General features: G+C 40.0%; 1 protein-coding gene across 3 annotated transcripts; it reads left to right on the plus strand.

Moving 5' to 3' along the window:
• Positions 1-9,470: 9,470 nt before the first annotated feature.
• On the plus strand, positions 9,471-51,597 carry HECTD2 (HECT domain E3 ubiquitin protein ligase 2). 3 transcript variants are annotated; one of them, XM_054206988.1, is made up of 21 exons: positions 9,472-9,898; positions 15,172-15,301; positions 21,377-21,515; positions 23,108-23,210; positions 24,104-24,193; positions 24,792-24,856; positions 25,907-25,952; positions 27,063-27,172; positions 28,587-28,735; positions 30,284-30,407; positions 32,571-32,667; positions 33,538-33,645; positions 36,303-36,435; positions 40,138-40,226; positions 41,308-41,466; positions 41,931-42,005; positions 42,955-43,042; positions 43,287-43,393; positions 44,598-44,713; positions 45,346-45,489; positions 48,964-51,597. In XM_054206988.1, exons 1-21 carry the CDS (start codon positions 9,677-9,679, stop codon positions 49,082-49,084), a joined length of 2,415 nt encoding a protein of 804 aa, XP_054062963.1. In that variant the 5' UTR covers positions 9,472-9,676; the 3' UTR covers positions 49,085-51,597. The 3 variants fall into 3 exon arrangements, 1 of the variants encoding a protein (XP_054062963.1); XR_008467138.1 differs by lacking the exons at positions 40,138-40,226; positions 41,308-41,466; positions 43,287-43,393; ... (1 more) ...; positions 45,346-45,489; positions 48,964-51,597 and having other exon boundaries at positions 9,471-9,898; XR_008467139.1 differs by lacking the exons at positions 27,063-27,172; positions 32,571-32,667; positions 33,538-33,645; ... (7 more) ...; positions 45,346-45,489; positions 48,964-51,597 and having other exon boundaries at positions 9,479-9,898; positions 30,284-30,406.
• The last annotated feature ends 20,492 nt before the right edge of the window (positions 51,598-72,089 follow it).

The following is a 72,089-nucleotide window of genomic DNA, read 5'->3' on the forward strand; positions in this document are numbered from 1 at the left end:
CAGGGTACTTAGAAATGAAAGAGCAGGGGGTGTACGTCACGTTGACATCAATCTGCCCTCTCCTGCAGCTGTTAGCAGGACATTCTGCAAGAAAGGTGCTGTGTTTTATAATCTCCTGGCTTTATTTGCTAGTCTACCAGAACTCAGGTTGATTAACTTCAGGATGTGGCAGAGGGCACTTCTTTGCCTGTGCAAAACAGAGCAAATGGTTTCACCTGTGGCTATATATTTGGGTTGGTTTATTCTACGAGGGGCAGTTTTCTACCATTTGAACAGTGTTGTAGATCGCTGAACATAAATGTTCTATCCTAGTATAACTTTTCTGAATTATGATGCTTTAGACTTTAATACATAAAATAAATATCATGGTGGATGTAGACCTGTTGTCTGCAGTAATCATTGCAGAGGAGGAGGTCGCAGTAATCCCTGGGAGGAGGTTCTTTCTTACCTAAATGGGAGCATTACAGACCTCCCACAGTGCTGAGGATTTTGTCTTCCCTTTCACTGTCATCGTTCTGGGCAACATGTTCGCTCCAGGTATCATCTCAACTTTTATTCTTTATGGTGACTCTGTAAGGAGAGTTCCTTTTCACCAAAAATGACTGTTACTTATGTCTGTTTCCAGGGCACACTGTCCTTGGATTATTACTCCAGCGTGATCACTTGTCTTCTTGTTCCTCGCTGTTCAGGACTGTAATGTCGGAGAATGGAGGAGGGAGGGAAGTGATACAGAAAGCTTTTGTATAGTTGAAAGAGCCAGAACATGAAAGCATCTGCAACCACTGCATAAATAAGCCATTTGACACCTTTAAAAGCTTTAACATACTTTATTTTTGGAATAAAACTAGCATCTGTGCTGACAGCTTACATGCCAAGTTTCGGCTTGATGCAAATTTGAAAAGTCCTGAATAAAAACTGCTAAAAATCAGGAGTGTATAAACACTACCTGATCCTAACTGACATTCGAAATAGACAGTAGTTGAGGTGCAGTATTTATATAGTACACGACTTCATACCCTGGAAAGATAGAAAGTAATCTCCTTCTTTAGAAGTGCTTTACCAAGTATACGATTGGGTCACCTGAAAGGTCATTATAAATAGAACTACTTGGCTGAATACAAATGACGTTATAACTTGGCACCAGTGTCTTGGGAAGGAGCCTGTACTCCTGCAGTGCTCTCCAGCAAATCAGACACCTCTATACTCAAATAACAGTAAATTCTGCAATATCAGCTGAAAATGTGGGAGACTGTGCTATAAGGACAGCCGCTTCCCTTGTTCCCCCGCTGCCAGCTCAGCCCCTTGGAGGAGCAGGGCCATCCTCGCCTGGCTTCCCCTCAGCACCCCTGCTCGCTCTTGTCCAGGCTTTGTGGCATGGGGAGGACCTATACACATCTCCTTATTGCTCTTCTGTCGGACAGAGGGGCCACAGGAAGCTCTACAGACCTCTCCTCTGCCCCTTTTCTTTTTCCAGAGAAGTCAGGTGGAGTGGTGCGTGGTAGAAGACCAGGATAAGCCTCTTTCCTCACTCAGATGGAAAAGTAAAGTGATGCCCTGCTCACACTACCAGCGCTGGCCAACAAAGCCAGGAGCTGAAGCTGGTCTCAAGAAAAACACTTCCAGATTTATTTTCAGTAGATGGAGTTTTCAGTTTGAAGACCTGTAATAATTTATACAGAGATCTGGTACAGCTGTTAGTTTTAATATCTCTTATTTATATATGAAAAGCACTGTGTAACTACAGGATTCTCTACTGCCTTACTATGTGTCTCAGGGGCTCCGGTGAGTGGGACCCTACTAGAGATTATGTAGAGGTGAAGATCTCTGTGAAAAGTGTTGGAATATTTATTTTTTAAGGAGAATAAGTGCAGGAAAAGGAAAAAGGGGAAACATTTCTTAAAAGAGAATTATTCAGGAGGAAGTCAGATATATCAACCCTATTATCTAGACCAATGCTTTGCTTTTATAAAGTTTCTACCACTAGAGTCAAACTCTGTGGTGGGTGTTTTTATACAGCGATTCTGTGCGGGGCAAGGGCAGAAAATGTGATTATTAATCACTTGGTGAACATATCCTCTAAAGATGACACAAGCAAAACAGCATTATTTGTACATTTATTAAGTAAATTCAGTCGCCATTACATTAGTTGTGTTTGCTTCACTCCTTCAGTTCCACCAAGGGAAGTTTTTTTGTTGGAAAAGGAGGCTTTATTGGAAGATACATTGTTTAGGAATGAACCACTTTGGGGTGAACATGAGTATTTCTGTCAAAGAAATATCCATGAAGCACACCTAGATCTTACATTTGTGCATTTTTTTTTAAAGTATGCTAGTTCTGAAGGCTGCTGTCTTCCCCCACAGCTGCTGTGAAACCTCAGGTGTGCTCCTCAGAGGTATGGTGAACATACCAGTATGTATGTGGGATGGGTCTGTGCTGACACTACAGCATAGTTTGGGGTCTTCTAGGGAGTTTTTTTCTCCCTTCTGTGGTTTTGGTCTGTGGCTGCCATAGCACAGCACGGTGATCCTTATCTCTGCTCCCTCTCACAGCTACTCCAGGCAAGCTGTTGAAAGGCAGCCAGTGGGTCTATAGCAGTGTCCAAGGGGAAATTTGCAACTGATAGCAATGCAGGAAATTAAAAAAAAAAATCTTGTGAAAGTGGCAGTGTTGGATTTGGAACTGCGGGTGTTTATGGGAGGCAGGGCAGAAAGCCCTGGCACACATTTGGAAATGACCGACTTTCTCAAGTGTTACCCTGAGCAGGGAAGAAGGGAAAATAAAGCAGCCCTGGAAGAGGGAAGGCTGAGCCTGGGAAAGTCAGGAACCTGCCTGTTTGACACAGCACCCAACAGCTACCACTCAGCCGGGTGCTGAGCTGGGGCATGTCGGGGCCCACACTACAGATGTGCAGGTGGATCCCATGCCTGGCTCCAGCCGCAGGTGAGGAATGGGATTTGGGGAGAATTGTCCTCAGGGCTTCCTCTCCTGCAGGAACAGCCGCGGCAGCACCCTGCCGAAGGAGAGGCTTCTCCTCCACTTTGGGCTCCCACGGGCTTGTAGCAACAGATTAAAAGCAGAGTTGGTTTCATTTACAGACCAGCCTGAAAAGCGTGGCAGAAAAGGAGCAAATGCATTGACAAGAACAGCACCGTTTAGTGGGAGGGGGCAGTGTCTACCCCAGCCCTCTGATTTTAGTTACCATTGCAAGTCTGCCAGAGGCCTTTCCTCCTTGCGAGATTCAAGACCTCTGTAAGTTGTTCAGACATCTCTCCTAGTTACAAAAGTTTGCCATCTTCTTTTCAAGAAATAAGAAACACAATGAGAATTAGCTAACCAAGGCATCGGAAGGAGCAAGCACTGTACCCATCCCATTTAGACATTACAAAGGGAATATCACATACTGCATTAAAGATGTGAAATTCTCAACAGTCTTCAAGTGCCCAGCTCTTAAGCCTGCCAAACCTAACATAGGAGATAAAGTTGATCCTATCAGTTTGCAGGATATTCCTGTGAATTATTGCCTATGTGACCTGATCCCACATTTATTATTTTATTCGGAATTTCTACGATGTCCAGCACATCTGTGCACTAATAAATAACCTCCAAACGCCAGGAACCAGGAGTGCAGCCGGCTGGGATGCTGTTCGCTCCCTCCCAGCTGGAAAGGCCGTGGTGCCGGCGCTGGAGGGAGCTGCAGCCCTGGTTACCGCTGCCTCTGCCACCCCTTCGGCTCAGGCCTCTCGGGCAAAGAGGATGCGCACATGGAAATGGTGCAAATCTTACCTCTCCCTGCCACTTCGGTTCAAGAATGTTCTCTTTTTAAAGGAATAAGGCTAGTTTGTTAACGTGTAAGTAAGCAAAGATTTGCACAGCCATGCTAAACGGAAATCTTAATTCTAACAGTGTTTTACAATTTTATAGGTCATACGATGACAAAGGTACACAAGCAACTTTCTGAACTAAACATTACACACTGCCTCTTCATTTGAATGTTCTTTAGCATGGCAAACTTGTTTCTTATTTCCTGTTTGAATAGAAAATGGGTAAAATCCCATGTCTAGTATCTGCCTCTATCTCATTTTAAAATAACTTCCAGGTCAGACATGATAAAAAATATCTCCTGTTCTCAGCTCTTTTCCCTTGCTATACCTTGGGGAAGATCATGCTACTGTTATATCTTGTAAGACTTTAAGTGAAGTTAACTGAAGTTTGAAGACTGAATAACCAACACCAACTTTCTGGAGAGACAAAATGGAAACCTTAGTAAAAGTTGTGTGGTCACTAAGTTCATTCTCGTCACCTGCTGAATTTGTCTCCTACTGTCTCTCTTCTAGTGTTTGCATACACTGTGTTATCTCAGATAACCTCACTCTGGACATTACTAAAATAGTCACAGTGTATCTAAAATAGAGGCTAGTGATATCTTTCAACCCAAAGGTCCTGTTCCATGGCAAGAGGTAATACAATATTCAGCTTATTCAGGCAGACAAAAAAGAGTTAATCACTAACCTAAAAAATCGGCTGTTGCCTAGGCACCAGTGTCCACAAACCCTTTACAGTTCACTGGTACAGATGTTGTATTGCACCAGTCAGTGATGACAAGGAACTCAAAATGCAAATGTAATGGTGCAGATAAGACAGAACTACTGATTACCTCTTCCTTCTCTGTACTAGGAATGCCCAAGCAGGATGCATCCCATCTGATGATATACCTTCAATCAAGAGTTTACCATTTGCCAAAGGGAAAGACATAATTGAGTACCTGCCAAGACAAAACAACAGCTGGGTAACTTGGATGCAAGTGCCTCAGATGAATTATCTGAGTTCTTTGCACCACTTTTCTAAATGTTTATAAAGTCTTTAAAAAATGGGGCTTGGAGGAGAACCAAAGGATAAGGGAGAGCTATAGATTAGTTTATCTAATGTTGGTCATAGGGGAAATAATGTGAACTTAGCTCAGGAGAGTTCAAGTGCACCTTGCACACATGCTCCTGGAAAAGAGGGAGCTTTTCTCTCTCGCAGATGAAGGCATATGATCCAGGGACAGAAAGATAGAATAAAACAAGCTCAAGTTTGACATAATTTCTTATTCCCAGCAAGAATAATAAACGTAACTGGACAGTTTGTCAGCAATGGCAGACGGATTCACAATTGTTTGGATTCTTTGGGACAAAATTCCCCAAATTTATACCTTAGTCCAACTTCAAGGGAAAAGGATGGCTGCCAATAGGGGAGGCTGGACGAAACTGGGGTCATCCCTTACAAGCGCTGAGGCTGTGCAGTCTCAGACATGACTCGTGAGCAGGCATGGACTTGCACTTTCCCTAATGGGTGGTGTGGCACAGGAGGGTAGAGCTGGCCGGGGAGTCCAGAAGTCATGCAGGCTCTGATTTTGATGATTCACATGGCATGTGTGGTGAGCTCTCCAACTGAGTCGGCAGAGAAACAGGTGGATTTCTGTGGCATCTTGCCTGAGTTCTGCTGAAAGGTCACTGAAAAAGATGCTTCTTTGTAAAACATTTCCATTTCAATGAATCAGGTCTTTCTGTTGAAACCGAAATGTTTTGCCGAAAACCTGTTGTGTTGGAAAGCTCCCAACCATTTATCTCTCTCCTACTCCCATAGAGAGGAAATGGGTTGTCTCCAGCCTTTGCTTCCCCTTTCGATGTTTCAGCCATCCTGTGCCTCCCCTTGTGCCCACTCAGGGGCCAACTCACAAAGCACACATCTGTTAAATGGTCCAAATATTTTGTACTGGGAAGTGCATGAGATCTTCAAACAGTATGAAGAGAAAGAAACTACTAGTCAATAAAAGAGAGAGACAGAGTACAGCTGAGCGATGACAGTGTGTCACCAACTGAACACAAAATTCAGCCTACTTTTTCTAAAGGACACAGGTCACTTCAATTCCTGAAATGCCAGTTTGCAGCAGGGATCTTTGATACTCTTTGATTGCAAACACTAGTAAAGCATTTGAGGGACAGGGAAAAACTCATAATGGGCCAAAACCACTCCTAATGTTATGGAATTAAACCAGGGCTGGTTTTGGCTATGGCTGCATTTTGACTTCTGACTGCAGAGGAATATGAGAGGTACACTCAACTATTTGTCATGAAAATACTAGCCAGGGAATTTAGTGCTTTTTTTTTTTTTTTGCATTTGTGCATCACTCCCAAATGCCAGTTTCTGTGAGTGTATCTATTACTTGTAAGCATTTACTAATCATATGTGAACAAATGTTAGCATTTGGTTTGTTTCCATCTGTCATTCCCAGTGGTGGTCTGTGCCTGGCCATGCCATTGCACAGAGATGCGCCGTTGAATTTTTCCCCTTCCTGACAACTCCAACTCTTCGGATAGAAGAGATATAGCGGTGAACAATTTTAAAATAAGTTGGCAAGAAGGTCTTCTGGTTGAAAGGACCAACACCCTGCTAAGGCAGGACTGTTCTCCCGTAGTACAAGAAAATATGTTCAGGGTCACGTACTGCCTGTGTCCCCCCCATAGTCACTCAGGGGTGTTACTGCGGGGTACACATGTTTACCCGAGCCAGCAGCATGGCATGCCAGCGTGGGGTCCAGCACAGGCTGCAAACTCACACGGGAACCAGGGTGGATGTGTAGGCCCAGGCGGCATGTACTTGGCATGAGCAACAGTTTTTGATTGAACTTTACCTTTCCACCACTGCCCCGAAAGTACTGTGGCACCATGCAATTTAAGAGTTTTAAGCAGCTCAGAAGAGATTAAAAAAATCAAGGAAAGGGTCCTTGGAAGGATAAAGGAGGGAGTATAACAACAGTTGAGGGTGGAAAAGCAACCACCGAGGTAAGTAAAAGCATTACCAGCCTCAAAGAAGGAACTGGAAATATTATGAAAAGTGATGCAAACAAAAAGCCTGCAAACACTTTCAAAATAAAGGCATGGAGTGTGCATGGCCCTTTGTCAAGGCTCCCAGGCCATCTGGCCAAGAAATTTGTGAAGTCTTGTAAAATGGCAGTTGCATACCTCTGTTTGGTTTTGCAAAATTTTGCACATCGTATGTCACACAGTTCTTGTCTGTGAGAAGACAGACTGTCTTTATCCTGTATTCTGACTCCTCCATTGCCCGCTACCCTAGTTTATCGCTTTGGCAACAAATGATTGCAGGGTTTACACGTATTGTCTCGTTACATGTGGCACTGCTGCACCCAGCTAGCATCCATCCGTGCTAGCAAATGGAAAGCCAGTTTAAACATGCCTTTTCCAGCTGTGGTTACATCTTTGACTGCTTTGTGGATCTATGAATTACATTGAAATACTTTTAGTTACAAACCACAGGCACATACTGCTGCTGTTAGAAGTAGGAAAATGCATTTGCATCTGCTTCAGTATGTGGTCCTTTTCCTTTCTTATAAAATAGGAATCAATTTTTTAACAGTACTTTTGTGCCTATTTTCATAATTGTCATGGGTCAAAATACTTATCTGAGTTAGTTTAGTTCAACAGAACACTGCAGCTTCAAATAGCACAGGAGAGTATGGACAGTAAAAATTGATGTCTTTGATGTTGCATTAGCTTTTTGCGAAATAATCCTGGTAGAAGGCTGTTTCAGTGTTTTTGAAGCTATCGAAAATCAGGCCTTTATAGCTTAATGGAATTGGAAAAGGAAAAAAAAAAAGCATGAATTCATTTGTATACTTGCCTTCCTACATTTCTATTTCCCTTTGCTTCATCTCTCTCTGCAGGCTCAAGGGAGCAGATCCTTCCATGTTTCAAGTTGGCACAGCTCCACAAAACAGCTATGCCAATTGCTTCCAGCTGGGGACTGCCACTGGGTGTATAGTGGCTTGTACTGAAGTTGTTGCAATTACTGTCATTATGTTATTTCTTGGCACAGAAAGGAAAAAGATGAGTGAGTGTTTGGGGGGCTTTGTTTAAGTGCAGCGGGCTACCTATTCACGCAAACCACTGAGAGCAACTGGGAAGTAAGCACAGTGAGGAGTGAACTTTTTGGAAAACCAGCTCTCGTATTTAACTTGGTAAGGAGACAAAGCGATTTCTTAATGAAAAGTAATAAACTCCAGGTCTGCCAGTTCCTTCAAAAAGTGAAAGCATTTTTCTTAGATTGTGTTAGATTAACACTGCAGTACCTATTATGCCCTTGCTTTTATGCAGCTTATAGAGATCCTTACCACAGCTCCAACCTGCACGAGCTCTTCTGTAATGCCAATGCTGAGAACAGCTATCACATGGCTTACCTCCATCTGAAAAACAATTTTGAAGGTTTGTTTCAAGTGGCCTGTAACGCTATTCACACTCCTTTGATCCTGAAGCTGGGAGGGCAACTTTTCTCTAGACACAAAATTAGAGTGCTCTGAAAGCAACTTATTTCATCTGGCAGCTGACGGTTTGTAGGACTTAACCGTTACGTCGCTTAACGTGCACAAAGATGGCACCCCTGGCACGCGGAAGGGCTCCCATCCCTTTGCATGCCAAGACCAGCGGTAGGTCTGTACCCCACAGACGAACGCTGTATTACATCTAGGCTAGATGCTGTATTGCAACCAGTTCCACACAGCACATCTTCTGAGGATGAGTTTTTCATTATTTTATTACAGCAAAGCTCGAGCAAGCCTGGGCTGCCGCACAGCGGCCCTGACCGCGGGTGTTACCTCAGCCTTCCCGAGGCCTGTCCAGAGGGAGGGCAAAGACCTGCCACGCAGGGGCCCAGGCTCTGCTCTGGCTTTGCCGGTGAAGCAGAGACAGGCCTGAGCTTTTACACCTCATTTCTGCATTTTCCCGGTTAAGTTGACTTGAAGCCGTGAGGAGGGTCCTGTGAGGCGACAGGGCGGTGCCGCCAGCAGCGCAACCCCCGCCGGCGGTGCGACACGCAACACCAGCCGGCACCCACCCCGATGTCCCTTCACCGAACTTTTGTATTTATTACTCGTGTATTTACTCGTTGCCGTGCCCCGGCCCGGCAGGAGGCCGCTCGCGGGGGCACGACTTGACTAGCAGGCGGGAAGGCCCGCCCGGCGGCAGCATCGCCTCAGGGGGGCGCGGGAGGTGGATACTGCCGGGCGGCCCCTCCACCCCCGCCGCGGCGAGCGAAGCCCCCTCGGGGCCGCGGCCGCCCCACCGGGCAGCGCTCCCCCTCGCCGGCGCGGCTGCGCAGAGGGCAGGGGACAGCCCCGATTCCCGTACGCCCGGCACCGCCTCGGGCCGGCACCGCGGCTCTTCCTCCGCTACGGAGTTTCCGTAGCCGTGTCCTCCGCTGCCCCCGCGCGGCGCCCCCGGTCGCCAAGCACGTTTCCAAGAGCCGCCTATAAACAACATGGCGGCGGCAGCCCCTCTTACTGCCCGCCGTCTGTAGGTGGCGCGGTGGCTGAGGGGGCGCAAGGGCAGCGGGGTCCGGCGGCGCCGGCCGCCTCCGCTCCGCTGCCTCCCGCGCTCCCCCTCCTTCGCCGGGGCCGCGGCAGGGCCGCGCTCCGCCCCGCCGTGCGGGGGTGTCTGAGCGCCCGGCAGCACCCCGGCTGCTGCATTGCCGCGGCGGCCCGGCGCGGAGCGGAGCGGCGGCGGTGGGGCTGCCCGCGGGGTCTCCTCGGCGGGGCTCGGGGGCGGCGGGAGGGAGAAGACGAAGAAGAAGAGGGCGTGGGGGCTGCGGGGCTGCCGTGAGGAGAGAGGCCGGGAGCGGGGCCATGTCGCTGCAGAGCCCGCCGGCGGCCACGGCAGCCGCCGACCTCCCCCCCGGCCCCGGCGCGGGGCTCCCGCCGGGCGCGGAGCTGAACCAGGGCAGCGCGGCGGCCCCGTTAGCCCAGGAGGGCGGCGAGGATGAGGAAGAAGAGGAGGAAGATGGGGAGAACGAAAAGGAGCGAGAGAAGCTGCCGCCCATCCCGTCGGCGTCCAGCGCGGCTGCCGGGGTAGGTCTGCGGCCGCCGGCGGGGCCGGGAGACACCCCCCTCCCCTGCCCCGGCGGGCCCCCGGAGCGGTCCCGTCCCCGCCGTCCCCTCCCTGCTGTCCCCGCTCTCATTTGCTCCATGTGCCGCTCTGTTCGTGGCGGTGAGGGAACGTCATGTTCGTTTTCTTTGGTGCTCTTTTCCGCTGAGAGGCTTTCATTCAAGTTTCTTAAAAATAACAAGTGCATCTGTAAGCAGTGACATAATGAAGCTATAAATTCTCCGTCTACTTATAGTTCTTTAACATTTTACAACGGTCTGCTCTTTTGGGTTAGTCATGACTGAGGGTTTGCAGCATTGTGAATATTCGTTAAGGGTTTTCGGGGGTGGAGGGTTTCAGCTCTTAATACGCTTAATAGCAAGAGAGCTAGCCGAAAAATACTTCTGTATTTTTAACTTTTTCTTAAGTCTCTTCCGGTTTTTATATTGCGTTGAAGCAAAGATGATAAAACATTTTGGTAATTGACGAATGAGTTAACAAGGGTAAAAAAAGCCAAAACTGAGAGAAGGATATTTGCCTGAATAATTTCATTTCAGAAACCTCGTTGGAGATTTTTAATTTTACTGGAGTTATGATTTTCTTTCTGCTGACCATACAATATTATGAAACAAAATTTTCCTGGCATGAGCTGAATATCTTATTTAGCTCAATGTTAAAGCTTGCTGTAACTTACTTCAGTCCGACAACAGAAGAAAAATTTTACCAATCCTGTTGCACGTAGTACAGTTATGAGATTTTAGTTTAACAATTCTGATAAGTATCTGGTACGGTATATGTTATAATTTTACATAATTTGAGTTTAACAGATTAAGTGTCTAATGTTTATGACTGTCATGAAATAATTGTAATTTTAAACAAAGTAATCGTAGGCAAACTGCAAACTCCTTTGAGCAGTTCTGCCAATTTTGTGTTTTGCCTACAACATTGCAACCTTCTGAAAGACTTTCAGCTTTGGAAATCTGTCTCAATGTGGAAGAATCTGTTTGTTCTTGTGATTCAAATACAGATTTTGTGGGAGAAGTCTGTAATGGACAAGTGCCCAGGAGTTATTTGTACCTTTGAAAATCTCCGCTTCAGGCTTTGAATGGCAAATGGCAGTCCCTTACAATAAAGATATGAGTGCTGGTCTAAAATGTGTCAGGCTCGGCTCAGCTGATGAAAATGTGTGCAAATGGGCAGCCATGTAGAATTCCCACTGCCTTAAAGAATGAGAATTTGTTTGTAGCTGGACATCCTTCATGTACCTCTGAGCTGTTGCCCACAGGCATAAGTTAGTCTAAGTTGACCTGCTGCAGAGGAGCTCAGATCCGGCTAGGTGTGATTGCTTGTCAAATGCCCATGGGATTTTGAATTTACAAAGAGCTCCATATGGGTGTTAATAGTATTTTACAGAGAGGGAGTTTTGTGAGCGGATGTAATGGATCTTTCCATAGCCCTGGATTTCTTTGCTTGTAACTGAATGCAGTTTTTGATCTGAATAGGGAAGGCAGGTATGCTTTTGCAAGTTTTGAGTTGCTGTAAAGAAGTTATTGGACTGTTGGTCTGCTAAGCCCTACTTGTGACCAACCTACGTGTCTAATTCCAGGTCTTTGTGAAGTACGCTGTGAGATTCATCATATATAGCATGATTTTAATACAAGTCCTTGTATTAAAAGTTGTGATTGAACATCAAAAAATGACTGTTAATTAATCAAATTCTCTCAACCACTTTTAAAGAGAGAAATATGTTCTCAGCTTCCTCCTCATTAAACTGGGGAAAAGTTTTTAATGTGATATAACGACAAAAGGAAAATTATTGTCTTTTTTAAAAATATCTTTGCTTATTCATGCGGATTTTTCCCATTAAAGTTCCCTTCCTTTAAAAATACATGCCTGACATAAATACAGTGATATTCCAGTTGACTTTAATTTTCCTGTTCCTCTGCCTATTATTTCTAAAGTTATATCCATCATACAATGACTATGGTGATATAGATACTATACGTTGTCTCTCTATAAAGTGAGCCTCAGATATCTTTGTCTCAGACCATCTCCCCAGATTTTATGTAATTGACTTTTTCTTCAATGCACTAAAGACGTACCATAGATTTGTGCAACTGATGTGGCATGACTAGAGCTTCCTCGAAGGCAACACGAAGGTGCGACATGTCTTTTAAAGAGTTTCCATTCCCTGCTATAGCAGTGGAAAGGGTCAGAATTTTAGTAAGTCAATAGATAACCATGGTATCCTTTTTCTCCTAAGAGCACGTGCATGAAAGATGTCTCATCTGGAGTTGAAGACGGCTGCAAGTTAGTATAAAGGGATTATGTGACTATTACTATTGTCCTTCATATCATGGCTTTTCCTAGCCAAGGGCCATGTGGGATTGTGGAAGAATGGTTACTTCTTTTTTTTGGCTTTTACTTCTAAGGAAAGTTGTGGAGATTAAATTAGTCTATGCATAAATTAATGTGATCATGCAAGGAGTTCAGACTTTTTCTTATGTGCCAAATGGTGATTAGAAATATTGCATAAGGGGTGATGGCTTGGAGGTCAGTATTCAGATTCTGAAAGGAAATTTACGGGAAGTTAACTAACTTGCCCCCTAATAAGAGGAACAAGTAGAGGCTTCTGTAAAGCAAAACCAGTCCTATGTTACACCTTTCAAGATATGAATAGAAGGGAAAATCCTACATCTTGAGTAGGCTGTTGCATTGACAGCTGCCTTTAGGTAATCTGAGTGTCCTCCATGTCTTTTTGCAAAGGGAAGAAAACCTTTTACTCCTCACTGGCCTTTGCTTGCCATGCACATACGGGTCTTGAGTGAGTTATGTTAGGACCAGAGAGTACTATTTTCAAGAAACTCTTCTAGATGATCTTTTTGCCTCTTCCCAGAAAGCTCTCCGTATGTGCTCTTTGCAAACAGTTTGACTTATTTTCACCATTTCATTTAACTTCAATAGTGAGAACCATACATTTATAAAGTATAATGCTAGTACCTCACCAGCTTTATGGAGGGCTTAATGCTTTGGAAAACTTCCACTAAGAAGCCAGCAGAGTTGTGAGTTATTAATATGCTCTTAAAAACAGGAGTAAAGATTCCTTTGATCCATTTACTCCCTCTAAGCACACTCATTCTTTATGTGGAGGTTCGGTTTTCTGATGGCAGTATGTGTAGAGCCTTAGGCTCTAGAGGCTCACTGACCTCCTACAAAATTTTCTAAGTATCACATGGTGCTGTACACTTGTCCTAGATTACTCTCCCGGGAGATGTCGGAGATGCTCATTAACGAGCATGTAGTTTCCCAGTATTCTACCAGGGCTTTCCAGTAAAGCCTTTGCCCATGCATTTGCTTAATATTGTTGGAACTGCACGTGGAGCAGCATGAATGGAGTTAAATAGCACGTGCAATTTTTGTTCTTTCTGATCACTGGTGAGGGAGGTGACATTAAGAATGTGTTTAAACAACTGTTCAACTATGCTATTTCAGTGGCATGGCTGGAGTAATGCTTAGAAAGATGAGTCTGTCAAAAAGGCTGTCAGAATAGTCTGTTTCATAAAAGCTCCTCTTATCGATTATCTATGATATCTGTTCCCTATTAATCATAATTAGACTCATCCAAGCTCCAGAGGTTTTCTATCTAGAGCATACGTTTTGTGACACAGCAGATTAACCTCAGATCTGTATTTTTTTAAAAGTCCTTTTTCAGTCAATCGTGTCTTGCTGTGTTTGTTCAGGGTCTGTTTTTCTCCAGTCATGCGCCAGGTGATTTTTTTAAGAAGCATCTTAATGCTATTTCAATGGTTATAGAACAAAATAAAAAGTTAATATGAAAATTGTAGTGGTAATCACATTTTATTTTTGAATGTTTGTTGCATACAAGGAATGTGGAGCTAGAAATTGAAACTTGCTATTTTTAAAGCCAGAAGTCCTGCTGATTGTTCAAATTTATAATTTGCTGAGTTATAAGCCATGGAAAAATGTGCCACAGTTATTTAAAATTCCTGGCAGTGTACCAGCTTGCGTACGCTGCAGCGTGGCAGGTTTACGGGCTGTGTCATTATCCTCCTGGTGGTATTTCAGGATGTTGTGGTGGAAGTGAAGTGCTTTCCTCAGAACTCTGACTGCATGTCTTAGTGCCAATTTACTGGGAAAGTAAAGGGAAAGGGAAATGTATGGGTTTAAAAAAATGAGAAGATATTATGTTAATTATTCTAGAATTTCTATTCTCGTTTGGGGAATAACAGTTTTGATTTGCATGAAAATATTATCTCTAACTGAGAGCACAGATACCAGATCTCAAGGAAATGAATCTTTAGGTTAATGTGAGGCAGAAAATCCTGATGTGCAGGGAAAATGTGTATGTTTTCTTTGAGTTGTTCTGCCTTTGCCTCATACCAACTGGTAACTTGGAGCAGAGACTGAAATGAAAATCTCCATCATGTGATTTCTGTCGTCTTGGGCAAGCCCTTTAAAGCACTTATGCTTTGGAACTTCTCCAGAGTTATCTAACAGCACTCAGTGTCTATCCTGGTGTAATTGGTGTAATCATTTGGAAGTCTGTTGTGTTACTTCACTTCTGTTTATTGTTAAAATGCTCAACGCTTCTTAGCAAAGGTTTGTTCAGACTGCTTGATGGCAGCATGTAGAGGTACTCAAGCAGGTTTTCTTAGCACTGTGTTAACGATTATTTGTTGGCTAGCCTTTCTTCAGCAGCAGCTGATGCTGGTGGTTTTGAATCATTAGGGGTTTTTACCCAGGTAGCCAGTATTTAAATTTTATTAGCAGATTAGGTCACATAGAATTTTTACCCTGCATTTCAAGTCTTGGGAAATTTATCTAACTACTATTAGGGTTATCTGGAAAAAGGAATATGTGACACTTTCCTCAGTTTAAACTGAGCTGGATGTAGTGATGAATATAAAAGTAGTTAGAAATTAGGATACAGAAAGTGAGAATATTGTTGAAAGCATTCTAATTGTATTGTGTTTTCCTCGCAATAATCCAAGGATAACTTCATATCCTGTAAATTAATAATTGCATTTTTGCATGTAATGTGAAGGAATGTTATGGTATCTCTCCTGATTGAATTTGAAACAAACTTGCAGAAGCATTATTTATGTCTTAAGTAGGTATTACCACTCTGATTTAAAGATAAAAGATATTTAAGTATTCTGTGTAATACCTCATCAGTAAGATTACTCTTGCAGTAATGTATTAGCCCTTTATTAGCATGCTGTCATCTTAATTACAGGGGTTGGAGAGAGGAGCCAAAAATCAGTTTTCCACTTTCAGCAATTTCATCACAACTATCAACCAAAAGAAAGAAGGCATCGGAAACAGAAATTCGCCTACGCAACTTGTTATACCCAACATCAAAAATGGTAAGAGAATAATAAAAGCCTTATGTTACTTAGTTACCAATTTAAGAAGGTGCTCAGTGTTCTGCCAATATTTGTATTGTGGTAGTGCCAGAAAATCTAGAAATCTAGATTTCACTAAATTATGCTGTGCTGTACATTGTACAGGCAGCAATATATAAGATAGTCCATCCTCTGTAGAGGTTATGTCATAGAAACAAGTAGGATAAGAAAAACAAATAGACCTGGAGGATGAAATAACCATCTGAAGTTTATAAAGAAAGTTTCAGATTCAGTAGTCCATCTGCAAATACTGTTTGTCTAACTGCAGTCAGATGGCAGTTTCTCTAGAAATTGCATCAGAACTTTGCGGAGAAGATATTTCTATCTCTATCTGAAGGATGGCAGGGATGAGGCAAGCATAGTGCTTTTAGAGGGAGAGAGTTGCTGTTTTCCAGTGAAGATGAAGGCTGGTGATGACACAAAACAAAATTCACGGGCAAAGATTGGTAAGTTCTGAAGAACTTTAAAGGTGAGAAGGAAGGTGGTTGTGGTACAATGAGGTAACAATAATTGATGAAAAGAAAGTAAATGGAGCTGTGTATTCAGTATGGCAGGCTAGAATCATGAAGTCTGATGAGATGACATTGTGGTTAGACCTGAAATTTTTATTAGATTTTTTCAGCTAGGATACGGAATTTCAGTAATTTAGGACTTTTGATAAAAGGCTGTACAAACATTTGTCAGGTTTGTACTCTTATCTCTGAGCAGGTCCCCCTCAGCCTTATTTTTCTGTGGTTCTCCAAGTCTTTATAGCACTCAATGAACTTGAGGCTAGAAAGAAAGGGAGGGCATTGACTAGTGAGAGTTTGAAACAAAACCATGGATGGGTATTGTCAGTTTCAAAGTTGTGCAGTAAAAGGTGACTTGTACCTTGCAGGATTGGATCCTTACTAAAATAATCTTTGTATCCTTGCTAGCTATACTGCAAAAGTTAAAAGTCAATACAAGACTTTTTTTTTTTTTAAAGTAACTTTTGTTATAAAGTAAGGAGGTGCTTTCTACTTAAAAAAAAAAAACACCACAATCACTGAAACACAAAAGGCAATTATGTGTAAATGATGGCTCAGAAAGGATTTTGTACTTTGCTCAAGTCATTTTGTGCTACACAAAGGAGACAAAGGTGGCTGGAGATGGCCAGTGAGGAATTCCCCCACTGCTGTGTAACTTAGCAGTGTTAAGGTAGAAGTAGTGTTCTTGAGGGCAGCATTTGGGGTACGGCAAAAGGAAGATGCTGCAAAGCAGGTCAGAGCTCTGCTGATTCTTACAAAGTGCTGTAAGGTCAAGCTAACAAAGCTGGAAGAACAACCTTCAAGTAGCCATTGCTCTCGCCTATATATTTTTAAAGGAAAGACTTTGTATGTGAATTGCCTGTAAACAATTGCAATATTGTTGGTATCTGAAAATCCTGAAAAGGTGAAATATTTTGGCTTTCTCAGCTAAGGTTATTTTCCTCAGAAGCTAAAAGTGACTTCTTGTCAATATTAACTACTCAGCTGCTAGCCTTTTTAACAGAAACATGCATACAGTTGATTCGTAGACTCCAAGCTACCATCTTTCATTATTTAAGCCTTAATTGTTACCTGTCCACCTTTTGTCTGAATAGTTGCTTAATACAATCTTACGTTATGAAATGAAAGCTTGTTGCTTAATAAAATTTAGGACAAAGTAAAATTAAATCTAGTATAGGGCCAAGAAATGTGAAAAATACAGTATCCTTCTGCAGAATTCATTTCAGTAAACAGAAGAAATATGCCTTCCACCTCCCCCCCCCCCCCCCCCTTTTTTTTATTTTTGGTAAACTCTTAACACATCTCTCTTGAAGTGCCCTCAGTTCTTGCTGCACTTGATACTGTTCTGGTTGTAATACTGCCTCTCAAGTACTTAATTGTTAATTTTCACCACACCAATGCATGGCAATATTTATTATAGTCAAGAACATATTCTTGAAATTGAGCTCAACATGTAAAATTGAGCAGAAATTTTGGTAATTTCAGGATCAGGGTAACCTGCCTATATAAAACCAGATTATTTTTACTGACGGTCCAAGGTGCACTCAAAATTTTTTGATGAGATATGTGTATTCTATGGAAAAAAAAACTTATTGGTTAAAAATGCTTCTTTTGCTATTCTGGAATTCAGTAATGATGCTTGGTTGGTTTTTTTCAGTTTATCTATACATGTGCTATATCTCTGAATATGTGTACGTATGTGCGTATACTAGTAATACTTTAGGTGTGAGTTCAAAGAGTGTTAATTTTTTTGAAAAACAAAAGTCTGGAAAAAGTAGTGGTGGTAAATACAGCATGAAAGCTAGGGTGATGTTTGTTTGCTATGTAGCTACCGCAGAGATTGAATTTGTATAACAAGTCTTCTAATGCGACGGTGATCTAGTATGAAATCTATGTATGAACTAGATTGTTCTAGTTCTTATATAATCTTACAAATACAAGTAAGATTTGTTTGCTTTACCTACTTTGAAAATTTTCACCTGCCATTAGCTGTGTTGGTCACTGTGAAAATAACTGCTGTTCTGAAGTCATTCATCTTAAATTTCCTTGTACTAGTCAATTCTGCTTTGTATCAATGAGATTTTCTTCCTCGAAGTTTTTGATTATTCCCTAAGCAGTCACGCTTTGCTGAGTCTTTTTACTTGATGTAACTGGGCAAACAGCCAGAAATGATTGCTTTTTCTTGTCTTGTAATATTGTGTTATTGCTGCTTATCAACTCAATACATAAAGTTTCAAGTTTCTCCTCAATGGAACTCAAGTGACAGATCTTAATTAATATTTTTGAATGCCAGACAAGCGAATAAATCTATATACAAATCAACTTGAATTATGGCAAAACATACTGAAGTTGACGGTATTTATTAAACATATTACTAAAACTCAGGTTTAGTGTATCTAATTTAAGCTGCATATATTTCAAAGAAAATTGCATCGCTGACAGGGTGCAAGTTAGCAGCTTAGCACCTGCAGCCTCAATTTACCGAAATGAGAAACAGCTTCTGTCCACAGCTGTCTCTTCTACAGATGTGAGAGAGTATTTTCCTCATATTCGGCTGGTTATAAATCAATGTTTAATCCATTTAAAATTGAGAAGACGTAATGCGAGCTAAATGAGAATGACTTGTCTTTCTTAGACTATAAAGATAAGACAAAGCCTTAGTTTCTTTTAAGTCAGTCCATCCTACTTTCAGAGAATGATGTGCAATAGCAGAGCACTTCCATGATGGGATTGTTTGACACCTTGGTATTAATTAATGTAGTATCTATGTGTCCACTTTGTTTTTTAAATTACTACTCTTCTCTTTAAATAGCTTTAAATTCCAGCTGTGAGAGTGGGCAAGGTTCCATATCTATAACCAATGCAATGCTCAGGGGATTGAGGGCAGCTCTGATCTATTATTGTCTGATGAATAGTGGCTGAGTTAAGTCACAATGACAGTGTCTCTGTCATTAGCATGAGTGAAAAGAATCTGCCTTTGGGTTTTGGGGATTTTGTTAGCATCTATTTCCCTGCTGTGATAAATGGAGTAGGCAGCAGAGTAATGATGCTACTTTGATGTTTAGTTAATTTTAAAAAACAACAACTCTTGGAAAAGGCTTAGAGAGTTCTTGGACAATTCATAGAGGATTTCAGTTTTAATACATTGACTTTCGAGGACACTTTTAGTTTATATAGTGTCTTTTATCCCAAATGTACATCATAATTCATATAAATGCTTTTAGAAACGTGCAGTAAATATTGGACTAAAAAAGCATTTTAAGGATATTTGAGAAGACACTGTCAGTAAATGGATGATTGAGTATACTGCATTGGAATATTATTTTTTCGTGTTTTTGTGGGTTTACCTTGGCTGGCTACAAGATGCCCACCACGCTGCTCTCTTACTCCCCCTCCTCAACAGGACACAGGGAGAAAATAAGACGAAAAAGCTCATGGGTTGAGATAAAGACAGGGAGTCCACTTTCCAATTACTGTCACAGGCAAAACAGACTTGACTTGAGGATATTCATTTATTGCCAGTCAAACAAAACAAAACTCCAAAACTTCCCCCTGTTCCCCCTTCTTCCCAGGCTCAACTTCACTCCTTTGTTCCCCATGCTTCTACCACCTTCCCCCCAGCCGACGCAGTGGGGTGAGGAATGGGGGCTGCAGTCATCTCTCAAAACTTTATCTCTGCTACTCCTTCCTCCTCACACTGTTCCCTGCTCCAGCATGGGGTCTCTGCCATGGGATATAATCTTTCCCAAACTTCTCCAACATGGATCCTTCCTGTGAGTTGCAGTTCTTCAAGAACTGCTCCAACGTGGGCCCTTTCCACAGGGTACCGTCCTTTAGGAATGGACTGCTCCAGCGTGGGTCCCCCACGGGCCACAGTTCCTGCCACCAGCCTGCTCGGGCATGGTCTCTCCATGGGCTGCAAGTGGATATCTGCTCCATCATGATCCTCCACGGGTTGCATGGGGACAACCTGCTTTACCATGGTCTTCTCCATGGGCTGCAGGGGAATCTCTGCTCCAGTGCCTGGAGCACCTTCTCTGCTGACCTGGGTGTCTGCAGGGTAGTTTGTCTCCTCTCACAGTGGCCATCCCTGCAGATGCCTTGCTGCCAAAACCTTACCACATAAACCCAATACAATGTTCTCGGATCAAATAGAAAGTAAGGAGTAAAACAGAATGACCTTGTTAAAACACTGCTATTTGTACTTGGAATAGGCAACCAAATTCATTGAGAAGAAATGTTTAAAGATGTTACTGTTTCAGCAGTAATTCTCTGCAAGACAGAAAGCTTGCATTTCCTATTTAATTTATTGGAGAGATTCTTTTAGGAGGCCGTAGATGATCCACAGTCAGCTCTAGCTAAAATTATGTATCACAGAGTAAAAAAACTGACTGGAGACTTGTCCTTGTACATTAGAAAATAGTTGGACTTTGTCGCTGTGCTTGAGATTTTTCTTAGGTGTAGAGAACACCAGTGTTAGTTTGTCTATTACAATAGTTACAATATATATTGTAAATACAATAATGGACAGCACTGCTGTTCATGACTAATAGCTACCAGTCATGGAGTGCTCGGTTTGTTGTTCAAACAGCAAATATAACAGGATCACTCTGGGTAACTATAATTCCATGACATCCTTTGACTTTTTTCTTTTTTTTTTTTTTTGTGGTAATTATCTTCTCACTTGCTTAGGTTGAGTTCCTCATAGGTTCAGGAAGATGTGATGTTCAGAATAGGCACTTTATTTATGCATCTAACTTTAGAAGGCACTTGGCTTAATGTTCAGAAGGTTGAGAATCTACAGCTACAAAGAGATTCTGCAGAAATTCTGCAGGGCTCATTTCTAAAAATGAAAATATGTATGAACTTGGGGTTTTCATGTGTGATGTGAATACTGCTATATGTATACCAGTGCCTGTTGCTGATGTAATACCAGTGTGTCTTGTGCAAGTACAATATTTTGCTATTTTCCCTAATACTGACTTGGAACACAGGTCACCAGCTTTGCTTTTTTTCTTTTTTTTCTTTTTTTCTTTTTTTTTTTTTGTCAGCAGCATGGCAGCAATTCAGTTGTGAATATCTGAATATCAGGCTTGGTTTTCTTTCTTTGTTTTTGTAACAGGCAAATAATTTATTTGCAACTTGGTCCAGGAGCTCATTTATAAAACAGTAGAGGCTACCTTCTTTCAGAAGGCCTTAGATAGGAGACAGTCTGGCCAATTTTCTCCCTCCATTGGCAGGAGGGAGCACGTTGTTCACAAAGACATAGTTAAAAACCGAGGGCACAATTTCTGTTCGTACAGTTTTATTTCCCTTCATTTAGTCGAAGTTTCCATCACGTCTGGGATGGGCACGTGGTAAGAAAAGTACTTGGATGAGAAGGGGTTTGAAGATGTGTAATCAATCAGTGTGAGTTTTTCTTTTTTTTTTTTTTCCCGTAGTTTCTATATCTGTATTTTACTACCTAAATGTTTATGTATATGATGGCGTTATATTTATTGTTCCTTACTTCTTTTTTTCTCATAAGTGAGAGACCTACCACCTATTTGCCTCGATGTACGACAAAAGCAGCGCATCTCCATAGATACACTACCCCAAGAACTGAAAGCACCGATTCCTCCTGAACCTTCTCTTCCCATCCGAACCAAAACTGTGAAAGATTTTCAGTAAGTTACACGGGTGTTTCTAGAAGTGCACTTTCTTTCTTTGGACTTTGTTGAAAAACTAATGAACGGCATAAGGTGTGTCTGCACTAGGCAGAATGTTTCTTTATTGTGGATGTGTTCTTAGGAGGGTATTTACTAAGTCATTGAAAGTGTGGCTTTTAGGTTTTTTGGCCTTATCACCCACAGAGCAGCATTATGCTGCTCTAATACCTTTGAATGTTTTACAGTAGGATAATCTTGGTCAGGAAATCATAGAATCATAGAATGGTTTGGGTTGGAATGGACCTTAAAGATCATCTAGTTCCAACCCCCCTGCCATGGGCAGGGACACCTTCCATGAGACCAGGTTGCTCAAAGCCCCATCCAACCTGCCCTTGAACACTTCCAGGGATGGGGCATCCACATTGTCTCTGGGCAACCTGTTCCAGTGTCTCACCACCCTCACAGTAAAGAATTTCTTCCTAATATCTAATCTAAATCTCCCCTCTTTCAGTTGGAAGAAGTATTCCTAGGAAGAAGCCCGATTCTTCTATTTTTCAAACAGATGGAGAAAAAATAATCACAGTTGCTCCAAGAGATATATGAGCCATATACTCTCCATTGCTCTTTTCCATGTTTGAAATTTTGTGTGTTCAGTGAGGAGAAGGAATGCTTTTTGATTAGTCGGTGTGTGTATTTTGTGGAAAAGGAGACAGGTATAAGAGAATTTGGCAAGAAGTGATCCTTTGTTGGTATTCAGGTGACCTGAAGACCTGAAATTTTTTCCATATTCATTTTTTTGTATCTGTTGACTGCTGCCTAATTATGTAATTATGAATAATTTTATTCTTTCAAGTAAAGTATTAAAAATCATTAGCATTTTTGGTCTGTCCCACTGATAACTTTTAAAAAAATATCTTGTACGAAGACATTATCGGGGGGGGGGGCGGGGGGGCGGAGATGGGGGACCTGGGATTTGTATCATCTGCGCTGTAGATAGCTAAAATAAGTCTGCTTCAAAGACTGGTTGGCTTTTTTGTTTGATTGGGTTGTTTATAAATGTATGATATTATACAAAATTTGATATACAGATACTTGCTTTAAGATCCAATACTTAGAAAGACTTTAAGAGTAAATCAATAGATTTTGTTGTCCCCTTAAGGAACATGTACAGTCGCATACAAAGATTAAGTTTTATTTGAAAAATTTGAAGAGAAATAAAATTATATACAAATGATAATGAATTTGACTAGTTTAGGAGCCTGCATACTTAAATAAATTAGTCTCAGAAATTTTATCATGTCAGTGTATCTTCAGTGTAATCTGTTCTGCTAATTATTTGTCTTAACATAGTGAACTGTGACACCATGAATTAGGATTTTCAATAAGAGACATTGCTCAGGTGTATCAAACACAAACTATGCTTTTTTTCTCTTGCAATACTGTGATCTTAAAATGACAAGGAAGATGTTAGAAAGATACTGATATTGTACTTGTCTGTCTTCTAAGTGTGCTGAGTGAGGAAAGCTTAAGAGTTACAACACAGTCTAAAGACTAAGTGTTTGGGAAGGTTGAACCCTTGTGTTACCCATATTTTAATATATTCTTTCTAGGGATGATGTGGAAAATGCTAAGTCATCAGGAGATTGGAAAGCTGTACATGATTTTTATTCTACAACATTTGATTCTTTCCTGGAAATAAATGCTGCATTTAAGGTATAAAATAACTTATAATACTCTTCCATACTTACAGTGCTTTGTATCTTCGAAGTGTTCACAAAAACATCAGTTAAAGGCTTGCAGCTGGTTACTCAAGGCCACTAAGATCATTTTGTCATGATCACACCTGCCTCTGGTAGACAATCTGTTAGTGCACTGATTTATAGGTTCCAGTTTAAGTAACTAAAATTCCAGTATGTAGTTCATTTTGTGACAATATGACTGTGTAGATACTTTCTACAGAAACTACAGTTTAATAACGTGCAAGCTAATGCAGAGGCCCAGGCAAATCTGGAAACAAATTCCCTGTCCCTAAAAAAATGTATCATATGGGCTCAAGTAGTATAGCTGTTCTTGTGTTGTGATGGCATACTCAGTTTTCCTTGGGAAAGATCATATTTGTGCTTGAAAACTTTCTGAATTCGTGCTAAATTAATATTGCCTGCCTATTGCAGGGCAAAATGCGTTTATGATGTTTAATACGGACTGTAGGGCCCGCACCTAGACGAAATAACCTGTGACTTTTAGTTACTTAACAAATATTGAATGCTTATGATTTTGTTGCTTTTGTCTGATGATGGATCAACAACAAAGATGAAAGATGAAAATAGTTGTAATTTACTATTTGAAGTCCTCTTACGTTTTAAAAATAGAATGACAAGATAAGAGTTACATGAATATTACCAGTGTGTAGGATTACTATTGTTTAGCTTTGTCTTTCACTTACTAATAAAAGCAACTTAGATTCTTATGTTTTGATAAGGAAAATAAATAGTTATTTCTGTATGTGTTTTGTTTAAACTTGCTGTTAAACTTTTATTTTTCAAAGATGGCTAAAATATTGAAAACATTTCAAAACCAAAATGCTTTGTGTACTATCTAACTTACAGAAAGATACCAATTCTCCATTTAATACCATTGAGGACTCTGGAATCAATGCAAAATTTTTGAATGTTGTCTATGATGCCTTATTAAATACTGTAAGTAGAAGAAAAGAATTCATGTTTTAAAACATTGTAACAATTATTTCAGCAAAGAAATATGCTAAGAAGCAAATTATACCATAACTCTTTCTCAGATAGGCACGATTTCTGAAGAATCTCTCAAAACATATTTAAAGTGGTCTCATGAGAATTGCCATAGAATCATGAAAACTGCTCTAATAAAAGAGGAGGAAACTTTTGCTACTAGTAATGCACAGTTTATACTGCGGTAGATCTCAAAAACCACTTGCAAGATATGACGTGACTGTGGTGGGACACTTCATGGTGGGAAATAAGGAAAATGTGAGGATGGGGGTAGCAAAAAGTAGGTACTGTGTCTAGTAAAAAAAGGACGGGAATAATTCAGAAATTCTATTTACAGGTTTTGTTTAAAGCGTTGAAAGCCACCGTTGGCACTATCCAGGCCTCAACTGATAGTCTGTGAGGAAAGATACTTAGGAGCTCAGCATCATAACACAAGGATTTCTTAGATGGCTTGAATCACAAGCAAAACAAACTTGCTTGTTTATACAATTTCTTGTATAGACTGTGTATAATTACATCAGATATGATTTTTCCTCTCCCTTTTCCATAGCCTCAAGATGTTCAGAAGTCAGTCCTAAAAGGAATAATTAATGGTCTGCTACAAGAATGGAAAGGGTAATTATAACAAATGTTTGCATTAGCGATGTGCCAGCACTTACAGCTGATAGAGGTTTTGTCTTTATTGTTTTGCCAAAGAAATAAAATGTTCCCATACAATTTATTTGATTCGTAAGGACTTGTCTCCTTTTGGCTGACAAACCTGCTGAAATGTATCTTGAACTCTGTCAGCTGACATCGAACCTCTGAGAGGCAGCCCCAGCCATACATTCCCCCACAAAATGGCAGCTGCTTGTTGCCAGGCCAATCTTTTGGGCATCTGAACTGTGAGATGAATTAAGGAATTTATCTAGAGTAAAACATATTCTGCCTGCCCTCCCCCCAACAGCAACTAGGATGTTTTAACCTAGATAATTCCTTGATCTGAAGTTTATTTCACAACACTGTTCACATGTGGCAAGAGCATAGAGCGGGCAGTGCAGGACGCAGAAAGGGATAGCCTAAAGGCAGGAGGTCTGGAGATGACAAGACAACATTTCAGCAAGAAGTAATAGAAGTGAGAATGCATAGCTTGATCCACAAAAAGATATAGCAAGTGGCAGCATGTTGTTGTGACTCACCTGTGACCCAGCCCTTGGCTATTCCTTTCTCCACCTTACACTACCTTTTCTTTGCTGCATGTGCATTTGTGGTTCTGTAAAAGCCTTGAAGCAGATGAACAGCAAGAAGTCCAGAGGCTGACGTGGTAGAAGTGTGTGGAGAATTCTGGCAGGAAATATTAAAGATGGGGCAAATAAACTCTTCTGTGGTGTCACCCGAGATAGACAACAGCATGGACTTCCCTCTTACTCTTCAATTCGGAGTTTTTGTTTTGCCTTCTCTCATGTTATGCCACAAAAGACAGATGCTAAAATAGCCTACTGCCTTTAGAGAGTAGTTGGAATCTTTGAGTGTCCTTTTCAGTTTCTGAGAAGGGTAAAGATCCTTAAATATGGTATTCTACGCGTTTTGGCAAAGCAAAGTTAAATTGTAGGGTGCATGATTTCATGACTCTTAGTGTGTGCATATGATGTATACATATGGTTCTGCTTATTATTTCATTCAAAGGCCACGAACAAAAGATGATCTTAGAGCATACTGTATACTTTTACAGGTAAGAAAAATACAGTATTTTTATTAAGTATATGTCTGCTTAACTTATAATCTATAAACCAGTATACTATGCAAACAAGATACTTTGTATAGCTGAGATACTTCACATTTAATTTCCTGTTATAAGAGTGTTTTAAAATATGGAAGAAGTGTAGGGTATGCATGACGGGAATGGGAGCTTAATGGAAGACAGCTGATGGGCAAAGGTTGCATAGATTAAAACTATGAGCTAACAGTTAGACATGTAATTGTTTCCTATTGTTCTGTGAGTTGAAAGAACAAATGTTTTAGCAGGTTATTTGTTCTTATTTCTTCCTTATTCCCAGATTTGCTTTATTGGTATGCTGTAACTCTGATCTTTCCAGAAAGTTTCAATATATGCGCTTCTTTATATTGCTGTAACTTTCTCCAGTGTTGCATTTTACTCAGCAGACTCTCTCCAGTCTATCTGACTGGCAAGGTTGTCTGATTTCTGTCTGTTTTAACCTATCCCCTTTGCTACTATAGTTGACTTGCATTTGTAGCAAATTTCCCATTTAAATTTTGCCAGTGTAGATGAAACCTCTCCTTGTGTGGAGAGGTGTTAGCTGTTATTTGAGAAGATCAGATGGTAATTTAATTTTCTCAGACAATAGTTTTCTTCTCTGGGGTGGTATACTAGCTGTGAATTATAAGGAATATATCCTGCTGAAAAGTGGGAATGTCTGAGCTCATACGTAAGATGGAAAATAAGTTGGGATTGATGTGCGGGAAGACAGGAGCTATGAGAATCCTCATAACCGAGATGGAAAGCACATCACTCAGAGGAGTGTAATTTATGTGCTACACAGTAAATGATAATCCAGACAAATATATTGAGTACTGCCTTTATTACCGGTGGGCTTTCTTTTCAAAAACAAAATCATACTTTTACAATATGGAAGTTATGTATTTTTTATTTGACTAGAAGTTGCAAATCATTTTTTTCATAGGTTTACCACTGTCACAGCAATTTTGTGAATTCCTTTCCTGCGTAATTGTATCGGCAACAACAAACATAAGAAAAAATCCTAATGACTTTTTTCCCTTTTTGCAGTTTATTAACCTAACACATTTTTTTAATCTTTTTCAGAATCCTCAATTTAGTAACACTTCTACTTATGTCATCTATGCTCACTTGCTAAGACAGATAGCAGCCTTAACAGAAGCTGACCATCATTTCCTAGTGCACTGGTCTAAAAAGTAAAAAAAATAAAAAAATAAAATTAAAAATTCCATTTTTAGGATTACAATTGTTATTGTATTTCCATTGATGTTGACTGTTTTATAAATTATATGAAAGTTAATTTAATTACCTAAAGAGGTTGTTTTTGTTGTTTTCAAAGTACATTTGGACATAGTCCACTAAGTGATACTGATTTATAGATGCAAACAGTATATAATGTATAAATATTAATATCTTTACGCAAAAAAGCCTGAATTGCAAAATAACTTATGTAAGTGATTTTTCTATAACAGATGCAAAATAACTTATGTATGTAAAGTTTTTAGATACATGCTTAAATGGTATTATTAATACAAACATATTTATGATCTTTGTTTAAATAAAGGTTTATCTTGCATCATTTGCAAAAGATGCTGTGACTTTGCTGTAGTGTACGAAAACTGCAAATGAAATCAAGTCCCTGCTTCATAGTGTAATAGAGGTGGTGAGAGACCGTAGTTAGGGCATTAGATTTTTAATTAATTGAAATAACTCTAGTAGCCCCTCACTAATAAAGTCATATGGGGGTGACTGCCCAGAAAGTGGCTTTTAAGTTGGTCTGCACGTTGCCTTCCTTATAATGACTATACAAAAAGTTCAGTCTGGGGTAAAAAAAAGTTTGAATGTCCCCATTCACAATTCCCCTATCTCCTAGGGAATCTGTTAACAAAGGATTTTGTTCTCTGCAAGAATGGGAATTATATTTCCCTCACCCCATCCTGTAATATGTCTAAATTTGCTTAGAATTCTGGTATATATAATTTCATTTGAATCAGTGTTTACGAATAAGGTTTACCCTCTTGGTTAAAGGATGCAATAGGCCTATTGACGTTTTTGTTCTTTAAATATGTATTAGAAATCTAATCCATTACATAGGAGAGCTCTTAATTAGAAAAAGATGCTTTACTGTATCTACACATATATGTGTATTGTTGTGATATTATGGAAGTGGTGCAGCACATAATTTAAAATGTGCACTTGTCACAAGTGCATAAAGTATTTTCCGCTCTGTATTCAATAGGACCAAGGATCTTAAAATAAAAAAATCATAATTACTTAGTAACAAAATTGTGGAGTAAAACAGCTAAGGATTTTTGTTTTCTTTTAGATTACTAAAAGTCAAGAACAAGTAATGATTCTATGGCTTGCTTTATTTTTTAAATCACAGATTTTAAAAAGCATAGTTGCATTAAAAAGCATAGGTGCACTGAAGAGCATTGCAGTGTGCCAATATTTAAAAGCATGCTTCTTCAAACACTGTGTTTGGAATTTTGTTTTTATGTATAGGACAAAAGCATGTTTTTTTTTTAAAAAATAACATTGAAATCTGATAATATAAACTCTAGCGTGGACAGGGATCACATGAGAGTAACTGCAGCATATTTGTTTTAGGATTTCACAGAAGAGGTTCAAGCAGCTGGTGGACAGGTTACTGCAATTTATTTCTTTACGCCTGTTTCCTGCAAAACCTGAAGAGTTTCCCCCTATGGTGAAATGTACCTGGTGGATTCCATCAGCAACCAAAGTCCTGGCTTTATTTAGTAGGTATTTTTCTTGAACTGTGTATGTATGTGTATGTATATATATGTACCTTTGTGTGTGTATATATATACATATGGGGGAGTAGTTTATACTTCCCCTCTTCTGGGGGAGACTGAAAGTGATGGTGGCACAGTATGAATTACAATAAAATGCAAAAAAGTGGTAAGCAACAAAAAACATCTTCTATTGGCAAGTCTTCGTACTTGCTTTCCAGTAGAGGATAGTTGCTATGCATTATTTTCCCGTAACAACAACTGAAGATCATTCAAACAAAAATCCACAGATGTAATCAATGGTTAAGGATTCCCTTACATTTATAAAAAAAATTGTTTTAAATGTGTAATTGCCAGAATTTCTTTTGTAACTAGCTTACTCCCACAGAAGCATTCAGCATCTAAGAGAAGTTAGGCAATGCATATGCCTCTTGGGTCCAAAACTACAGCTTAAAAGAAGTAAATCCCTGTCCAGTTCAACATAGGGCGCAGCAAATTTGACCATTACAAATGCAAACACCTCCTCCACTCAGCTCCAGTAGCTTAGCGATTAGAGCATTTGCTATAGAAAATGGGAGGCTTAAGGTCGGTCCCTTTTCTTGAGGGGTAAATCCCTTTTTCCTTCCTTAAGAGAAAATGAAACCAACGAGTGAAAACTAATATTGGAATGAGGATGTTTTCATATCACCGTCAACTTAAAACTTTTAAGTAAAAGCATTCTGCGCAGTCCTGCCTGTCCACATCAACAGTTTAGACACATAAGCTCAACTGTGTCTAAAACCAAGATGTGTGTTGTCTGGTCATTTGTGAAAGAGTTGCCAACTCCTTAATTCTGGGAAAAGGGATAAGTAGTAATTCAAAATACACTACTTTCTGTCTGACTGATCAAAATTAAATCATGTTTAAGTGCAAACAGAGAAAACTTATTAGCTCTTTGGCATTATATGAACGTTACATAATGAGATCGGCAGCTTATACATGAATTGGTTTTCTTCATTTGGTCAAGTACTTAATATTTGTACTGGTCATTCTAAATGGTATATTAGTTACCTGAGGAAACAGGCGTATCTTTGCATACTGTGTTTGTACCCCTACCTTGCCATCCCTTTTGCAAACAGGTATCAAACTCAAAGAGACAATTGTTAACTGGAAAGCACATAGATGTTATATCCATAGCTGTGTTTGAAATTAAATGAAGGTGTTTAAGAATTCCTTCTATCAACCTGTTTTTTCATTGATTTCAGCAGAACTTCCCATTCTTTATCCATGAAACCTTACTTAGTGTATGTCATTAAACGGGCCAGAGTCAAATGGAGGTTCTCTTATCATAAATGGGATTTATCATAAACTAGGGATTTACTGTTTTCTACAGCAATTAATCTGTTGTTGTATGGTGTTATGTTATAGCTCAAATTCTGCAACTAAGACTGAGACAAAGTTATTAGTAGCTGATTTGGCTTAAAGTTTCTGAAGTCACTGGAGCTCTGGATGCCTAGAACACAGATGTGCCGAATCCAGGCAGTATTTTAAAAGACTTTGGTGTTTTCTTTGTAGATGCTGCAAATAGTCTGAACAGCCCTTCTATTATTTCATATACGGATTTCTATAATTCTACACTTGATCATATTGATCTTATGGAAGAATATCATAACTGGCAATGTTATGGAAATTCTCACAGGTAAGAGGAATAATTGGTTGTTTCTTATTAAGTAGTATTTCAAAGCACCACATGTATGCTATGTATATCTATCTTAAATACAGTGTATATATGGTATACATACCTTTTATATGTGTATATGTAGCCACATTAAGTACTGTATTTTATTGGAAAATCATAGTATAGCTACTACTTGCTATACTTACTACTGCACGGATGCAAGATTGACTGTAATAAAACTCATTCTGCCTTTGCAAACTGGAGAAAAGATGTAAAATACAGATGATAGTAATAGAGTTTATTATTTACTGTCATAGACTTCTAAGACTTGGACTGTAGTAAGACTTCTGTCTTACTACAAATGTATTTTAACCTACAGTACATTCATAGAAAGGCGTGTTGTGTGCATACTTGCCACTTAATGATGAAAATTTATCTAATTACCTGTAGATATGTGGTTCAGATCATATTTGTTCCATTGAAATCAATTGTACTATTTCTGTTACACGAAAATAAACACACAAGTTAAATCTTTACAAAGCTTGCAAAGGTATTTCTCCTCTTGAGAGGCAGACATTAGTGTGACTTAGAAAGATCTAGAGAAACACTGATTTCATTTCTCTGCTAAAGTTTAAAATCTTATTAATGTTCTCTTAAGAAAAATGTTATTTTTATAGCTGTCTCTTACAGCATATCAGCATGTATCACTCAGTCTTTACAGCTTGAATCATAAGGTCAAAATTTCCCGATATTTCAAGACTTTTCAGTGAGCTGATTTAAGACATCAGCCATCCAAATGTAGCTTTTTGTTTATTGCGTGTGCAATTTTCCTTGCCTTTAGCAGCAGTTGAGGAAAACTTGGAGAGCATAATTTGCTCCACCAAAGCAGGTTTTTTAGGCTAGGCTGCTGTCTGATACCTGATACTCTGCTTGGGAGGGAAGAAAAAAAAACTAAAGCAAAGCACACCATCAAACTCCATGATTCACGAGAGCAATAAATGTACAGTAGGCTTTGCATAGTCTCAGTCAAAGCATTGGAATCTGAATACTGCTGAGCTTCAAAAAAAATTTATTTTTTTCTTTTTGCATTGACACCATCTGGCTGTTTTGGCACCCACATCCAAGCTTATAAAAGGGCTGTGAGATTTCCACCTGCTCCAGTTCTTTTCAGTTAGTTGGGACACTGGGAATCAATATATATCAACACAAAGTTTTCTTGATACATAACTTCTGTAGTTGAAGTGCAGACTAGCTCTATTATTCTCACAGTTTAATTCTTTTACTCTGTTACAACCATGCATTTTTCCAATTTTACATCTCTTAACTCTGTATTGTTCCAGTTAAAAAAACAAAATAATAAAAACCCCACAACAACCCCAAAGAATCACAATCAAGACTATATGCTTAGAACTAAGGAGGCCAAGTAGGAGCAAGTCCTGGTTTACCTTCCATATGAAATATTTTGAAATACATAATTCTTCAAACTAAGTCGACATTCCTTGGTAAAACACTTTGGATTAGGATTTCCAGGAGACCAAGTGAGAATATTTTTCCTCATTTTCCTCTCTTTCTTAAAGACGTTAGAATCCAGAGCTTCTCACAGGCAGGATTCAGGGTGTACATGCAGTCTGGATTGAAGATGTGCGCATAGAGTCTCAAGCTCTGGTGATGGATGAGTTAAATCAACAAAAAATTTACCAGAATAGCCAGTAACAAAAAAATCTTTTACCTTGATGATTTCTGAAGTATTTCAAAATTATTTGATTGCAGTGGCTGTGATGTGGTATTTTAGAAGTCTTAAACACTTGTAACCCTGGGTTAAATCTGACGGATCTGTGCTAAAATGAGTTCCTTTGAAAATCAGTTCTGCAGCCAATATGCCAAACCAGAAATATTTCTACTGTGCACCGAAGAATGCTGCACTGAGATAGCTGTTTTTCTTATATTTAATGGATAAGTATTATTACTAATTACAATTACTAATTACAATAACAGTTTGTTGTACTTAATTGAGTATCTATGTATACAATGCAAAAATAACCCAGCAGCTATTTGCAAATTACTATTAGTGGAGGGAAGGTAGTTACTGAATGATAATGCAAAGATTCATTCCTGTATTCTTAAAAAGAAAATAATATGCTAGATGCTGAAAAGGATATATTTTGTCGTCTTTTCTCTTGGTAGGTTTTCTTTCTGTCAATACCCATTTATTATTTCTATAGCAGCAAAAAAAGTTATTATTCAAAGGGACTCAGAACAACAGATGATAAGTATTGCACGGGTAAGTCATTTAGTGATAAATATTTGTATGTCATCCATTGGTATCTTGTAAGTTTTTGTTAAATTGATACTACAAACAGCCTTTCATCACAACTTTTAGTATTTCGGACTACCCTGAAAAAGAACTTGAGCCATTTCACTATTACTAGTCTAAAAATGTCCATGCTGGATTCTCTCAATATTTTTTTATTTTTATGTGCTTAGTTTCAGGATACTTAGCGTTACGGAGAATGAGTTACAGTAATTTGTCTTTTTGTCTTTTTTGAGAAACCAGCATAATGCGCTAGCATGTTAAATTAGAAAGATAATTCAGGAATAAAAATTCCAGGAGAATTTTGGGAAGATGTGTTGTCACGGAAGACCAAGATGCAACTGCATGTTCACAAATCACAAAAGAGGTACTGCTTCTGGGCAGCCTCTTCTGTTTTGAAAGGGGCTTTGTCTGCCTCCTTCAGTGGTAATTCTCTCCAGGTGCTAGGCGATGCTGGTTTCCTCAGTGCTCAGGGTGGCAGCACCGCCACCTGTCCATTCCTGTCTTACTGGATGTGTCTTGGGAATAGCTAAGTAAAGCACATGCCACTCTCCCGAATCTTCTGGGTATGTTTTTAACTACTGGGGAGTTTAAAAGGTTGCTGCGCAATTGTCACCACCTTGTTAAACTTCCTGATAAATTAGTTCAAATATCGTGTAAATGCTGTCTACGGTAGAAAAGAAATTGCTCTCCATCTCTTAGAAGATACTGAAGCAGCTATCATATTAGGGTAATGTCATTAATGCAAGATACTAAGGACTTTTTACATTTAACAAGTGTGGCACTTGGTTTTTTAAATGAAGATATTGCATTTATGATGTTTCTTTTTCATTCAAATAGCAAAGCCTTGTGGATAAAGTCTCTCGCAGACAGAAACCTGACATGAATATGTTGTTCCTAAATGTGAAAGTGAGGAGGACGCACCTTGTTAGTGATTCACTTGATGAGGTAACAAAAAATTTAATTAAATGGTGTATTGCTGCAGAATAGCTACTGCACTTAGATTTCAGTTTGATAAGTCATATTTAAATCTTCTGCACAAAGAGATTGGTAATATAACTGTATAATACTAAAAGAACTAATACTAAAAAGAACTGAATTGCTGTCACGATAGCAGTGCTGCAGAATAGTTTGGGTTAGACCTTCTGAACTTCGTTTTCCATCCTCATGCAGCTCCATAGCTAAGCCCATAAAAAACATATATGTTTGCATGTCACGCATGCAAATTGTGTTTGCAATTTTTGTCTTAAGAATACAGTGCATAATTATCAGGTTATGTAGGACTTAGTTCCATGGTAGGAGCATGAATAGTACGTGACTAATCACTAATGAGTTTGTTCTGTTCTAATTCTTGGAATATTTTTATTCTTTTCCTTCACTAACTTCTCTATCCTATAAGAATTATTTTAGGCTTTCTCTTCTTAAATTCATAGAATGGTGTGGGTTGGAAGGAACCTTTAAAGACCATCTAGTTCCAACTCCCCTGCCATGGGCAGGGACACCTTCCACTAGACCAGGCTGCTCAAAGCCCCATCCAGCCTGGTCTTGAACACCTCCAGGGATGGGGCATCCACAATGTCTCTGGGCAACCTGTTCCAGTGCCTCACCACCCTTACTGTAAAGAATTTCCTCCTGATATCCAATCTAAATCTACCCTCTTTCAGTCTGAAATCGTTACCCTGTGTCCTATCATTACACTCCCTGATAAAAGAGTCCCTCCCCATCCTTCCTGTAGGCCCCCTTTAGGTACTGGAAGGCTGCCGTAAGGTCTCCTCAGAGCTTTCTGGGCTGCAAGCGCACATTGCCGGCTCATGTTGAGCTTCTCATCCACCAGCACCCCCAAGTCCTTCTCAGGGCTGCTCTCAAGCCATTCTCCGCCCAACCTATATTTGTGCATGGGATTGCCATGACCCAGGTGCGGGACCTTACACTTCGCCTGGTTGAACTTCACGAGGTTCGCACAGGCCCACCTCTCAGGCCTGTCCGGTTCCCTCTGGATGGCATCCCTTCCCTCCAGCATGTCGACTGCGCCACACAGCTTGGTGTTGTCCGCAAACTTGCTGAGGGTGCACTCAATCCCACTGTCCATGTCACTGACAAAGATGTTAAACAGCACTGGTCCCAGAGTTCTTATCTTGATTTTAACTAATTCCTCACATTCTTGAATGTGTTTTGGTTTTTTTAGGCTTTTTTAGAAAGGAAACAGATGTGTCCATTAAAGTAGGCAATTTTTCAGTATCCACTGAACCTCGCTAATTAACATTATTTAATGAAATCTAGTTCCCTCCTCTTTCATAGAATCATAGAATGTGTTGGGTTGGAAGGGACCTTTAAAGGTCATCTAGTCCACCCCCCCTGCAGTAAGCAGGGGCATCTTTAACATATTTCTCAACACTAAAACCAGCCTGTGGTGAAAACAATACCAAACAAACTGATTACTCATGTTCAGAAAACATAAGTTTAAACTCTTTTTTTGCTAGATGAAAGCTTATCTATCATGGCCTTCTCTCCTAAGATAGAAGAAATGAGTGGTAATGCTGCTTCCTCTCAGGCACTGAAGGGTTGGTTTGTTTTGGGTTTTTTTACTGCACTGAAGTAACCAAGAGCAACTTCAAGACTTCTGATAGCCAAAATATTCTCCTATTTCTTTCTTATGTTTTTTTCTGCCCATCTCAGGGAGGAATAAGAATACATTATATTATCTGTATTCTTAAAAGTGTGGGGAATTGAAGGTGGAGGAAAGATTTATTATTTGTATTTCAAATTTAAGAAAACCATTTGCAAAGGAAAATCACTGCAGCTAAAAAAAAGTTTTTGTTAAATAATACAAATATCTATAGTTATAAAATTTGTGCAACAGGAATTTACTTGAGCAGCTAACAACATAGAAGTTATTTTCACATGCATCTCCCTGACTGGTTTAAATACTTTCTCTGGAGCTCGCCAGTAATTAATGATTTAAAGAAAAATTGTATAGGGACTTAATCTGAAAGATCACCGCTAAGCGTGAAAGGCTGTAATCTAATTCTTTGCAGATCTTTTGCATACCTGGATGAAATGCTGTCTCTTAGGACAAAGGAAGAAAAAGAGCTTGTTACCATTGTCTAAAAAATTTTACAAAACATCTGATATTTGCTGGCAGGTATCTTATGCTGAACAGAACAGTGTCCAAATATTGAAAACTTTAGCTACCTCCTTATTTCTAAATATCTCCAAAGTATGTGTAACTTTTTTTTAATCTACCATTTCTTCCTGGCAGAATATTTTCTGTGTAGGTAAAAAATTACATAGATCCAAAGTATTCCAGACTCAACTCATTGTATCTAGTAGTTTATTAAAAGTCTGTTTGCACATCACTTAACTTTTCAAGCCGAGCGAGTGGCACCATGTGCAAGGTACTTGATGATGTCAGGAAGTGATGACCGTCTTGCTTCTGCAATTCAAACGTTGTCTTGATATACTTTTGACCTATTAGTAGGAGATAATGCAAATTGCTAGCTTAAACAAAGCAAAAGCAGTGGAGGCAGAGAGGTGTCCTCTATGGCTAGAGGTAGTGATAATACGTTAAATCTCTCTTTTCTTCTTCCCTACCTATTTTGCTACAGCTAGCAAGGAAGAGGGCAGATCTGAAAAAGAAGTTGAAAGTTACATTTGTAGGGGAAGCTGGTCTTGATATGGGTGGCCTGACAAAAGAATGGTTTCTTCTTCTGATTCGCCAGATTTTTCACCCAGATTATGGTGAGTACTCATAAACGTTCTCAAATACAATGTGAAAATTTGTTCATTTTAAATTATCAAGAGAGTGATGCATAAGAATTCTTCATTAATCCAGTATTAGGCAGACCAGTTACTAATTGATGTAAAAACAAAAGTAGGCAAGTTAGAATTGTATATAGATGAGAAGAAGCTGTGGCACAGAGGAAGGTAGAAGAGAGTGGGAAGTACCTGAAGAGCTTTGAAGATCTTGGCTTTTGACAAGGAGGTGGAAGCATTGCTGAAAAACGGAGATTTTGCTTCAGTGGTATGCCAAAATTAGAGCGTGAACGAATCTCTGATCAATGGAAAAGTTTAGAATTAATATTAGGATTCAGCTTTTTAAGACTTTAGCCATGCTAAATCTTGTTCCTGAAACAGGAGGCGCAGTGTTTATGGTTTGTTAGTATCCCTGGGCTAGTGAGCATATTGGATATGAAGCAGGAGGATTCAAGACTGGCAGGAGACTTTCCTTGAAGTTCTTGCTGTTGTATCTCTGTGGTGTTACAGTGTTTCCATCCTTATCCAGAGAAAGGATCTTGATTTACCTCTGGGCAAATGGGAGAAGGCCATCAACTATTCTATGGAGTAGGGCAAGGATAATTTAAATCTGTTATAACTCAAATGGAATCAGACCTTTGAAAGGGTTGTTTCCATTTCTCTTCTGAGTAGAAAACTCCTGAGAATTTTCTATCATCACTTATGAATTGCTAGACCTACTAACAAGCTAAGAAGAATAAGCAAAAGCTATGCAAGCCATTGAAACACTGACACTTGTCTGCCCTTGGAAATTTTCTAGAATTCACACAAGAATATGTTTGCATTCGTATATTTGGATTTAAGAATACATTTCTTCCATTTAGCTTAATATGTTGTTTGGTTGCAATTGGAATATGATATTCCTGTTCCAAAATAGGAAGAGATATATAGCAGCCTCTGAAGTAGATGGTTTAGCAAATACTCAAGTGGCGATAAGGCCAAATGTATTTGTTTGTCACCTGCCATCCTTGCCTCTTTCTTCTCGTGCTGCATTTTCTGTTTTTACACTGCTGCCGGCTGTCTTCATATTGCTAGTTTAGGGAGTCTTCCTGGTTTTCGTAAGTAGCTACAGTTGGGTGCTGGTACTGTGCTCATTTCTGGCAAACGGCTGACTCTGGCCTGCAAATGGTTTCCATTTGCACAGGTAGTTGCACTGATATAGATAGATAGTCTGCAAATTCTAGCACTATCACTGTGATTAGTATAGATAGAAGTTAGTTCTTACTTGAGTTTCTGTCATCATATATTCTGTTTGGGGTATCTGTGTGGCCAGTATTCTTAAGTGGTCTGAGATGCTCTCAGGAGAGCAAGGTCCTTCAGTGAGATGCAGGGACAGTATAGGCAGATGTGAGACTCAATGAAATAGCCTGCCTCTGCTGTTACCAGGACCTGTGAGCTTATAATGATATTTGCAGGCCCGAGGTGGGGAAAAAAAGGAAGAGTTTTTGAGATTGGAAGACGTGAACGAGCATATTTGCTTTACATTGCTGTAGATGGATCTGCATGGCTTTTTTCCCTGCTCTGATGTTTCTCAAATGAGTCAGCTTTTCTCAGCTGTGCATGGATATAGTACTGATGTTATAATAGGTTAAAGTGTTCCCAGGCTGGCTCTTAAATTAGAAACACTGATTTCCAGGGACTTCAGCATAACACCTGCTAGTTGTTGGTAGAATGCAAGAGCTTGTCTGTCTTTGCCTGGAAGTGTTCTTGTCCCTTAAACATGTGGTCCTCTGTTGTTTATCGGTCTCCTTCTGAAGGTCCGGAGTTTTAAGTCATAAATATGTCCTCAAATTTGCTGAGATCCTTATTTGCCTATAGCCCTTTTTCTAGTAAAAAGGGGTCTGTGTGGAGAGATGACATTTGGTGATAACAACCTTGATAGGAAACAATTTATCCTGGAGAAAGTGTTCTGTAAGTTTGACAGCTCTGTTAGTAAAAAAAATTGTGTTGTCAGCAGAGCTTGGTAACTGATGAGTTTGGAAACATTTGCGAGTAATTTTTTTTCACCATCTCTGGCAGGCTTCCACGCTTTAAAGTGTAAATTCTTTCATTGATATAACTATCAGCAAAGCGTGGGAGGAGTTCAGAAATGTTCTCGTCCCTTGGAAAGGGACTGTATACTCTGCTGTCTTTAATGTTTAAGTTACAAATACCACATGTCAGAAGCTTGAAAGGAAAAAAATAGGAAAACATCACTGTTAATACCCTTTCTAGGTTAGCTTATCCTGCAGACTTAACCCCTGAAATTAAAGAGCTCCCAGTTAACTCGGTTGTCTGCCCTTCTGTGTGCGTTACGATGCTTTCTTTGTTTCAGTGCAGACAATTAATAAATGGGATTTGAGACCTATTTTGTTTCAGCATCGCTGCCATTTTTCAGTATGTGAACCTTGCTCTGCCTTACATGCAACTCTTCTGTTGCTTCTGGTAAAGGCACTGTCTAAACCTTTAGTGATGAACACCTTTTTGAGCTACAGTTCAAAAAATAAAGTTAGATTGTTAGAAGAGTCGGGGGGGGAAAATATGAAGGCAGAGTTTTACCTATAAATTTTCACAGGAACTAGATCTCCCTGAGACATCAGTTGGATTTTTGTTGTTTGTTTGGGTTGATTTTTTTTTTTTTTTAATCCAAAGGAGTTTGATTTTTTTCATTAAAATATTGTTTTTCGCCAATTTGATCTTCAAGCATAGATGCAGTAAGCTATTGCATACAAGATGTCTTTAGAACTATTCAGTGCTTTGGTTTGTACACTGAATGTGGAAACAATAATAAACTGTCAGCCCATTCAAGCCCAACAAATTAAAACCAGTCATCACATTTCATGCAATTTACTTCTGTATTGCCGGAGTTAATTTCACTGTTTGTGCACGCTGAAGTAGAGTGTAAGTGTCATGCTTCTCTGAGCACTACTTCCTAGGCATCTTAAAGCCGTTACGTGGTATCATTACGTAATTTTTTACTTTCTATCACTCTTTAAAACAGAATGATCCATATCTGATGCAAATAGCAGTCAAACTGGTCTATCGTCATGATTTCAGTAGGATCTAGCTTGCCTTTTAGACCAGTGAGTGGCTTTTTTAGGGTGTTTGTGTTTGGGGAGTTTCTTAACTTCTCTGCAGTTTTTTTGACGGAAAATATCAAACATACTCCTTTGCTGCTAGTGTGTGTATAAGATAAATCTTTTACAGCTTTCTATTCTAAGAAGGAAAAGCTTATGGTATTTGTATTATGAGATTCACGCCAGTCTTTTTAAAGATTGTCATCTGCTATTGACCCAGGAAGGGAGGAAAAAAATGTGTCGGCATTGCAGCAAGAACTTTTTTTGGTTAGACAATTAACGTTTCTGGCTGTACAGATGATGAAGTACAGAGACAGTGCAAACTATCCACGACTGGAGGCACTGAAGAACACATTCCACCAGCACCCAATGGGGCTGGTGGGCTTGGGCCTGCTTTGGGCTTGGCGCTTGGTGGTCCTTGCCCAAGCCCCGGCAGCCTCCTGCTGTGGGGAGAAGACGGGGCTGAGAACAAGCATGGAGATACAGGCACTCCTAGGAGCACTTTTAAGGGTACATACGTGAGAAAGATGAGGGGTTTTTATGACTTTATTGAAGCTCAGGCTCTGTAAAGGCCACCGTTCCTGTTCTGCAGGCATGTTCACCTACCACAAGGACTCGCACTGCCATTGGTTCAGCAGCTTTAAGTGCGATAACTATTCTGAATTCCGCTTGGTTGGAGCTGTATCCTTTCATGTCTGCTAGACGGTGCTAAACGAGCAGCCATTCATTGAGCTGGTGTGGGGGTGAAATAAGGCATTGATTAAAGCTCATTCAGATGTTGTATATACGAGTGTGTTCCATTTTAAATGCATAAAATAGGCATTCAAGCAAGCGAACTAAAAATAGGAAGAAAATGGTGGTATGTGTCACATTTTGCAGTCAGAGAACACTAGAATTAAGATTAAACGTGCAACTTTTTATGTTTAAGTTGCAATTTTTTAGGTACTTCCACCTCCGAGCTTCATTCAGTAAACATAAATAAGCCTGTATGCATTAATACTTCACTTAAGTCCCTGCTGATCAGTATGTGGCTTTTTTTTTTAACTGAATGGAACCACATGCTATTTTGAGCATAAGTTTATTTCCTAGGTTTTCTGTTGTGCTCATTTATTAAGTCCTCAGGCAAATGATTCATGATAATATATGCTTATAACGCCACTAAGACGGGATGATTTCCCCATTTTACCGATTGCAGTTGGACCAGGTGATCGTTGTAAGTTTCTTCCAACTGAACCCTTCTATTCTAGTGGGAAGCTAATTGTGAATTGGATTCTTCTAATTTTCAGGATAATTTCAAATTTGTTTCATGAGATACATTTAAATGTGCTAGCTGATGAGCTTTAGTGCCAGTGCACGTTTGTCTTTATGCTTTTAAATTTATTTAAAAGAAAAATGGCTATATTGAGATCTCGCTAGAATTTTTGGATTAAAAAATAGATATCTACAGTTCTCTTTAAAAACCTTTTTCATAACAATACTTTGGAACAATTTATTCTAGAAATGCTTATATAAAATATTATGATGAAGATACTCAAGCTTTCTTTAAATGTGCATCATTTAGCCATTTTAACTACTATTTAGTTGTAATACAAAACTGCATTTGAAATTGTCAGTCCAAAAAAGTTAAACAATTTCCATTCCTTCTGTTTAGTATGTATTAGACTATGCTGAGTAAAACCTTAAACTATTTCTTCCAAGTTACTTAAAATATTGACTTTAATAAGGATGTGTGGGGTTTGCCCTTAACGTTTGATATGTACAGCTTATGGGACTTGCTGTATATAACAGCATCACCTTGGATATTCGTTTTCCACCCTGCTGTTACAAGAAATTATTGAGTCCTCCTATTGTTCCCTGTGATCATAACACACTTGTAGGCATTTGTGATGTCACGTTAGATGACCTGTTTCAGATTATGCCCGTAAGTATCATGTTTTTTAAGAGGCTAAATCACTGATTTAAAACCTGCTTTGTTTATATTTAATGCTTGAATTATAAACTCTTTGGAAACAGCCTTTTTTTCTGCACAGGCTGGTAAAGTCTCCTTTTCTTCTGTTGAAAACAGAAATTCTCCATGTTTTCTAGCATAGCAGAATTTTTGTTGATCTACTTGAAGTTAGAATACCAAAATCCGATATGAGCATTCTAGACATGTTTTCTGTAGTAAGAAGAAAAATGTAAGAGTTTCTACTGAAATAAAAATAAATAAATATATATATACACACACACACATTAATTAAGCAGTGAGTTTTAATTTGTGTATGCATTTTGAATATACAGCTTTTTCCAAGATACTTTCTGTATAAAGTAATGATTCTGGCACGTCCTTGAAAGTACCACGCTTAGTTTTGTAGATTTACTAAAGAGTTTTTACTCATGTTGTAGGAATTGGCCCATGGACTAAGTGAACTTCTATCCTATGAAGGCAATGTCGAAGAAGATTTTTACTCAACCTTTCAGGTCATTAAGTACACAATTATAAGTGATTCTCAAACTTGTTCGGTAATTTTTACCAGTGTTTCTGCAGTGGAGTGGCCTGCTGCTGTGTGATTGCCGATTGTTCGGAATATGAGTGCATGGGCATTAAAACTTGCTTCAAGAACCTTGTCTGGTCCTGGGGTCTCGGGGCACACAGAGGCTGGCTCCCTTACAGGGCTTTAAGCTGTTGTCCCCTGGCACAGTGTAGGTGGACCTGGGTACTGACTGCCAGCTCTTTGCTTGCTCTGACACCATCACCTTGCAATCGGTGACCTGGTTTGTGGAATTCATCTGGCTGCAAAACAATCCCTTTTCTGTCCAATCCAGATGCCAGTCAAAGCTTACTCTGGTTCTTTTGTACGCTTTGTCCAGGAAATCTCACTTGAACAATAGCCTGACCTGCATGTCTAACTGCTTCTTCAATCAAGAAAGCCTTTTTCGTTTATTCATTGTTTTAGAACACTTACTAGTTAATAAAATTTCACACTGTTTTATGGATGTGCATTGGACTAGTATTGACCTTTTTTTTCCTCAGCTTTGAATTACGTTATTGTCAGACTGTGTAAGAATTTTTGTAAAGTGGGTACTTTAGAGTTCCTAGGTGATCTACAGTGGAACAAATACCTTCTTAATTGTATTTGATGCTCCTAAATTGTTCTTTTGTATGAAAAGCTCTGTGACTCGAGAGCCTGCAGGTCAGTTCAATATGCCACTGTGTAATAGGGTCAATTTTTCTACTTAGAATAGCAATTTCTTGAGCAATTTGTTGAAAATTGTAATATTTAACTTTTAAAAACCCGCAACCCTCAGAATTACAGCATGTGCTAGAGAGAGACATGGGAAATACATGAAATAATAAATACAAGCTTTGTAATTTGTGAGTATGTGAATGTATTTTCCAGTACTGACTTTGACTCCTCTTCTTCTCCAGGTTTTTCAGGAAGAATTTGGTGTTATAAAATCTTACAACTTAAAGCCAAATGGAGACAAAATTCCAGTCACAAATCAGAATAGGAAAGGTACTTCAATCCATATTAACTACACAGATTTGGCAGATTGAAGTTTGTCCTTTTTTTCCTTCTTATAAGCCAAGGTTTTCTTTAACAAAGTGTGAAAATGAGATTTACTGTAGTCCTTTCTGGTATGCCTACCAATTTAATAGTATCTAAAATGAAATGCATTCATTTTCCTTAATTCGGTACAATTTGAGAGAGTACAACAAATGATTATTCAAAACAAAATAAAATGTTTTTCTTTTTTTAGAATATGTGCAGCTCTATGTTGATTTTCTTCTCAACAAATCAATCTACAAACAATTTGCAGCTTTCTATTATGGATTTCACAGTGTCTGTGCTTCATATGCATTACTGGTAAGAATAAAATGAAACATAACCCTTCGCTTCCGGTTCAGATGTGTGACAATGACTTATCTAAATTAAACAAATTACACTGGATGATTTTAGGATTTGTGAGTAATCTTGATTGATCAATGGAGTCGATTAATCCAATATAAGGAGAAGAAATTAAGCAGGTAATCAACTGTTACCTGTAGTGTTCCATTGAAAAACAGATAAATGAAGCTCCACGAATTAGCTTTATCGTATGGATTCACAGGCACTTCAGGGGCTCTTGTGTCAGCGTTTACAAGGATTCTCTGTATTCCCTATGTTTATGAGCAGCAGAGCAACTCTGTCTGCGTGCTCTTGAGTGACTCTGAAAACACCTATTACTTTTTGCAGGAGGAACACTCAGTGAGGCTGAGATTAAACATTCTTCCATGTTCAGTCCTGTTAGGCTGTTGGAATGCCTCTTGTAATTTGCATCATCCCTTATGCAGTAAGAAGAGAAAGAAGAGGCAATTACAATTTGCATGAGATTTTCTTCATTCCTGTGAAATTAGCCAAGTATGACACACTTGCAGCAAAGTGAGATGTGACTAACTGCAGGGAAGGTTCTGGAAGGAGAATGAAAATCCATTGAAATGCCGTGACATACTTTCATGCAATTTAATGATACAGTAAATGAATAAGTAGATTCTGCAGGTCTAAGTTTAGTCGTTGTTAAATGTGGTTTATTGTTATGTGTATTTGCTTTGCGCAGCAGTGTGTACAACTGAGAGTCAAGTTCCGTCAGTCAGTGCTACTCATCAACCGACACTGGGCCTTTTCAGTGTAAATGAAATGGAAGTTGCAAACACAATTGGGATCAAGACCCTCCCTTTGAATTCCATATGTACAAACTTAATTTTCTTCCCAACCCATTTGTAATATTAATCAAATGATGAGCAAGTCAGTGTAATAAATCTAAGAATGGAAAAGAAGTGAGGAACAAAAGAAATATGCTAAAATATAATGTTACCCACTAATTTGCTTTTTAATATATACAGTAGTAAGAGATTTTTCAAAGTAATGAGGAATTCATTTTCACATAAAACAGGATGTATCGAAGTTATAGTCTTTTATTGAATGATACTGTTCATTTTTCTATAATGCCAAAAGAAAATTTTAATCTGAATCTAGTAGCATCATTCTCATCTTTAAAAAAAATAAATATTTTATCCTTAATTTCTGGTAGCTGCTTCGTCCAGAAGAGGTTGAAATTCTTGTCTGTGGCAGTCCTGAACTGGATATGTCCGCTTTACAGCGAAGTACCCAATATGAGGGCTACCAAAAAACTGATCTTACTATACGGTAGGCTTAATTTTTTTCATTCTAATTACTGAGTTTAAAAACATCATAAAATGGTAGACCGTTGGGAATAATCTTTTTCAAGGATAATCTGAGAATGACTGATGTTTTAAAAACTTATTTGGAAATAAGACAAAGACGCTATTAAATTATCTGTAGGTAGGAAGAGTGAGATCCTTAATGGCATAACGTATTGCTGAATACTTTTAAAAGGTTATGATTAGATTGAAATGGAGATAATTTAATAAGAGTACCTTCAAATCCTACATAGTGAAATCTGAGTCTTTATTTTTATTATCCAATCTTCTAAAAATGCTTTTTCTCTTCCAATTCTATTTGATACTAAGGACATTTATCTTAGTGAGTAGAGGCATTTATATTTTTGTAGAAAAGTGGGTTTGGGCATCCTTTGACAAGACATCATTCCAAATTTCATAAAACATTGTACTTGTCAATTCCTTAGGAATTTATTTAGCCTTGTATATTAGGATACTACTGATGTCCTGTATATTACATTAATGAAATTCCGGTAAATAACATTTATCATGTAGTACTTGCAGTTGTATTATCCTCTTACTGTTTTGTCATGATATTTCATCTCACACCATTTTCTTCTCCCTCTGCCCCGAACATAGATACTTTTGGGATGTAGTACTTGGATTTTCTCTTGACCTTCAAAAGAAGCTGCTACACTTTGCTACAGGAAGTGATAGAGTACCTGTGGGAGGAATGGCTGACTTGAATTTCAAGATTTCAAAGAGTGAAACATCCACTAATTGGTAAGTAGTTTTCTGGATTTTTAAAAATTTATTTCCTGAGAGCCCTTATTGCTCTTGAATGTCTTTTTGAAGACAATCAAACTAATATAGAAGGAAGAAACTGTATGGACTCCTTTAGTTTGTCTTCAAAGTGTTATTGATTGCATAAATTTTGCAGGTGACCATCTAATACAAAATTGATTCTCCAGTCAATGTTTACATTTGAGGCTGGAAATTCTTTATTTATAGAGATTCCTTACATGTTTTCGATTCAAATAAATTATTTGTTTAATTGGTCCTAACATGACAGCTGAGCTAATGATAATATACAGTGAATCAGCATGAATTGTTCTGAATTTTTTGAGTCTGTCATTATGTATAGCAGCCACTTCAGTTGCAAAAAAAATGCCTGCATTCTTTCTTGATGGTCTAAAGAATTTTAACACGTATGGCTGGAGAAGTTGTAGCATTCCTTTAGGGTCTCTGGTGAGTAAGTGTATGTCTGATACAGAGGTTGCTCAGAAGAAATAGGAACAAAGCAGCCTTGTAATTTCATTGTGATGATTAAATTGTTCATGCTAAGTTCTTATGTTTCTGGTAGTGTTTTATTTTGCGTTGAACTGACTTGAGAAATTCTACATACTTTCCAGCTAGTATTTTCCTTCTCAAGATTGGAGGAAGTCAGTTTAAATAATTTGGCACGCTGTATAGGAAAGCTTACTGGTCTGCAGCTCACTGCTAAGTAGTAATTGCTGATAAGCAGCAATTACTGGCTTTATGTAAATTTCTCAAACATTTAAGGTAATCAAAATACTTAAATGGAACTATAACTTTAAAGTCAACATTTTGTTAGGTTTTCTGTGGAGAGCTGAATTAAATGCATAAACATAATAAATCCTGATTTTGGTTTTTAAATCGGGTTTCTCTCATTACTGTGGTATTTCTACGATCTGCTGGATCAAGCAGTGGCTGGATGGGCGGTCGCAAAGAGTGGTGGTCAATGGAGTTAAATCCAGCTGGCGGCCGGTCACAAGTCGTGTCCCTCAGGGCTCAGTGTTGGGACTATTTCTGTTTAACATCTTTATTGACAACCTTGATAAGGACATAGAGTGTATCATCAGCAAGTTCGCAGATGACAGAAAGCTAAGCGGGAGTGTTGATCTGCATGAGGATAGGGAGGCTCTACAGAGAGACTTGGATAGATTGGACCGATGGGCCAATGCTAATGGAATGAGCTTCAACAAGGCCAAGTGCTGGGTCCTGCACTTGGGCCACAACAACCCCATGCATCGCTCCAGGCTTGGGGAAGTGTGGCTGGAGAGCTGCCTGGCAGAAGAGGACCTGGGGTTTCTAATTGACAAGCGGCTGAACATGAGCCAGCAGTGTGCCCAGGTGGCCAAGAAAGCCAGTGGCATCCTGGCTTGTATTAGAAATAGTGTGACCAGCAGAAGTAGGGAGGTGATCATCCCCCTGTACTCAGCACTGGTGAGGCCACACCTTGAGTATTGCGTCCAGTTCTGGGCACCTCAATACGAGAGAGATATCGAGGTGCTGGAGCGAGTGCAGAGGAGGGCAACGAAGCTGGTGAAGGGCCTGGAGAATAAATCTTATGAGGAGCGATTGAAGGAGCTGGGACTGTTTAGTTTGAGGAAGAGGAGGCTGAGGGGAGACCTCATCGCTCTACAATTACTTGAAAGGACATTGTAGAGAGGTTGGTGCTGGTCTCTTCTCACAGGTAACTAGTGATAGAACAAGAGGGAATGGGTTCAAGCTGCAGCAGGGTAGGTTTAGGCTGGACATTAGGAAAAAATTCTTCACAGAAAGAGTGGTCAGACACTGGAATAGGCTGCCCAGGGAGGTGGTGGAGTCACCATCCCTGAATGTGCTTAAGACTTGTTTAGATGTGGTGTTAAGGGATATGGTGTAAGGGAGAACTTTGTAGGGTGGAGTTGATGGTTGGACTCGATGATCCCAAGAATCTTTTCCAACCTAAGTGATTCTATGATTCTAATGCTTTATCAATGAGCTAATAACTGGTTCCAGTAACATGTTAAAGAAACATGAGGATCTGATGAAAAATCAGTTAACATTGCATCTGTGTTTAAGTTCATGTTCCTGTAAATTGTTATTTTTCTTAAAAATGGGAATATGTGTTTTGAAATAGTGTGCATTTTAAAATTATGTAGGTCTGTGTTTTCCAAGATAATTGTTGCAGACTGCCTGCCTGCGCAAGGATGAACATAGACATGCTGGCATTGCATTGCTTTCTCAGTAGGATCGAAGAATATAATAGCAATAAGAATTGCAAAATTAATATCCAGTTTACCAACTTTCCGAATTCTGAAGCACATGACTCCAGTCTTATTGACAGATCTTTGCTTGTTTAAAGGGTGGGGAGGGGGAAGTAGCTTGGGTTTTGAGATCTGGGGGGATTCCAATCCCTTTCAAGAACGTTTACTAATGACCAAAGGCCAAGCTCCTGCTGTTCAAAAGACTAAGGGCTTCAATGAAAATAGATCTAGAGAGCTTTTGAGTCACATACTAAAATTTAATTTTTAAGTGTCCAAGTTTTAGAATTTTTTCAGCATGTAGGGTTAATTCCAAATGTCAGGTTGAACTTCAGCTCATTGTCTTTCTCCTCTTTCTGCCGCCACCGCCCCCCCACCCCACCCCGCCAAGTAATCAGCTGTAGGACAAGTCTACATCCTCACTGCTGTCCTGCATGTTGCTTCAGGATATAAAGAGCAAGAAGATCCCGTAGCTTTTCTTATTGCCTGTGTCTCTGAGGCAGAATGTTAGTGGCATCTCATACGGATGGCAAAACAAACGTTTCTGCTACTGAAGAACAGTTCTCATCAAACTAATCTGTTCTAGAGAGGAGCAGAGTTTCCAGTGTTTCAGTTGGGTAATCCTAAGAGAAACTCAGCTCTCAGAAGAAACTTGCAACTGAAAATGTTGGTGTGGCTAAGACCAAACTTTGTGAACTGCTGGTTTTCCTTCAGTCAGCTCCTCAGTGCTTTGCACAGAAACATGTGTCTGTAAAGATGTATTTTACCAGGCTGAACTTTGAGTTCTGTATCCTTACAGTTATTGTGCTTCATCTAGATGTCTCAATACTACTCCAGGACATATCTTCCTTCTTCATGTTGTGGATTATGATTATACCCAGATTCTGTATTTAGAGCAAAACTGATTTTGAAGCCACATGGTACCTGGTGTTAGCAAAAGCTAAAAGGAAATGTTTCCAACTTAACAAACAAAACAAAGGGCAGGTGGCAGTTGCAGGCAAACAAATGCACCTGAGGTGCCTATGACCACCAGTGGTGTTATGTGTTCAATGGAACTTGAACCAACAACATTAGGATAAATGTTCCCTTTACAGGGTTTCTTGTTTGAGTAATGTTTAACTGAAAACGTGTAGGCAGTTGGCAGTGTCCTGCTTCTATGGCATTATTGTTAAATGTGTTTTGTTGGGGTTTTTTTAAATTATTTTAGGTTACCTGTGGCCCACACCTGCTTCAACCAGCTTTGTCTCCCTCCTTACAAGAACAAGAAGGAACTGAAGCAGAAGCTGATCATTGGAATTTCAAATGCAGAGGGTTTTGGTCTAGAATAAAATGAAATACTTCAAGAACAGCATTTTTATGTAGCATTCACTCTCTTCTAATTGTGCCTTTTAAGCTTTTTGTTGTCACGTCTCTTGATAATGTGCCAGTCTTACCCAACTTAGATATTAATTTTTTTTAATTAAATATAAAGTGTCTGTCTTTTCCTGATTGGCAATACGTTTACTGCTTGCTTTGTCACAGAAAGTAGCTTTCTTCATACAAAAAGTTAGTCTATTTGATAAATGAAACCTGACTAAGACAATTTCTAAGTTATAGTTTGTTTCTCTTTTTTCTTAATAGCACTTTATCATTAATCATCATTCCTTTACATCGCAGGTATCCCACTGGGAGATAATATATAGAATATTTCTTTATTAGCCACTTCCAGTGGTAGAATGTTTTCAATTAACATGAATAATAGAAAAAAATATAACATAGAGCATGTAGCCATATTTTCACAAAGGCAAATAGGAATTTTAGTCTTTATAAAATGTATGCAGTTTTAATATTCTGGTTTTCCTTTTCAATGAAACAGGCTGTCCAGGAAGCATGTAAATAACTGCCTGTGAACAAATAGGGTTTTGATAGTGCCATTTACTGCTAAAAATTTATTTTTTATGAATAAGAGGTTTTAGATGTTCTATATTCAGCTTTTACAGATCAACGGGCTTGACTGTACAAGAGTGTTAAAAGGTACTTTTTTCAGCTTGAGGGGATTCGAGTTCAAACTACAGGTCTTAAGCAACTTGTGTGTTCATTCTTTGATGGCTAACTGACCAGATGTACTGTAGCGTTATAGTAAACAAAACTAGGTATTTAAAATAAATTCCACATACGGTGAAATATTTCAGGAAAAGAATGAAATCCACAACACATGGAAAACTCACATAGTATATCACACTCTCATTTTTTCAGCCACTTTGTTGAAAATTCTTAAGTAAGCTGTGACAAAAGTGAATACAGTAACATTTCGGAAGAATGCTGAAGCTTTCATTAACTTGAAAGCCAGCATTTAAAGACAATGTTTTGTGGTTTTCACTGCACAAACTACATGAAAAGAATTCTTGGTGTGCCTGCTCCGAGTTAGTAAATTAGGAGCTGGGAAGGAAACCGGTTCTAAAATGCAGATGTAATTGTAAGTCTGGGTTTTATTCATTAAATGGAAAGAATTTATCAGCATGCAGTATAGTATTTTTTAAAAATATGAATAGAGCTACTGTGTGTTCTATAGATTTTTCTTTCAGCTGAATGAGACCCAGATCATTCAAGGCACTTCAACATCTAATTTGTCAGTTTTCCCATGGAGTTCTGCTGGGGCATGGGTGCCACTGTGGGTGCCCATGGGTGCCGAAACACACACACCTTGTAGTGTGTGTACTGAATTACTTAGTTGCAATAAGAGTAAAATATTGTATTCTTTTTGTTTTCCTTCTCTGTATTATTTACACATAACAAACAGATTTACACACGATGAACAAATTAATCTGCCTAATCTGTAGTTTCAAAGCTGTTGTGGATTTTCTTCAGTAGCTAATTGCAAATTTTATTTTATTCTATTTTCTACAGAAGGTACTGGTGACTTTACTGTTTTGTGAACCAGAGATAAGTAGTAGGGTATTTTAAAATATTTGGCGCTGTATTCATTGCACTCTCCTCGAAACCAATAATAAAATTTGTATTGACTTCAGCCTGGCACAAAACTAGGTTAGCGTGGAGATTATTAAAAGCAGCATTTCAGACTTATGCATCCTACGTTGTTTCTCTCAAACGGAGATTTTAAAATAAATTTTAATTTACAGGATTTCAGATGTTAAGAAATAAATGAAACTTTCACCATTGCACTGAATGAACTAGATAGCTTCAAGCAATGTTAAATTTCTAACAGCTGAATGTGGATGTGGGTAAGAAATCTGGAAACAAACAGCTGCTCCTTTTCGCCTCTCTGTAGAATTGGATTAATAGAAGGTTGGCGTATTAATAAATAGCTATACAGTTTATCTGAAAACACGGCAAAATAGCCAAAATATTTTTTTATGGCTTAAGCCCACTTTTAATAACTATTTATCTATTATTGTTAAAAGCTTTATCTTCTTATTTTCACTGAATTGCACTTTGCCTTTGGTTTAGTTTTATTTATTGAAGCTTTTTTGATTTACTGTATAATATGACCTCAGAATTCTAAAAAGGCTATTGTATTTGCATCATTTTTAAATAAAATTGTCATTCAATGACATTTTATATATTTCCTGATGTTGATAAATTAAATAGTAAATTTTGTATTTGTTAAATGAAAGCATTGCACTGTATTTATGAAATAAGCCTCTGGTAATTTTAAAACTTCTCCTCAATGATGTTTTATTGTTCTTTTGTCTTGCCCTGTAATCCAGCAAATCTTTTTTTTTTTTAGCTCCATCATTGTTTTGTACCGTACAAAAGAAATCTGGTTTGTATAAACTTGTTCATTACTAAGTATATATTTTTATGTATTAAAATTGTGCAGTCATTAAATCAAATATTTAAATTTCTGGCCTCACTTGTTTAACTTATTGATCATAATGGGTTTGAAAATACGATGAACGTATCTGCTTTTGTCTTATTTTTTTCTTTTGAAAAGTTTTCTTTACAGTAACAGTTTTGCTACAACATTGAATGGCTCACTGAAAAAGAAACTGAGCTTCAAGTACCAGGCATACACCCAGAAGGATGTTCCATATTTATAGTCAAAATTACAGGTGTTCCAGTGCGTACCATGGTGTAACACTGCTGTAACATAGCATGGATCCTCAACTTAATTTTCATTATTTTTCTTATTTCCTCAGTTGCAAGATTACTATGAGGTACGATGAGAGACAGAGCCAAGTTGTTGTATGTTTTATCTTTTTCGGACTAATTTTAACATTAAAATCGGGAGGGGCAGGGAACAAGAAGATCATGCTTTCTCATGGACATGTGTCCTGATCACAGGGCTGATATCTGACCAGATTCAAATTTGCTTCTTGTCTCCTTTGTACCAAATGAGTTACCTACAGATGGCAGCAAAGATGAGGATTGAAACCGCTTAATTAGATGTCAGACTTTCCTCTTAACTAACAGTAGATATTTTCAGTACAAATAATGGAGAAAAAAGTTAGATCTTATAAAGGCGTATCACAAATAATTGCAGATTGGCAAAATTGGCAAATACAAATTGGCTTCTTGCAAACAGATATGGAGGAGGGAGAAGCAGTTGCTTCTGTCTGGCGTTGGGTTTTGACAATGTCTTCTCTTTCCATGAAGAGTTCCCTAATGTGTATTGGGATCAATGAGAGACTCTGCGAAACCTCAACAAGAAGAGACTGATTGTTACTGATCTCTGAACAGCCAATAGCCTCAAGACTCATAATTAGAAAGAGGTTAGAAAACTTAGTTTGCCTTGTCCAGTTCCAACTAGGGATCAGATGGCAGGTGCTGGGGCATGGTATTGAAATGCAGTATTTCCTTTGGATTTTTATGGCCCAAAGTGGGGAGGTTCCTTCTCTGTGGTTGTAGTAGGTGGTGGTACTCGTTGATTTGCTCCAAAAGCAAATCTATCTTGTTATTTTTTCATAGCTGTTGTATTCAATACTCTTTCAGAATCCTTCCCTGAAAAAAAACCTGAAATATCTAATAGGTCCCTCAAAGCCTCTGTCTTCACATCCTGATTGGCAGACTGCAAGACCATGTGTTTTTCCTTCTAGAGCACCTGGTTCTTATTCAAGAAAATCGCTTTTTTGTTTGGGTCAAGTAATTTTCTATTCTGTTTGGACTTTTTTTTCTTCAGGATCTATGCTGTTGGCTGTTGTATGTGTTGTTGAAGTTTCTTGCACTTCCAAAGATTCATAGGGTCTAGGAAAACAGTAACGGGACAGCTTGGACTGCCACAGCTGTTTCACTTGTGTTAGAAATGTTCTAATTCATAGTCAAGTGGGCTTTGTTGTTAAATTAATAAGCAAAAATGGGCCCCCATAGATCTGCACCTTTCAAATTGTTAATTAAATTCTTATTAAAGTCTTTAAACCTCTATGTCTTTATGTAAAATATAACAGCAGAACAGGTATGGCAAGAGTTATTATAGTTTGATACAGTTAGTGTGTTGCTATCCGTAGAATAGATGTTGGATTCAAAAATAATTTGTTCCACAAACTACATTCAGAAAAGAACTCTGAGGTCAAGAAAGATGGGAGAGATCTTCTCTTTGGGGGCCTGGTAGAGTAGTTGCTCATTAAACTCTGGAAGGGTCAGAGAAGTTCATGTAAGGTGGGCAGCACCTAACATAAGTTCAGTTCTGGGCTCTTCTGCAGTACCAATGTTAAATAATACCTGTATGCGTCAGAAGAGGATATATCTATTTTTTAATGGTTTTGTTGTGTGTTCCAGGAGTTTTATGTTCTGACACAGCAAGGCTTCATTTACCATTTTTCTTTTGGGCGTCAATATTTATGATTTGATACTTGTAGTGAGTGATTAATAGACTTTTACTTTCTGATGCAATATTTTCTTCCCATGAGAGTTGTCCTACGCTCTGTAGATGTATGATGGTCACATTTAATTTATGGGCTTCTTGTTTATATGGTGCTTTAACTATATAGCATGTTTTCATATTAAGCAGGAGAAATGCACCAGTGCTCACAGAGTCCTTAGTATCTTTACGCTAGCATCTCTGGCTGCTACCGCATTATGGATAATAACAATCCAGCCTCTGCTGGTCTCTGTAGGAATTATCAGAACAGAACTGCTTGTAACTGTGTAGAATATTCAAACCATCCTGTCAATGAGTGAGTTTATTCTATATGTATTTTTGCTGTAGTGAAGAGCTAGAATATTCATTTATTTTGCTAGTCGTTTCATGTCAGATACTGTGGAGGGCAGGAGGTGTGCTTTGTCCCCTGGAAAATCAATCCAGCTGGATATAAAGTAGCCAAAACACAGTCCTTCTGAAGACCGTGTGGTTTAAACTGAAATGTGGGTCTTGGTTTTGGTTGTCTTCTAGTGATTTTATGTAACCTCACACACCTTATTTTCAAGGGCTGTGGTGGCAGCATGTATACTGCTTGGGCATTGCAGTAGTCGGCCTTCATGAGTGGGAAGGAAAGGGTAGATGAACCAGTAACGTGTGCCACGGTGAGCGGAGGCGGCACCCAAATTTGTCGGCTCATTTACAGAGGGATCTTTTCCCAAATCTCTCTGGATTCCAAGATGGAGGAGTATCCTGCTCAGATTTTAAAATTCCTTGACAAGATGTGTTCCGTGATTAAAAAAATGCATCGTATTCATTGTTAAACACTTCATTAATAGAAAAATTAATCAATCATGGCAGATAAATGTGACCTATGTAAAATAGAGATGAGCACAGGAAAAATTTGGTTAGTGGAAGAGAAAAATCTACTTTCTTATACAGTAGTTCTATAGAATTGCTTTTTAGTTGCAAAAGCCTAATTTTACTCCCTTAACTGATGAGGTTTAATTTTTCTAATGACTAATCTCTTGGAGAGTTTAAGAATGCAAGTTATTTTCCTTTAATTCAATCCCCATGTTAGAGCTAAAATTTGAGTAAACTAATATTTTCCCATGTGCACAGCTGTACAGTGCTTACTGCATTGTCTAATTGTAGTGAAATCAATAAAATATTCTGCATCCCTTTTCTTTTGGAATTCTGTGGCAATTTTTACAGTGAAAGAAAAGCTTTCCCAAGCAGTGAAAGCACTTGGTATTCATTCAGGCTGAAGCTTTTAAAGTAATAACATACGGTTGTTCCTGCGGCATATAAACAACCTCATTGCGTTTTGGTTTGGTGGTTTTGTTTTAGGATTCAGAAATTTATTCAATATGATATTTCTGCATATTGATTGAAATGCATTAAGCTACTATCTCAAATGGCACATTCTGGAAAGTGAAAACTCTCTTTCCAGTAGCCTGTGCTTATGGAAGTTACTGTAAATCTGTGGAAGGGATTCTAAGTTAATAATTTCTTACTTTTCTCTGTTAGTTGCCAGGTAGGGGCTGAAATCTCCTGGGGTATTACAACCAAACCGTGGGTGAGTTACCCAGGGGGTTTGCTTTCATCCTATTGATCATCTCCTACCCCGTGCTTGCCCAGTTTCTACTTACTGGTGACAGGTTTCGCATGCTTGCAGATTTTTTTAATGTATTTCTTATGCTGCAATATTCAATACCCATGAATTCTTCCTTCCAAAAAGTGAACTCAATTTCTTCAGTAGCCTATGATGTTGGCCAAGAATTCACAGGTACAAGAACTAAAATCTCAATGAAATTAGTTTAAAAGACCCAGGTTTATTTTCCTATACTTGATCTTAAGAGTTAAACATCATCCTGTAATCAAAGCTGTTCAGGCAGCATCAACTCAGCTATGCTGAGCTGTGTGGTCTCTCCCTCATTATGGTTTTTTGTGTGTAAACTACTGTAGGCACGTAACCAAAATGTGAGAGGCAATAGGAGTAAGTTTTAATAGTAAAGTGATAGTGTTGGAATGTTTTGAACTCTTTGCTTGATTTCCCGTCCCCACGTAGTTGTGTGTGGTTTTCACTTGTAACTGTTTGCGATGGGTACGCCCCTGCTGTGAATCGGAAGGTGTAATTGCTTGCGTCATTTTTCGTATCATTTGTTGTTCGGAAGAAAAAAATGAATTTCCTGGTTTTCCCTTCCCTGTCTCCTGGGCACCAACTGATGCATCGAGGCTTTTATGTTTTATGGCGCAAAGGTATTCTCAGTGTATGTTTTGCCGTTGAATTTCTTCTCAGTTTATTTGTTGCTGACTTTATTAGTAGAGCTTATTAATTATATATGACATAAGCATGGATGCTATGCTTAATCATGCAGTTAGCATTTTCATACTTGTAGGTGTACCATGAAGAAGAAATTACTACTTTCATGCAGCACAACCAATCCCTGGCTAATTTCTTCTGTCATTACTTAGAGCAACAATCTGCGTTCTTTGCACAGTGGTGCTGCCTTCCACTACGTTCAAGATCTACTGTCATTCATAATAAAACAGATATGTAATTGTAGAATGATAAAGAAATGGAAGCTTTCACTTTGCATTTCCCTAGATTAGGAAATCGTCCCTTAGGCTACTTGTGATAAATTTACACGCACACACACACCCTTTTTTTTTTTTTTTTTTACTAGACCTCAGGGTTTATTTTGTATTTTCTCAAGACATAGGGCAACTTAGGGGAACTTAACAGATGTTTTAGAACTGCGTTGTCACTTACAGAGATGAATTATTTGACTCCCTCTCTTGTCAGTCCGTATCCTAGCTACATGCAATGTCCGTGCTCTGTTTGCAGCACGTTTTCATAAATCAAAGTTGATTCTAATATTAATAAAGAACACATAGATAAAGCTGTCGGGAAAGGACAGCCTTAGTTGGTGAGTTAGTAGTTTGGTTGGTTGAGTTGGTGCGTGTCTGGGGTGCAACTTGTAAATGCGTCTTTGCCCCTTCAAAAACAAACAAAGAAAAAAAAGGACTGCTGAAAAACAGTGCTTCAAGGTGGTGGTGGGGGAAGAGTAAACAGTTGGTAATGCTTCATCTCTCCATTCAGAGGAGCTGCACAGAGGCTACATATTGAAGACAACCTGTCTGGGAGAAGAAGCCCCGCGGGATAATGCTATGAGTGTTTCAGATCAGTCATTGTAATTTGATTTTATCTTTTTCTTGGAATAAGCTTATTATTTGAATTACCTTGGGGATGTTTGCTCTTTTTTTTTCTATTGACCTTGTCATAGCCCATGCAACCTAATTTCTACTGGTGATGGGTTTCACATGCTTTCAGATTGCCAGAATACAGATTTAAATTGCGCAATCGAGCCCCATTTAAGAGATGAGAAAGAAGCCAAGACTTGTCTTGGACCGTACCATATCCTACCCTATTTGACAGTATTTAGAAGGCTAAAGAGTTAACAATATCTGTCTTAAGTTGGTCTAGGTGGACCTGTTTTTAACCAAGCCTGATTCCCCAGCTGCTGTGGGAGATGTTGGTGTTTGCCCAGCATGTGCCCCATCCTGCCACTGCGGCGGCGCCATGCCGGAGCTGCCGGCCGGGGCTCGGCTGCCTGCACAGGGGCTCGGGCTCCCTAAATGCTGCTCGGGTTTTCATTTGGAGTTGGTACCACTTGTTAATGTCAGCCAGTCAACAAAGGCGAGATCCCAGCTGGAGCTCGCTGAGTATCTTGCCTCTGTATTCCGTGGTTGATTTCCCAACCTCGTTCAAACACATTTTGCTGGAAATTGGTAAGTGGAGGCGAGCAAAGAAAAGAAATTTGAAATGTAGACTTATTACCAAATCGATAGGATTAGTAGGTCAGTCATTCCTTTTAAAGAAAATTATGGAAAAAAAAAATAATCTACCTACCTGCCTTAGGTTTCGCTTGGTCATGCTTTTTATATGTGGACATACAGCTGTCCTGAGAATGTCATAAATGCAAAATCCTGATGTGCTGAATCTCTGCAATTAGCATTCTTCTTTAATTAGGTGCATGTAGGTATCTCTGTGATGAATTCATTCAGTTTGTACCCCACTGGTTTTGCCACTCGGGGGTCAAAGGAGAAAAACAAGAAGCAGGAGGTTCTTGTGTTTTGGACGGATCAGATAGATAGTACTACCAAGTTGTCAGCCGGGTGGTTGGTGACTTTTTTAAAGTTTTTTAAATCAAGTCAGTTTTGGAAATATGCGATGTTGATATCATAGCTTCATTTGTCTTAATTACAGCAGATTAAAAGACAAAACATCCACAGTGAACACTATCTTTGTTAGTCAGTAATAGCAGAGAATTTTTCACATAGTTTATCAAACCTAAAAGCGGTGATACAAAAAGAATGTGGAAATGTATTGCTTAGATCAGAGCTTCATCACGATTATTGAATATTACTAGTCCAAAACAGCTAAAGATAGATGTCTCCTATTATCTTAACATGTGGTGCATGCTGGGCATTTTGTGTCAATTATATCTTGTAAAACTGAGTCAGAGCCTTTCCAGTCTCTCACAACTACTTTTTTTTAGTGTAGGCGGATTGTGAAGAAAGAACCACACAAAATATTGAACCACATGTTGGCGACTTGCATATAATGAAAAAAGGTTTGCTTATTTTCTGTGTAATGAAGGGTGGAGTTTTTTGGATTTTTTTGTTTGTTTGTTTGGGTGGTTTTATTGGTGGGGTTCCCAGTCTGCCCACAAGCAGAGCACAGGATGGCTTGGGCTGAAGGGAATTAAAAAACAAGAGGTAACTCTAGGGCAATGTTCTAGTTTGTAACTACTCCCTGACTTCAGTACTACGTCGAGCCAGTAGTGTAAGTGCTTATTTCACTAATGACTTAGTTTTATAGCAAATGTGTCTGATTTTTGCAGCAAGATAAACTAATATACATCAGAAATTGCATTTGATGAATAGAGCATCCATAAAATATAGCTACAGGGTTTTGCGTATTCACAGCTATTCGAACCTAAAGCAATCCTCCCTTGTGCCTTCAGAGCCTACTACTACTACAAAACCTTCAGGTTTTGTTTGGTTTGTTTGATTGATGATAAAATTTAATGGCTAGTTTCAGCTCATGAACTATGTGGGGAGAAATACTTGATTTACAAAGTGAAGGAGGTGTCGTGCCTTTCCATCCTTCCCATTCGACACTCCGGTGGTCAGAGGATTCACCTGGCGATGGGGGGAATTGGCATTCAAGTCTCCTGAGGGCAGGGTTTGAGGTTGCCTGTGGCCCATGAGCTCCTCAGTCTGTGGTTTGCACCAGGCAGAGGGAGCCTGGTCCTCTCGTACTTGAGGTGAGCGCGCTGGGTCGGTCAGAGCTGTGTTCTCCCACCGTCGTGAATGCTGTGAGCTCTAGCTTTTAACTTCCGTGGTTACTCTTGTTAAACATCTCCGAGTGGAATAAAAGCTTCATTTCTGATTCAGTGTGGACCAGGCCCGCCTTCTTCCTCACCTCAGGAAGGTAAAATAGCCACCACGGCACTTTTATCTCAACTTGGTCCCAGTCTTTGTTTTCTCAAAATGTTTCAGTTTGGTGGCTAAACCGAAATATTACTCGTGCTCAGGAGCAGTGCCTGAAACCCTTCCTCCCGCTCACAAGGCAGGCATGAGGAGTAAGAGGAGGAGAGACAGGGCTGAGAATGGGAAAGCATTCTGCAAAGCGTGGTAAGTCTAATAACCCAAGTACCATCATTCTGCGTGTCTCAGCATGACATTTCCCTGGCCAATGTGGAAAGCTAACAAGCCAGAAAGACCTTATTGGCTGAAAATACAGGGAATACCGTGAAAGCCATCATGGGAAATTGTTCAGTTATTACATAGCACTAACTTCTTTTTTATTATCGAACTCAGAAAATGACAGGTTTTATTGTAATATCAGCACTATATTCTTTGGGCTGCATTTAGCTGATTATATTCCGTCATAAACCTTTGAACAAGGCCTTGCCTGGCCTCTGAACCATCAAAGGGATTATTTTCTCCAGGGAAACTGCCTTCTCCCTGGGAAGGACCAGTGGAGAGTTAGGCTCTGAGCTGGGGAGCCGCGAAGTGGAGCAGGCAGGGAACCTTTACAGTCGGGACTCAGTTGCCCTTCACATCGGGTGTGGGGTTTATTTCCTAATGCCCGTTTATTTGCAGACGTTTTCTTGTGTGAGAGCAAGAGACCTCATCACCTCATCACCTGCTTTTCAGTATTGCAGCCCATGTCCTGCACTGTGCACAGCAATTCTGTGTGAACAAGTGCAACGTAAGGCATCCTAAAATTTCCGCTTCTGTAGCATATGGAGAGATCTGTAAATGTAGTTTTTTTAGTGGGTGTTTGCAGAAGCCTTACCAGCCCGTGGATGCTTATGAATGCTTTCTAGGCCATTTCTTCTGCAAAACTCTTTCCTGGATAATAATAATAATTAAAGGAAGAAGTTTAATAGTTCTGTTTGTTGTTTTTTTGTTTTGTTTTGTTTTTGCAGATTTCGTTAGCAGCAAAACCTTTGTACTTCAAGTGCTGGAGGAGAGCGTGCCTATGGCATTTTGAAATAATTATTTTCATCACGGAAGAACAGACCCTTTTGCACAGAATCACATCCAGGATGGAACCCAACCTGGATTTCCTGACTTCTGGTTCTCTGTTCTACTTATTAGCTATTTTTTCATGTAGCTAAATGAAACATAGACAGTTTTGAAGAATACTGTGTTGGAAAAGATGCATTTGGAGTCTCCATGAGACACTGAATTTTTCACATGCTTTCTAAGCTGAAAATAATCCATTTTGATGTTAAAGCTTCAAGCAGTTTTGCAGAGGTAGGTGTTGAGAATGCTGTGCTATTTGCATTATGAAGCATATCATGTTAAAGTCTTTATTCAAGCCCATGAAGACGCTCACTGATTTTAGCAGGCTTTGGATGAATCCTGTATTTGCCAACTTGTAAAAATGCTGTCAGTACAGAACTCAGGTTTTGGCTGTAGAAGTTTCAGTTTGACAACCTGATTGGCAAAGACTTTAATATAACTATTTATACGCTCACTAGTTTACAAAATATGTTCTCCAAACTCAACAACTTGATCATTCATTCTTTCCTTATTTATGAAAATCATAACGTTGTGTACGGAATTGCAGCCTGCACAATGAAAAGGCATTTTTGAAGCTTTAATTTCTAAATTTTTTCCCCTTTATCAAGCTTGGATGTTTTGTGAGTGTTTATACCCAAAGCACAGAGCACACCAGAAACACATAAGGCAATTATCCCCTCTGAATATTCCTAAATTGCCTTATTATTTAGTTACTACTTATAATACCCTTAAAACACAAATGTCCGTCGTTTTAATTGAGTAGGTGTTTGTTTTCAAGTATAAGAAGGTAAATAGTGTTGCTGTAGGTTTTCCCCCCTGCCTTGAAGCGCTACTACACTGAGTATTACACACCTTTTTCAAGGGATCTCTCATTCTTTAATGAACTGATTTTTCTCAAGACAAGTAAAATAAATTGAAATGCTCTTATAACTCTCCAGTCTGAGGAGAGGGATCTTAATCAGCTCCAGGAACACCGTGTTTCTGAATATACGAAGGAGAAAAATCATCAAAACAGCAAAAAGAAAAACAGCGTGAGCAACTGTGTGCCTGTTGCCCATGGGTATTATATATGCAGCGTATATTTAAACTTTTTTACATACATCCTATTTAGTACGAATTAATAGCAGCATAAATAAGCTGCTCCAGTTCTATGTTTGGGCCCAATTGTGCCTAATCACTTTCTGATGGAATTCCCCTAGCTCCAGATGAAATTCTGCCTGACGTGAGTTTGACCGTTTCCTAACACGAACTGTGCATCGCCGTCTCCTGTGCAATTACCCTGAGGATGCGGCTGCTGCAGCGTGGGCAGACCCCTAATCTGCAGGCAAGAACTTCCTTACAAACGCTGTTTCCCCAAACTGTTGACTACCTTTTGGACGTTTAAAGTTTTGAATGATCAGGCTGAATCAATAAAGTAACTCAACGCCCAGAATGTGTAACCTTTGCAGTTTCTGCAGGCGTGTGTTTGTATTGGTACCTCAGCGTGGGCTTGTATAACTCATCACTTTTAACCTCATCAAAATCGTATTTTGTAAATATTTCTAATACAAAAAAGACAACTTCTCCAGTCTAATTTGCTTTTCTTTATTCTGAAATGGTTCCTTTTTTGTCCACTAGTTACTTAGTCTGTTGCTCTTTCCCTCCTTTTTTAATAGGAGATGAGGTGTTTCACTGTTGCCCTCTAAACCCTTTGAAGAACTTTGACTCTGTGCAAGGCAAGAAATGCTGTTCATTGGTCGACATGGAGTTCGCGTGGGGAGCTTGCTCAGGTCACGTCTACCGTCAGCACCAACAGCTGGGATTCAGAGCGGTGGCAGACAGGCAGCTGTTTAAACCAGCAGAGCCATCCTCCATCCTAAAGATGCGAGTTCATGCTGGGCAAGAATCCGCCCCAAGTATTTATCTCCACATTAACTCCTCATTCTAATGTGAAGCAGCATTTCTCAGAGGAGTGTTGACAGTTAAGATGGGGGGGGGGGATAAATCTGTACTAAAAAACTCCCAAAGGGATTTCATCTACAGAAACATACCCAGTCTTGCATTATAAATTTTTAAATCACTGTTAAATGTTTTCTTTTCCGTTATCTAAGACCGATTCACCACGTAATTACCTCACCTTTTAAATATAATTAATGCGTTCTTGAAATAAAGTAGAAATTCCACTTAATGTTGGCATTTGTGCATCGCAGACATCGGGCTGCTTACGGTAGAGAGCCCCCTGGTATCTCTGGCGCCCACCATATGAAGGTGGGTTGGTGGGCTCTGCCTCCATGGCCCCTCAGGTCCATCAGCAGGAGCCAGCCTTGGGTGTCCGACCCACGGGTCGCTCCCTTGGCAGTGCCGCTGGGCTCCTCCCGCTCTTCTGGCAGGGATCTGCAGGGGAAGGGACGGAGGTGACCCACCATCGCTGCTCCGGGATGGAGCCAAAGCCCGTTCCTGTGAGCCGGATCTAGTCTGCAGCTGAAGGAACAAGCTCTTGTGCCGAGGCCATCAGCCTGCCCTCTGGGTAGCAGGGCTGGGCGAGTAGCCTGTTGGTGTGGTTGGCAATCACCGGGCATGTGTCAGGCAAATGAAAATGCTATTTCAGGACTTCTTGAGGCACCTTGCCAATATTTTCACTGTCACAGCTTATTGCAGATGCTTCTCTTAAAGGCCAGGGCAACGGTTTACAGAGAGATGGGGAATGAAGTGAAACAAACCAGATTTGTAGGTCCTTTTAACCTCAAATGTCTTACTCTCTGAGTTTAGATTCGCATCAGGCCTTGGCTCTGGCAGCAACTCCTCCCGAGCCTCCATGAGGAAAGCGTATTTGGCTGAGCCCCCTCCCCGGGGTGCACAGGCGGCTGCTTCTCGCGGCAGCAGGAGCTCTTGAGCAAGCGCGGGCAAACGAGGAAGAAGATGGCAGGCAAGGTAAAACAGCCTTCTCTTCCCGTGTGTTCCCAAGCCCTGTATCATTACCGTTTCAGTAAGACCACGAGTGATGACAGGATTCAGCAGAATACAAAAGCCAGCTCATCTATCAGGTGCCGGGGGAGGGGAATAAACCACCTAAACCACCACCAAATGGAAATGGCTGACCTGCCGCGTCAGCCACAGCACACCCTGGGAGCCTGCGCATCCCTCTGTTGCCAATTTACGGCTGAAGAGCAAAACGTCAGCATCTTGAGCGGCCTGTGGCAAGAGGCAGCATTTCATGCAAATCGCAAGGTCTTGGAGAAGGCAATAACTGCGCAAGGGTTCCATGAGCAAGGCCTGTCCTGTTCCCCTAAGGCCAGTCTTCATAGCAGACTTGCCAATAAATCTCATCTGAACGCTATGTATCTGATGCTAATTTTTCCTTTTCCAAGCCCTTTTCCAACCTCCACAAACTTTTTGCAAAACCCAGATGGGGATCTAACTGCTGTTCTGCTCTCTCAAGTTTGCCTCAGGATTAATGCTATAAAAATCAAATAGGAAGGTAATGAAAAAACACCTTCGTGGCAGGGTACATGCTCTGGGGGAAAGGCAGTTAATGCAGAGATTAAATTCAAAACTGATACACGCGTGATAAGTCTGGATAATACCATTTGCAAAATGGTACCGTACTTTAGACCCAGGCTCTGATACCTTTTGTGTCTCTGCCTTCTCCAGGAGAGGAGGCTCTTGTGGATCACTGAGATGCCAAAGTCCTTCTTTCCAGTGGCCACACACTGTACATGGGAACGTCAACCAAAGCTGGTAAAGCATCTATTTATTTAATGCCTAGTAGGCTATTAAATTCGCTGGCATTTTGGGACTAATTGCTTACTAATGTCTCTAATACTTCCACCGCGGCTGGCATTATATGAATAAAGATACAAATCTAGCTCTGAATTTGACTCATTTCATCCTATGAGCAAAAAATACGTTTGTGGGAACTTGGTATGACAATGTGCATTCACGTTACATGATATATCAGTTATGCGGGTATCCTGGAAAAAAAAATAATGTTTTAAGGTGTCTTTAATGGGCAAACATCTAAAGATACAGATGCAATAATCTTAGTCATGCAGTAATTCACCGAAGTGCATTTGTAAGGCAGCAAAGGAATATGTTTGATTAGAACTGTTCAGTTATAACGATAATAGGGAACTTTGTTAAAGGTGAAATATGAAAGGTGAAGTATGAAATTTCTGACTTGCAGAAGGCAATCATTTCCCTCGCAATCTTTTTGTGTGGTCCAGATGATAATTTAATGCTTTATAACTAGACTTTTCAGGCTTGCTGCAGAACTCTCTAGCAGGAATACAGGTCTGGATGAAAAGAACAAGTAATAATTCTTGATAAAATTCTGCAGACTTGTTATTATCATTTCTGCAGGACTCTATCTCTGTAAAATTCTGGTGGCTTTTTTTTGTATTCTGTGAGATTTTTCCATACAGAAGTAATTATGGTTTTTAAGTTTCCTTTGATTATTCCCCCACTGCCCCGCCCCATCCCGTTCTTTTTCTTCCATTCACAGCAAAACACATATGTACCCCTTGGAGAGAAAGTGTGAGAGACTTGCCAGGAAAGGAAGGGAGCTTGTGATGAAGGCACCAGCCTGAAGCTCTGGAGATCTGGACTTGGCACCTGGCTCTGCACCGGGGCTTTTGTGTGACGCAGAGCTAGCAGTCGCTGGCACCCAGGCACAGCCTGGCGGGGCATGGGGAGGAGGCAGGACACGCTGGACGTGAAGCATGGCTCTGGGCAGGGCTCCGTGGCTCCCCACTACCCATCTCTGCTAGCCAGGAGATGCAGCAGCAGCCCACTCGAGCCTGGGGCCACTGAGCTGCACCTGGTGGGATCACAGCTGATGCTAATCCAGGTTTCGGCAGCCTCACCAGCATCTCCCCACCTGCCCTGGCTCCTGTGTAGCTGTGAGCAGACCCACAGCCCCTCGTGCAGGTGTCGCCCCCAGCACCCACAGACCCCACGCAGCAGCACCCACCCGCCCTCGGTAAAGCGTGGGGCACCTTTAGCTCTGTCCCTTCCCGAGGGATTCATCCCAACCGCAGCGATATTCCAGTCACTCTCCTGTAGCTTTTCCCAAAGCTCCTGCGACGCTGTCCTCTTCTCACAGCCCATCCTGTTGCAGCTCCCAGGGAACTCCTCCAGGTAACGCCTGCCTCAATGAATGGAGGCCGCCACAGAGCTCTCTCTAATAAGGTAAACGTGATTATTTTGCTTCTGGGTTTAGTGCAGCCACCCCATTCCCTGAGCTGCATAGTTTGTGTGTGACATTACTTTTGTAAACATCAGTATGCTTCGTTATCACCCTGTTTTGAAAGCCAAAAGCCTTTACCTGGGAATTACGGTATGTTGCCAATTTTCCCAAATGAGGCTGCAAGAAGATAGGAAATTATTGCTCTACAGTAAATCAGAAAGTCTCCCTAGGCTTCAGTTTCCTCATGTGAAAAAGCGGGAGCAATGCAGGGTTGTAGTAAAAGCTCCATGTACTGAGGGACACCAGACGGTGGAGAACTGCAGAAGGTGCCCAGCTGGTTGCTGAGTAGCCAGGTAACCTCACCAGAATTAACCCTCCTCAAAAACATTAACTCTGGATGCAAATTACTATTTGTTTTAAGAATGTATACGTATCCAAAAGGAATGAAATTACACTGAGTAGAATGAAGATAATTTTGGACTTAGAGCCGACATAGCTGAGCTTTCAGCCAGGGTGAGAGTGTCTTGATGCCAGAATAAACACACTCTAGTTTTTCTTTGGCCTTCTTTTGGGAAAACTAGCTGCACACACATAGCTGCCAACGTCTGTTGGCTGAGTTGACACGCTTCTTACAAATACAGCTTTAACTCAGCCAGTGATTACAATAGACTTTCTTTGCCTTTACATGGTTGCTTCATATTTTGCTGCATCTAGCTCAGCCTACTCCCAATTACGTCTTCATAGATTAAGAAACAAGTTTTTCTGGGCTCAGAAACAAGTGTTTCTGGGCATCCTTTGCAATTTCTTAAAATAGCGTGGCACTGATGCATTCATGCTTAAGGAGTGCTAAACCCACGACTTGTGGTCAGTTGTTGAAACCCAATAGCATCAATAAAGAATGATGCTGAATAAGTATTAGAGCAGCCCCCACTTCACTCTGAGAAGTATCTTCTTGATCATTTTCCCCTAAGATTGATCCATACTCAGCTTTTTAAAAAAGAGTTCTTAAATAAGCAGCAGACTTTGTTTACACGTGGAATAATTCTTTGTCCAGGTCTTCACCATATTTAAGCAGAAGGATGCTCATATTCCCCAAAGAGTGAGTTTTCTCCAGGACACGGTTTATTAGCATTGCATCAGCAGAACAAGTCTGGAAGGGGGAACGCACATCTCTGTGCTACTGACTTCTCTCTTCGCCCAGGACGAATGGATGTGCAAAAGGGTATGTGACTGTTCAACCATATGCAATGACTCCCGGTGACCCCTGATTTCCACTGTCTGCAATGACAAGTACCACTGAACATTGCTTTCTTTTCTCCAGCGTTAGGACTGTGAGAAGTTCAGTGGTTACCCCCTCTTTGGCAGATGCAATAGGTGGAAGGGGAGGTAAGTCAAGAGAAAAGGTGACAAAAACAGGTGAGAAAAAGTATTGGGAAATGTTAATGTAATATAACGTAAGCAGTACCAACATTTATCACCAGCATATTCTGCGTGCAATAATAGATTGTTATTTTTTCCATCCTGATAATATCAGAGTGGTCTCAGCCCAGCGCCCATGAAAAGACTCTTTTCAGTGCACTTAGAATGAACCCAAAGCAGGGTAACCCAAAGCAGGATTTTCTTTTTTATCAGTTCTAAAGACTGCAGTGCTTTCAAAAAAATGATTTTTGTGGTATTTTCCTATTTGGGGTATATTTTATACAATATTATCTAAGCTGAAGTCCACTGAAAACCTGGATGTGTTCTTGTAATTCACAATCACCTTTAAAATCCAAGATAAATTAGTCAGAAAGTAAGAGCAAAATAATATATTGGGCAAAGTAAAGAATTGAAATCCTCTGGATCAGAAACACTTCCTCCATGGCAAGCGCTACCTTGCCTTCTTTTATTTTAGAGGTCAGTACAGGCAAGTACATAGTTTGTATAGGAAGAAAGTGCAGCCAATCTCTCTATGTTTGATGGTGGTTTTCTGCCATAAACCAGCATTATCTCAGGAGACTGTTTTGTTTCTTCACGAGAAGCTTTGCGGAGGGCAAATAGGATAATGTCCCGAGTCTGCAAGAGGCAGCATAGTAATACCACAGATTTCCAGCCAGCCTCAATCTTCGTTATACCTGGGTCAAAGCAAGGTGCCGGCGTGCCAGGAGTGTTGCTTTCCTTCATTTTTACCAAGTTGCCTTTTGTCTGCCACCACTTCCTTACCACAACAGCCCCTATTCCTCTTCGACAGCCGCTGGTAAGGTGCGGTCGAGCTCGCACTGCCTGGCATCCCACTTGCTGCAGCCCCGGCATTGCTGCTAGGATCATTAACACCACTGAAATTCCCTCTTTGTAGTCACAAAATTCCCTAAAGTGGGTTTAACGGAACCAGAAAACGATGCTGGCAAAGGCAACGAAGGGCAGGGAGGGCTGGGGAAGAAAATCCTGAAGCTGCTTCAAAAGGGGAAAGCTGCTGCTGGGGGCAGCCCCTGCTTAGCAGGAGCTCACCTCGGCTTCCCATATGGGCAGTTTGTGCCAGATTTCTGTGCTTTCCATTCCCTGGGCGACTAGGGGAAAGGAAAGAGAGACACCATGAGCCAAAAGTGTTGTGCGAGCAGGTTGGCTCTGCCCAGAGTCAGGGTTATCCAGCTGCCGAAAGCAAGAACATTTGGATACCGAAGGTATGGCATGGGCACTCCCAGATGGCTTCTCTGTGCCCGAAATGGCTGATTATTTGCTCTAACACTGTCTTTTCCTTCCTTTCAGCAATATCCATTTACCTCACATTAAAGTATATAAAATAGCTCGTTCAGAGAACATGAGCTTTATCAACATGTTATCTTTTCAACATGGTCAATTAAGCCCAGTCAGAGCTACATTGGTCCACTACTGGAATAAGTGGTCTAGTGGACTAATTTCTAGCCGTACTAACTATGCAGAATGACAATTTTAGCCACTTGAAACAAAAAACACCTCATACGATTTTCTTATTCCTAACACTTCAGGAAGAACCGGGTGGGCATTTGCTCTCGGATGGCAAACAAGCGATCTCTTCGCTTAACCGGGAGGACTAAAAGCTCTGACCAAACTTGAGTCAACAGAGAGATTCTGTCCACTGGCGTCCTTCAAAATTCATCCTTCAAAATGCAGCACTGACGGGCTGCAATTGGAAAAGCCGTATCGCTCTTAGCTCCCGTCGTTCATGTTGGCGGTGGGGTGGATCCTCTCCGTCTCTGCGTTCATATCACAGCTGTGTGCCTCTGGGATATAAATATTCATGGGTAAAACGTAAGTGAAAATTTACTATGTAGCGTAACTACCCGGGGTTGGCTTCGGTTCCAGCGCTGGTGGATGAGACCTGTGTGGTTGCATCATGTGGAGGGGGTTGTACGCAAACACCCGGCAGCACCCGGGCTGTTCGCAGGGGAGTCCGTGTTTTTTGTACCTAGAAAGTGCAGCTATTTGTTCACGTACCAGGTTTTTGGAAAACTCTGGACACCTGACACTCATGGCTCTTAGCAAAATAATTTTAATATATCAGCTGGGAGGATTACTTATTTTCCTACATTTGGTATGAATGTTTTAAACAACATACACACAAGTTTTTGCTAAAGAAAATATGTCTTTTTCTTTTTCTTTTATTTTCTTTGAGATTGGAAAAACTAAACGGATTCTTGTGGGACTGAAATGAGAGTAGGGCTGCCTGTCAGTCAAGTCCCAGGATAATTCCATATTTAATAGCTAGTAGGTCTGAAGACAGAATGAAAGCCACTTTGATTTCATTTTTGGTAATGTTGCCTTTAAAGAAGTTTAAATGCTTGCTTAGAGGCCAGTTGAAACGCTTGCTTGGAGAGGCAGGAGGGGAAGGGAAGGCCTCTAGTTCATGACATGGTTTTGGTTCATTAAACTGCAGAGTGTTTACATTTTTGTTTGCTAAATGTAGAAACAGCCCATCCCAGCTGAGAGTGGCGTCTGGGGAAAGTGTGTTGAAATACAAAAAGCACAGAGCAAAGGGGTGGTTTATTAAGCTGCAGTGGGGTTATCCTGTATGTTTCTGGAAAACGTTAGTGGGAGAATGTGTTCTAAAATATATTAAGAAAAAGAAGAATCTCACATTTCATAAGCGTTCCATGTTGTTAATTTATGACACGCGATTTTGGCAAGAGTTGTATTTCTCCCGTAACCGGAAAAGTGTTCTTTGCTTTCTGCTGCAGTAGCATTAATGCTGCAGAAGCCACGACAAAGGCTTACGGCTTTGTTACTATTTGCTTGCATGCCTACATTAGTCGTTTAAGTGTCACATCACAAAATCCAAGTTTACATGTGCTACCGAACAGGGCAGATGGAAGCAAAGCACTGTCTATGTGCTACGCTTTGGCGGACAGGGACCATTTTACTGAAAGCAGAGGTTCTTCGCTCTACTGGAAGTTCACTTCGTGGCATCGCCAATGCGGAGCAGAGGCTGAAATTCACTGCAGGGCTTCACAGATCCCCATAGCATTTTGGTGATGCCTGGGGGGGGGGCCGTACCTGGGCTGGAGGGGAGGGTTCATCCCTTCAGTCCTGGGAATGAAGTTGGCGCTTCATCATCTTAAAAAGAAACGTAGAGTTGAACCTGTGATACTTGTACTCCAGCCTCTAAGAATATAGAATAGCTATCCACTGTTGGCTGTCTTTTGAATTAATGATAATTGGATTTAAATGTGATAAGGCTTCACTAATAGGATAGCAGGAGAAATCTGTGTCAGACACAAGGTATATAGATGGGGTGAATACTGACATTAACACTGGCAATAGGTAACCTCTTAAAATATTGGCGTTAAAGAGAAGCTGTCAGGGGTTCCTGTTTTCTGAAAGGACAATCTGAGGTGGTATTTTTGGAAAAAAACAAGCACAAGCCAGTGCTGACGTGCCAGGGGGTTATCCCGGGTGGGCCGGGGATGGGGAGGAAGCCTGCAGCAAAACTGCCAGGGGCCAGGACCTCGCTCCTTTTCCTGAAGCAGGAGGAGCAGCAGCCTTCAGAAGTTTAGGAAATCCTGCTACAGATGAAGGGGAATGGCTGCCCTGGCCTTCCAGAGGAAACCTGCTCAAACCTGGGAGCTGGCACAAAGTAAACTGAGGAAAATGGACCAAAAAGATGTAGCTAGTGTTTCCCTTCCCTGTACAGTGCACGGTCAGGCTCCCATATCAAACAGACATTTAAAACTCTGTGTGGACTAAAATTTTCTATTGCATACTTGCAGCTGTCTGTATTTGGGCTCTGTGGTACTTTCAGCATAAGCTGCATACCTGAAAAATTTTACTCTTGTATTGGGGAAGGAAAGAGAAAAAGGGGGAATGAGAACACCAGTGCCTTTACATCCCAGCTCCAGCATGCAAATCTAACCATTTTGGCAGACAACCTTCATCGCTCGAAATTCATCACAAGAGAGCTGAAGCAGACGTCTGAAACACTGATTTTGGCAGCAATTGCAGACTAAATGAAAAAAGATTCTGCTTTTGATTGTTCAGTCCCATCTTCAGGTTTCCAATTTAGCCCATCAGATAGTTATTAATTAACATCACACTAGAGTAAATATCTTTATTTAGTAGAACATAAAAAGAGCTTGGGCAATCGCCATTTTAGGTCAACAATGCAGACTTACCACTAGGGTAACCTTTTTGCTAAAACTCTGTGATTTTTTTTTTTATTTAATCTTTTTAAACTTGAAAGGTGCTCAAAGAGGACAGAAACATTTAGTGAATCTGATCCAAGAGACGTTTCACCACGCTCAAGGCAGACATTATCAATAAGGATCATTTGTATTGGCAGTCCTTCAAAGGTTGCCTTCCAACCATGCTCAAATCAGGTTAGTCCCACAGACAACTCCTACTTTATTTTGGGCATGGCTTCAAAGTCTGCAGCCACACAAGTTAGAAGACGACTGTTAAATTTTAACTGACATTAAAGTGTCTTTCTGACCTATTAAACTCGAGTAACCTGCGATTGGTAAATACATATTTGTAGACATATGCATGTTAGTAAACACACGGAGGCTGATAAAGACAGTTGTTCTCCCCCGGGTTTTGAATGCAATTTTTTTGGTAAAAAATTGGAATGGTTGCATCTTTCATGGATTGTAAGAATTTTTTCTCCATTGCTAGCGAAGCATTGTGCTGGTACATTTTAGAAAATGAGCAAACTTTTAAAGTTAGCAATGTTTTTTACTTTATTTTCCTTTCTTCTATTTGCCCAGAAATGGGAAGAATGAAACAAAAGTTCTTTTCCACAAGCTCTGAACTACTCTCTTAACTCCATGTTGCGTTCGGCTGCCAGTCATCAGGCCTGGATTTAAAAAAAGAGATGGCAGTGCTTGTTTGCACATCTTTTACAACTTTGCGGGTGAATCACATAAGCAAAGCACCGCTCCCAGCAAATAACGGTGGCATTTAATTTACCCCCACTGGGTATTTAGAAATTTGCTTATGTGAGAGAGTGATTTGTGCCCTTTCTGCACTCTCACGCCAGTGCCTGCAGCCTCCCCAGTTACTTTTGCTGTGGGGCTGGGGAGTCTGGGGGTGGGGGAGAGGGGATCCGAGACTTTCGTTGCAATGGTAACAGTCAGAAATGGTCTATGTATTCCTCTTTGTGTGTGCCTTTGGTATTTTGGTCTGGTTTTCTGCTCAGGAGAGCTGAGTGAAGAGGTTCAAGGGGAGGCTGGTAAAGTGCATTGGTCCTTTCTGAGCCCCGATTCTTGCAGATTGAAAGGTCTCTTCCCAGGTGCTCCAAAGCATTAGCGATGCAGGGGTT

The sequence above is a fragment of the Rissa tridactyla genome, chromosome 6, assembly GCF_028500815.1.
Source record: "Rissa tridactyla isolate bRisTri1 chromosome 6, bRisTri1.patW.cur.20221130, whole genome shotgun sequence".
Lineage (NCBI taxonomy): Eukaryota > Metazoa > Chordata > Aves > Charadriiformes > Laridae > Rissa > Rissa tridactyla.

Bases quoted from the DNA above. Each gene is read 5' to 3' on its own strand.
- HECTD2 (XM_054206988.1), top strand. From the start codon at position 9,677: ATGTCGCTGCAGAGCCCGCCGGCGGCCACGGCAGCCGCCGACCTCCCC. The intron at 28,736-30,283 runs GTAGGTATTTTT...TTTTCTTTGTAG, and splicing joins CAAAGTCCTGGCTTTATTTA to ATGCTGCAAATAGTCTGAAC. The intron at 43,043-43,286 runs GTACTTCAATCC...TTCTTTTTTTAG, and splicing joins CACAAATCAGAATAGGAAAG to AATATGTGCAGCTCTATGTT.